This window comes from Bos taurus, chromosome Y (genome assembly GCF_002263795.3).
Source record: "Bos taurus isolate L1 Dominette 01449 registration number 42190680 breed Hereford chromosome Y, ARS-UCD2.0, whole genome shotgun sequence".
NCBI classification, from domain to species: Eukaryota; Metazoa; Chordata; class Mammalia; order Artiodactyla; family Bovidae; genus Bos; species Bos taurus.
The window spans coordinates 13054127-13120902 of record NC_082638.1 but is presented as its reverse complement, the minus strand read 5'-3'; the positions used below and the strand labels follow the sequence as shown (position 1 = coordinate 13120902).

The following is a 66776-nucleotide window of genomic DNA, read 5'->3' as shown; positions in this document are numbered from 1 at the left end:
GACTTTGTGTGTCTACTTCAGGCCTGCATCTGAGGAGGAGCAGCTCTGAGGCCCCTAAGTCAGGAATGACTAGAGACAGTACATCACAGCAGCCTCGGCAGACAGTTATAGTTGTAAATGTGGATGATCCCGAAAATAACTGAGACATGGGAGTCACACACACACACACACACACACACACACACACGTACACATACACAAACATATAGCAACTCCTTTGCTTTTGGACACGATTTGTTACAACGACTACAAGTCTGACCATATAAGCAGTGACATGCCACTACCCAGCATGCACAGGTCTGGAGAAGAGTAGTGATCAGAAACAGTCCCTGCTTATGGAATGCAGACCCCCTCAGATGCAGAACACCACAAGGAACCCAGAGCCATGAGCCTGTATGCAGGGCTTGAGGACATCAGTGGTGGCTGGTCAAGCGGAAGTGCCCAGCATCCTTGACGATGCCTGTTTCAGTGTCCTTCTTCTACCCCAGACTAGGGCTGATGTTCCTGGCTCTTCTTGGCCTACCATGTGGCCTAAATGGCTTGACCTAAAGCAGATTATGACCCACCCTCACGTTTCTGTCATAATCAGCGACCAAGAACAAGACTTTCTCGGCTACATGATCAACTTGAAGGTCAGTGAGGGAGACTGAGGCGGGTGGGTATGGGACTTGGTGGGCAGTGGGAGGATCATGTTATCCATGTTCCTACACTGTAAGAGTTTGGAGAGGCTCCACAGAAGCTGTTAATGGGAGGCAAACTGAGGCCCCTAGAAGCTTGCACTTTTTCCCTTCTCCCTATCCTAGCAGGTACAGGTGCGAGCCATCCCTGGTCCCACAGCAAGCTGATCTTTTCCTTTCAGGACCACCCCTACTTCTTGAACACAGTGATCATTAAGGAGTATTACCTTGACATCACCGGTAAAACGTGGCTCCTTGGGGTGATGACTGTGGGTGTGAAAGGGTGTGGATGATCCACCTGCAGGATTCGCACCTGTCTCCCCTGTCTTTCTGCAAGGTAAAGGGCACATTGTTCCACACCAGTCCATTGGTTCTGGGACTTTGAACAGGGAGGACCAAGCCACAGGCTGGACACCAGGAGCCTTAACTTTCTCAAATGGTTGTCAGACCACAACTGCCCAGAAACAAACAGGATTGCTGAGGTGGAGTTGTTTTGGTCCTGCATACAGTTGATGATTGATGTTGGAGTTCTTGGCTGCTCATGGGAGGGTTCGCATCCTGGTTAGCCCAGGGCTGACATCGCTTGTGTTGCCAGCAGATCATCAGCTAAGATGAGTGGGACGATCCCTTGAAGTACTACCCCAGGAGGGAAGATTCTTCCAAGATACACATTCTTCCATGTGTATACATATATACACATGCTTATATACACACACGAGCTTGGCACGGAGACACAAACACAAACTGGGAACACAGGCTTCTGAAACACCTGTGTTTCCTGTTTGCATTTGTGTCCCCAGGCCGAGCATGTGTGTGTATACATGTGTGTGCTTGTGTCGGCTGTGTTTGTGTGTGTGTGTGTGTGTGTGTGTCTGGCCCAGGGCAGATGCAGAGATGAAGGCGACAGGAGGGAGGTGACAAGCAACCATAAGAGGAGGCATGAGGCGTCCCCAGTCTAAGGGTGGTTGGTCACCGTATCTCGGCAGTGACCGTGTACAGGATGGGAACGATGAAAGGACGGCCAGTGATAACTCTGGATTGTGGCTCCAGAAATCTGCAATTAGACCAAATACAAAAACATGCTCACCATTTCTACCATGTTTTGTGTGTGTTTGGACCGGGAAGAGGGGGAGCATAGTCTGAGGATTCACCCAGGATAAATCAGGTGGGGTAGGGCTTTGAAACCACTGGCTGTGGAGTCCTCAGTTTGCAGGCATGTGGGCCGGCCTGTGGAAATGTTGGATGTGGCTACGGCAGGACTGGGATGGTGAGGAGACTAAGGTCCTGCAGAAAAGGGCAGAGATCTGAAGGAGAAAGAGGCACAGATTTCCTGCTGCACTGGAGACTTGTTCCACACACGTGAGGAGAACCAGGAAGGTCCTGGGCCTGTGCTGCCCAGGATCAGCCCAACAGCCAGCACGCTCTCTCCATGAGGGTGGCACACACTGGCACGATGTGACACAAAATGCAAGATAAGCTAAGGTAGGCTGTTTGTGCAAAACCAGAAGCATTCTAGGAGAGACAGGGTGGCATGCCTCCAGGCACTTCCACCCTCCCTCGCAGTGCAGGTAGGCAAAGAAAGCACAGGGTGGGTGCACGTGTGTGGCCCTCTGCCGGGATGTGCCTGTGAGGGAGGGAACAGGGAGGAAGCAAGGATGGTGGGCTTAATGCATGTCCCAAGGGAACTCGGGAGAGTGGGAAACAGGGAAGCCCCTGGAGACAATCTGAAGCCTACTGGTTTTCAGGGTCCAGGGTCTAGGCGATAGCAGTCCTGCCAAAGGTACCTCAGGGCTCGTGCTGAAAGTCCTGACATGAATTCCTTCTTTCCTCTGGGTTCATGCCCCTGCGTGTGGGGTCTAGAGGGGCAAAGGTGTGTGTCTGAACCTGAAGGAGGATTCTAGCAGTCACTCTGGAGCAGATTCTCTGATTTTGTCATAGGGGATCTGCACCAGGTGACACTCAGAGGGACCCTGCCTTCCAGGTGACAATCTTGGATATCTTTGGGATGGGCTACATTGGCACTTCAGCTGTGTAGGCAAGCAGGTATACGTGATTGTATGAATACCTACCTTGGCCTAATGAGAGCAACTGAAAGGGAGTCTTGGCATTTAGTAAATCAGTGAGGCCTGGGTGGTTCAAGCACTCTTGGGGCTAAGTCACAGAGTTAGAAGTGCAACCTGACATGACCGATGAACAAGTGAAAGGAAATAACCAGGACAAAGAAAGTTGGGTGCTTACCATTATTCATGTTCCTGGAGAAGAAAGTGTGTACTTCTGCATATGTGCAAGTTTCCTCTCAGGGATGTTACCGTGTATACACACACGTGCGTGCAGAACCACCTGCCAGTACGCTTATGAGTATGAGCTGTCGGAACTGACCTAACCAGGTAATGTAAGTTGAATAGCAAAGCATGGAAGTCTTGGAGAAAGGTACATAGACTCCAGCCAGCATAAGCACTGAAGCCAGTGTACCTATCCCTGTTATCTCACTGAGCGAGCAAGTTTTAAGTGGAGTCACAACGGTGCACCAAGGATGCCTGGCAGAAAGGAGAGGCAGGAGGAAAGTGCCTGGGGGCAACCAGTGAGAGTTCAGATGTTCCAAGACAAAGAACAGGCTGCAACCCCAGACACAGAAGCCACAGTGGGTGACCCCACAACGCCTTGACCACCCGGCTACAAGGGCCTTTCCATCCTTCTCAAGTGCCGGACATACTTTCCCTGACCTTGCCATGAGCATGAGCAAGCTTTGCCTTTTTTGTGCGCTTTCAGTGAGGGACCAGAACTGCAGCATAAGCACCTGCTACCTGCAGTGTTCCAGTTTGAAACATCACTATTTTTACTCTTTGTAGAACACATATATTGGGTATCAGGACTATAGGATGGATGACTTAGCTTGATCCTCTTGCTGCTCCCAGCCCCTGGTTGCCTTGGGCGACCAGGCAGGCTGGGATGTGTTCTCACATGAAGAACAGAACCACGTTTGTCAGGAGCCGCCACAGGAGATCCCATGCATGACAAAGGGCATGCAGAGAAGACCTGACAGGCAAAGGTGGATCAGGACTCGAGGGATCCCCTGGACCTGCTGGAGCATCTGCCCCAAAACCAAAATCTGTTTGTCTAATGTTTATTATATTATGCCTTTCACCAATTCTTCTAACATTAACAGGGGGTCTCTCCCTGACCACCATTCTCTGAAGAAAATCAACTTAAGGCTCTAGTTAATAAGTCTCCTGGCCTTGAAAGGAGCATTTCAATTCTAACCCCTCTGTTACTATTTTAGCTTGCTTGGCAGGTTTATCCACACTCTTGCAACTAACACACGTGATTGTTCACAACACCCCATGCGTAACCTTCGAGTGATTAAAAAAAAAAAAAAGCTTTATTAGAATAATACTGCAAAGTTGAGCCAATGTTTGCTACCAAGTTTCCTTGTCCTTTACCCAATGTGCACCTGGGAGTGCATTAGCTAGTATAGTAGGTATGCAAGAAAAACAAGCAGTAGCCTTGTCATTAGCAACATAAGACCCTTGAGTTAATAAGTTCTTTCTTTGTTGTAACCCCTTGCACCTTTGCTCCATAAGAATGTAGCTCTGTTTCCTGAGGGGGACTGCAGACTGGAAAGATAAAGGGAAAGCAGGTTTTCTGGTTGACCAACCTTTATCAAGAAAGAGTTACAAAACGTTAACAGGCCACAGGGCCAGAAGATAATGTACATAACATAAGACCCTTGTTTGTGGAAAGTTATGCAGACAATGTCCTGGTTTCAATAAAGGTAAAACTGATGGAATGTTGAACTGACTCTGCATGGCTTTGTATCTTTCACTCCTGGAAATGTGTAACTCAGGGTATAAAAGCCCCTTTTGAAAATAAAGCTGCAGACCCGTTTCCCCTAAGCTGTGTCTCCCCATGTCATTCTCTCTCTCTTTCTCGCTCTTTTTCTCAGGAAGATTCCGTGGAGCACAGAGGCTCTCTAAGTTCACTTTTTTTGACCGGGCTTCTAAGACCCAATCGAGAAGACACTCTCCATCTTCACTCCATCGAGAGGGCACCTGTGGCCTCCATGAACAGAGCAAGTCCCGTGCCAGGGGCTTTATTGGATTTCTGTGTAAACCAAGGAATATAAGCCTCTTTTTCTCTCCTTTACTTTCTCTCTTGCTGACGCCGTTCATCGTGAGGGTATCCCTGGATCCTGCTGGGGCTGGACCCTGGCAAATGGCACCCGGAATACGAACCCGAAGTTAAGTCTCCCCACTGTCCAGTTTTCTGGATGGCTTGGACCCCACTTAGAGTGCTTCAGACCCCCCTGCATAAGATACGTAGGGTGAGGAAGAGTGGGTAGTGTTGAATCTTCCCTTGAAGACAGAAAACACTGACACGGGTAACAATGAATCAAAAGAATGACAACTCTATATAGGAGTAATCTTGCAATTGTTAAATAAAAGAGGAATTAAAGTTAAGAAGGCTAGTATTCAATCCTTTTGTACATTTGTACAAGAGCAATGTCCTTGGTTTCCAGAAGAGGACACTGGTAACCTAGATACCTGGGAAAAGATAGGGAAACAGGTAAAAACTTATTACACTTTGCATGGCCCAGAAAAAGTCCCCACAGACACCTTTTATCTATGGAACATGATTAGGGACGCTTTAGATCCTGCTCATAAATCTGAAGGGTAAATAATTTGAGACAGTAATGCTGGGCGGTTAGGATTGTACCTGCCTAACTGCCGGCAGGGTGAAGAGGGTGCAGAATGAATAAGAATATTCTCTAGAAAAATGGGTTTCTCTGTATCTAAGAATAGACAAATGTTTATTGAAATGTTATTTCACATGTTAGCCCACAGAGACAATAAAAAAAGCAGAGGAAGACTGTCTAAATTTCTATCCTTGTTTTATACTTTGCATGGGCCAGAAAATGTTCCTGTAGATGCGTCTGCTCTTTGAAATATGACTAGAAATGTCCTGGACCCTTCTTATGAGGCTGTTAGACAGCTTATGGGGGAGGCTATAGTGGTGGGTGGTGGGTCTCCACTTTCTGCACAGATCATATTTCCTGCCATTGATGAAAAAAAAAAAAAAAAAGGAGGGAGCATGTTCTCTACCTCCAGAGGAAAGAGGGGGCTTACAGGACGCTGCAGCTGGGTGCCCTGGCGAGCCCCCTCCCCCTCTGCACAAATCTTTAAAAACTTATCCACCACTTTCTGATTTAAGGCGATCGCCACCACCTCCGTTTGTGCCTCCCAGGGCCCAGGAGTTCCCCACTTTGCCCCGAAAGCCTCCCAAAGTGTTGCCTAAGGCTGAAGAAGATAAAGTTTTTTGCACAAAAGAGCTTTTAAAGCAGACACATACACAATATGCAGAGCGTGCTCCTTGGAGAAAACCCCCTCAGGGGGGCCTCACCCTGGCTAGGAGAGAAGCAGAATGGTAAGAGGGTTTAACAACAATGTCAACTGCTGACATGCAGCTTACTCCAATTTAAAAGGGATGGCTGGCCCCCTACCTGAGGGCATTGTAGGATTTGTGCTGGGGTGTAGCTCGGTTTCTTTCCAAGGAATTTCGGTGGTGCCTGGTGTAGTAGATTCTGATTATATTGGGGAAATTAAAGTTTTGATCTTGCTGCCTACCAAAACTGTACAAATTAACATAGATCAAAGAGTAACACAGCTTTTGCTTTTACCTAATTATCAGCCAGGAAAAAAAAAAAACAAAAAAACTTGACTTCTCAAGCTATGGGCCACAGAGCATTTGGATCTAGTGATCTACATTTTGGGGTGCAGGTAATTACAGCTTCTAGGCCTTTAAAAGATCTTTTAATTCAAGGAAATGAAATGTCAGGGCTGTTAGATACTGGAGCAGATGTCACTTGCATTGCTGGACTTCAATCTTTAGAAGGGACAATTTTAGTTTTCACAGATGATTCCTCTAATGATAAAGCAGTTACAATTATTGATAAAATATCCCATGTTCAGGTAACTGAAGAGACATCTGCCCAGAGGGCTGAGTTACAGTTATTTGGGCTCTTCAACATTTAAAAGACCACACCTTCAATCTTTTGACTGACTCCTGATATATTATATGGTTGTTTCCTTATATAGAGACTGCTAATATTCCAAAAAAAATAAAACTACTATCTTCTCCTTGTTATCTGATTTACAGAAAGGGATTAAACAGAGACAAGAAATATTTTGTGGGACATATTAGAGCCCATTCTGGCTTGTCTGGCCCTTTACACAAAGGAAATGCTTCGGCAGATGAATTGACTAAAGTAATTGCTTTAAACTTACATTAAAAGATTGACAAAGCCAAAAATTCTCACAAAATTCACCATCAAAATGCAGCTGGTTTAAGGTATGAATTTCATATCCCTAAAAGAAACAGCTAGACAAATAGTTATGTCCAAATTGCCCAATATTTAATCCATCTCCACCATTAGGTGTAAATCCTGGAGGCCTTAGGCCTAATGCTCTCTGGCAAATGGACGTAACCCTACCCCGACCAAAACATGAGTCTACTTATTCTATTTTAGCTTGTCTACCCTCTCCCTATGTTTTTCTCTGCACTAATGACTCCAAAAGACTTAATATACAAATAAATTATTCTGGTGGACCTAACATAGTATCTTGTGAACAATGTATGCTCTCATCTTGTTTGAACCCTCAATATAACGTTTGTTCCTTTGCAGTGTTGCAATGTCCACCCTATCTTATGGTGCCTGTGACTGTAACCACTTATTGGTATGATAACTATGGTCTTGCTGTGTTGCAACAAGTACAAGATTTGATGCGGTCGCGACGGTTTGTGGGCTTTCTTTTCTTGAGAATATCAGCTTTAATAATTGGAATTACCTCTGTCATTGTGGCAGCAATATCATTGACTCAACAAGTGTATACTGCTCAATATGTTAATACTATGTCTAAAAATGCCTCTTTAGCTATGGCAGGAAGTTATAGGTAGGAAACTAGAAATGGAGGTAGATGCCCTGGAGGAAGCAACAATGCATATTGGGACTGAATTACAGGCATTAAAAGTAAAATTGGTACTGTCCTGTCATGCTGACTACCAGTGGACTTGTGTAACACTGCTGAAACTAAACGAGACAGATTATAACTGGGAGAAAATTAGAAACCATATTTCCGTGGTATGGAATAGCTCCAGCATTCGTGTAATTTAGGAAAACTTCACAATCAGATAAAGACCATGGAACATTCCTTATTGGATTTTACTGCTGCAGGAGCAGCAAATGACTTTTTTCATACATTTTCAAACTTTATTTCAGGAAAAAACATTCTGTCTACTATTTTTAGCTATGTTGCTATGGCTGCTCTAATTCTGCTTCTCATAATTATCCTTCCTTGTATTGTCAGAACTTTTCGACAGAGCACTCAGAAGCTCACGACTGAATTACATCTGGGGTCTTAAAAAAAAAAAAATGGTGAGATGCCAGGAGCCACCACGGGAGATCCCACCCATGACAAAGGTCATGCGGAGAAGACCTGACAGGCAAAGCCAGATCAAGACTCGAGGGATTCCCTGGACCTGCTCAAGCATCTGCCCCAAAACCAAAATCTGTTTGTCTAATGTTTATTATATTATGCCTTTCACCAATTCTTCTGACATTAACAAGGGGCTCTCCCCGATTACTTTTCTCTGAAGAAAATCAACTCAAGGCTCTAGTTAATAAGTCTCCTGGCCTTGAAAGGAGCATTTCAATTCTAAGCCCTCTGTTGCTATTTTAGCTTGCTTGGCAGGTTTATCCACACTCTTGCAACTAACACACTTGATTGTTTACAACACACCAAGCATAACCTTCAAGTGATTTAAAAAAGCTTTATTAGAATAATACTGCATTGTTGAGCCAATGTTTGCTACCAAGTTTCCTTGTCCTTTACCCAATGTGCACCTGGGAGTGCATTAGCTAGTATAGTTGGTATGCAAGAAAAACAAGCAGTAGCCTTGAGCAACATAAGACCCTTGAGTTAATAAGTTCTTTCTTTGTTGTAACCCACTACACCTTTGCTCCATAAGAATGTAGCTCTGTTTCCTGAGGGGGACTGCAGACTGGAAAGATAAAGGGAAAGCAGGTTTTCTGGCTGACCAACCTTTATCAAGAAAGAGTTACAAAATGTTAACAGGCCACAGGGCCAGAAGATAATGTACATAACATAAGACCCTTGTTTGTGGAAAGTTACGCAGACAATGTCCTGGGTGTGATGGTAAAACGTCTGTCTATAATGTGGGAGACCCGGTTTCAAGCCCTGGGTTGGGAAGACTCTGCTGGAGAAGGAAATGGCAATCCACTCCAGTACTATTGCCTGGAAAATCCCATGGAGACAGGAGCCTGCCAGGCTACAGTCTATGGGGTTGCAAAGATTCGGACATGACTGAGCGATATCACTTTCACTTTCATGAAGAAAATGTCTTGGTTTTGATAAAGATAAAATTGATGGAATGTTGAGCTGACACTGTATGACTTTGTATCTTTCACTTCTGGAAATGTGTAACTCAGGGTTTAAGAGCACCTTTTGAAAATAAAGCTATAGACCCATTTCACCTAAGCTGGCTTTCCCCGTGTCATTCTCTCTCTCTCTCTCTCCCGCTCTCGCTCTCTCTCTCTCTCTCTCTCTCTCTCGCTCTCTTGCTCTTTCTCTCTCCCTCCCTCCCTCCCTCTCTCTCGCAGATTCCCTGGAGCACAGAGGCTCTCTGAGTTCACTTTTTTCCCTGGGCTTCTAAGACCCAATCAAGAAAGTGCTCTGCATCTTCACTCCATCGAGAGGGCACTTGTGGCCTCCATGAAAAGAGCAAGTCTGGTGTCAGGGGCTTTACTGGCTTTCTAAACCAAGGAATATCAGCCTTTTTTTCTCTCCTTTACTTTCTCTCTCGCCAACGCCATTCATCTTGAGGGTATCCCTGAATCTTGCTGGGGCTGGACCCTGGCACATGTTGAAAGGGTCTTGATAGGGTAAATGGGCAGACGTGCATGTCCCTGGCACTGGTGGGTCATGGAACTTAATGGGGAGCTGTCCTTACCGTCTCCCTGTCAGGTATTTGAGTAATGTTCAGGGAGTCCCCTCATGCCAACAGAGCATGCCCCATTTCTCCATCTGTGCAAAGTGTGGCCAAGCCACCTCAGGCCTGTGCGGTGTTCACATCTGACCAGAGAGGGAGGGAGGGTCGCCCAGCCCCTTCTGCAGTTCATCAGTGACTGCCCACTGTTGGCTTTCAAGTTTGAAAAAGCACTATCCGAACGTGTGGACTAACAAAGTCTGATCTCCCATTGGTGCAACTCACTAAGGAGAAGAAGGGCTTGCCTTCATGCCATGGATAAGCTTCTCATATGAGCACTGGTGTGCAGAGAGTGCCAGACAGCAACAGCACCACTTAGAGAGATGGAGACACTCAGACACCAGCCCTTGGTACACACATAGAAGGATTGCCCAAAACAGTGCTCTGCCAGAAGCAGAGATAAAAAGACACAGAGTGAGCTCTGTACCCTAAGGCTCTGGTGTCTCTGAACAGTGGAGATCAAGTGGAGCAAACAGTGGGGTTTTTCCCTATTTCCATAGCATCCGGACAGGAACAGGTTCTCTATCCCATGGAGAAAAGTATCCAGCCATGCGGTGCCCTGCTTATCCTTTGGATACTCAGGGAGAGTTCCTAGTTATTGATGGGCCCAAGGGACACAGGAGTGTGCTTTTTGGACTGTGGAGCAGAAACCTGTGGTTGGAATTTCCAGAGATCAGTCAATGACTGCACCTGGGCTAGCGGCAGATGCAAAAACCACTACCTCGCTGGAGCAGAATATACCACATGGGTTCGCTGGAGCCCAGGAATCGTCGAAGATGCCATCCGGCCTAGGGACGTGTCCATAAGGGTGCCGCCCACCACGCTCTCAGCCTTTGGACTAGATTTGATCAGCAGCCCGAGCGTGGCTCACAGCCTAGGGCCCTGCCTATTCAGCTGATCTCCCCAGGGCCCATTTACCATGTCTTGCGCTGTCCTCCACCCCTTTCTTCAGCCTCAGGCCACCCCACACACACCAGCCCCCACCTCCCTACCATCTACCTCACTACCTGCCCCCAAAGAGCTAGTGGGTCCCACAGGATTACTGCAGCCTGAGCCACATTTGCACACCACTTGTTGTACTATTATGTCCCATCCTTTCATATCTGCCCCAGCCTGGGGTCACGACCACAGCCAAGAGGAGCATGAGAGGCAGTCAGAGGAACGTGGGAACATCCTGGGACCCAGGACTTTCTTAGTTGTAAGCCCCGGTGCTCAGGGCACTGGGGCCTGCGGCCTGCCATCCTGATGCTTTTCGTGGCTGGGACCTTGGAGACACCAGTTGTCATGCCAGGCAAAGAGGCCACCCTCTTCAGGTTGGAGGCAGTGGACAACAGTGAGCCCCTGGTGGACGGAGATGTGGTGGGATTGGGCGGAGTTCCAGCTGCTTGCAGAATACATCATGGAGGAGGTGAAGGTTGTGGCAGATGAGGAGCAGCAATAGGGGTCCTCCCAGGAGCTGAGGAGAAGACAGTGGAGGAGCAGGGCCAGGAAGGGCCCAGGAGCACGACTGAGCTTCTGGGGCAAGATGTGCTGCAGGCACTGGCTGCCCTGCAGGTGGAACTGAGGTCTGAGCATGAGAAAAACTGCAGGGGCTACTTTCGAGTCATGCACAGAACCTTCAGAGGAGGAAGCCTGACTTGGCTCAGAGAAACGCCATCATCCAGGGCATCCCTTGCTTCTGGGCAACAGCTATATCCTTTCTGCTGCTCCTTGGAGTCTGCTGCTCAGGAGGAGGAGGAGGTGCAGGAATCTTTTCCCTCCTCCCTTTCCTGGCAAATGCATTTGCAGAGCCATCCATGGTCCCACTGCAAGGAGAAGAGTCTTGAGAGTCCCTTGGACTGCAAGGAGATCCAAACAGTCCATTCTGAAGGAGATCAGCCCTGGGATTTCTTTGGAAGGAATGATGCTAAAGCTGAACTCCAGTACTTTGGCCACCTCATGCGAAGAGTTGACTCATTGGAAAAGACTCTGATGCTGGGAGGGATTGGGTCCAGGAGGAAGAAGGGACGACAGAGGATAAGATGGCTGGATGGCATCACTGACTGGATGGACATGAGTCTGGGTGAACTCCGGGAGTTGGTGATGGACAGGGGGCCTGGCATGCTGCGATTCATGGGGTTTCAAAGAGTCAGACACGACTGAGCAACTGAACTGAACTGAATGGGTGTGAAGTAGTATCTCACTGAGACTGATTTCCATTTTGCTAGGGACTTCCCTGGTGACTCAGAAGGTAAAGTGTCTGCCTACAATGCAGGAGACCTGGGTTCGATTCCTGGGTTGGGAAGATCCTCTGGAGAAGGAAATGACAATCCACTCTAGCACTCTTGCCTGGAAAATCCCATGGATGGAGGCGCCTGATAGGCTACAGTCCCTGGGGTCCCAAAGAGTCAGACACGACTGAGCGACTTCACTTTCTTTCACTTTCAATCATGTTAAGCAGTATTTTTTGTCATTTTTGGCCATTTGTATATCATCTTTGGTGAAATGTCTATTCAAATTCTTTTCCTGGTTGTTAAATTTTTTTTTAATTGTAAAAAAAAAAATCTAACTTAAATTTTTACCATTTTAACCATTTTTACATGCTAAGTATTTCACAAACTTTCATTAGCCTTTTTGGAGAAAGAAATGGAAACCCACTCCAGTATTTTTGCCTGGAGAATCCCATGGACAAAGGAGCCTGGTGGGCTACACTTCATGGGGATGCCAAGAGTTGTACACGACTGAGCAACTCTCTCACACACACACGCACACACACACTCACACAGTCACAGTGTTGTTTTGTTGTTGTTGTCATTGTTGTAGCTGTGCTTGAGGCTTGAATGACAGTTTCCTGGTTGAGAATCATACCCAGGCCCCTGATAGAAAAGTTTATTGTCCTAACCCATGAACTACCATAAAATTCCTTATCACATTGCTATGAAACACATCTCTACACCTTTTTATCTTGCAAAATTGAAACTCTGTACCCATCACCTGTCCCATTAAACAACAACTCCTCTTTTCTTCCCTGTTTCCCTAGACCCTGGACTCCATCATTCTTCTTTGTTTTCTTTCTGTTGCTTGACTATATTAGATATTTCATATAAGTGAAAACATACAGTATTTGTCTCTTTTATGACTGGCTTCTTTCCTTTGGCTTAATGTCTTAAGGAATCATGTGTGTTGTAGCATGTGGCAGAATTTCCTTTATATGGCTAAATAATATTCTATTGTATGTATATATCACATTTGATGGACGTTTAGATGCTTCCACCTCTTAGTTGCTGTGATTAGTGCTGCTTTCAGCATGGCTGTGCAAATATCTCAAGACACCTGTTAACTTCTTTTGAATTTATATCCATAAGTGCAATTGCTGAATCATGTGGTAGTTCTATTTATAATTTTTTGAGGAGCCTTTATACTGTTTTCTGTAGCAGTCTGCACCATTTTAAAATCTATCCATAACACACAAGGATCCAGTTTTTGTACATCCAGTTTTTGCCAAGAGTTGTCCTTTCCTTTCCTTCCTTTTACATTTCCTTTCCTTCATATGTAAACACACACACACACATGCATGCACAATTTTTTTCATATCCTTTTCCATTATTGTTTATCATAAATTATGAATATAGTTCCTTGTGCTTTACAGTAGGGTCTTTTTTATCTGTTCTATATATTGACATTATAGTTTGCATCTGCTAATCACCAGCTCCCAATCTATGCCTTCCCCACCCTTCCCCTCTTGGTAATCACATAGTCTGCTCTCTATGTCTGTGAGTCTGTTTCTGTTTCATAGATAAGTTCATTTGTGTCATATTTTAGAGTCCACATGTACATGATACCATATGATATTTGTCTTTCTCTTTCTGACATCCTAATTATTATTTTTAATGCTAGTGTAGAGTCAAGGGTTTACTTAACTTCATTTTCAGAACATTTGTTGCTACTGTATAGAAATGTGATTGATTTTTAAAATATTTATCTTGTATTCTGAAAGCTTTTTATTAATTCTAATACTTGTGGTTTCTTCAGGTTTTTCAATATATAAAAGTATGTTATCGCCAATATACTTTGACTTTTTCCTTTCCATTCTGAAAGCTGCTTTTTTAAACAACAACAACAACAACAATTCCTTTTTCTTGCCTGATTGCTCTGCTTATAGAACTGCCAGTATAATATTGAACCAAAGTGTGGAATAGACTTCCTTGTGTTGTTCCCAATCTTTTGGGAAAGTTTTCAGTGTTTCATTATTAAGTATGATGTTAGCTGTGGGTCTTTTACAGGTACGCTTTGTCTGAGAAAGTTCTCTTCTGTTCTTAGTTATTAAGTGTTTTATTCTAACCCCTATTATGGTGAGGTGCTAGATTCAGGGAAATGCTTTTTCTGCAGGGAAGTGTGTTTTTTTGTCCTTTACTGTATTAAAATGGCATAATGTTGATTGACTTTCATATAATGAACCAACTTTGCATACCTCCATAAATCCCACATGATCATGGTATATAAGCTTTTTTATATGTTGTTAGGTTTTGTTTGCCAGTATTTTGTTGAGGACTCTTGCATCTGTATTCATAAGGGATATCGGTTGTGTGTGTGTGTGATGTCTCTGTCTGATATTGGTATTAGAGAAATATTGGCATCACTTTGCCTGCTATATGGGGAAGAGACATGTGGAGTGAAAAATGAAGCATTGTTGGATTTAAGTTTAGTCAGGATAAGAGGCAGAAATTTAGGATATAATCAGTGCAGAATTGGGGTGAGAATGTCAAGAGAGTTCATTCTCAATTTTCTAGGCCTGTGTTAAGTGCTTGACATTGAATTATGCCGTTTGTTAACTATGTATAGATACTTTATATTTGAATTTGCTGCCTATTTTCTCTATTAACATTTATGAAATTAGTATGTGTGAATCAGTTGTAATGTGCATTTAAGATAAGTGTTTTTTTTTTCCAATTTTACAACAAAACAAGATGCCATTGAATAGCTGATGCTTTTTTAAAACAGCTGTTAACCTTAAGGCTAAGAAATCAGCATGTTTGTCTTTAAGATACGGAAACACATTTAAAAGTTTTAAATTTGCCCAAAAAGATGCAGCTGGTGTGCGGTTAACTTAGAATTCCGGCTTAATCTTCTTTGACTCTGAACTCCATGTTTCTAAACACTGTACAATAGTGCTTTTGTAAAAATTCTCGTCCTTTACATGTGATTTCACCTAATGATCAGTGGTGTTTATTTTTCTTTTTCTTTCTTTTTTTAAATAGAAGAAATTAAAATCAACATGGGACAAAGCTATGATTCTCGAGTCATGTAGACTTGTAGTCATAGGTTTTTCAGCTGTCATTTAGTCCCTTTGATGCTCAGTGTCTTTATCTGTAAGATAAGGGTGTTTATAACTACCTTAGAGTTTTGGAGTTAACCAATAGCACATTTTTCTGTACTTAACTAATATGTAGTATATTTATACTTAGGTGGCAGTTTATTTAAAGGAAGCACTGGGACTTGTGGCCACTCCCACCAAGAACAAAAAAAAAAAAAATTAAAACATGGAACTACCATGCATGTTATGTGAAGAAGAACAAGAGCCAGAACCACAGAAAAGCCAAGGGGAAAACAAACAAGTAGAAGATAAAGATGCTGAACTGATCTTGGTTGGAATGGAACATGTAAATGAAGATGCTGATGTGATCTTTGTTGGGATGACCTCAAATTCAAAGCCAGTTGTTTCAAATATACTGAACAGAGTTACCCCAGGTTCTTGTTCAAGGAGGAAAAAGACATGGTCACTTCAGGAAAGATAATGCTCAGAAATTACAGCCTGTTAGTCATGTGACTCCTACATCAGAAGCAAAGACTGTCTTGCCAGTTTCTGTCTCTGAATCAAAATCAACAGACAGTCCCATTATTATTGAACCTTTGTCCAAAGCAGATTATAAAAATATTTCACCACAAATAGCGCCTAATAGCTTTTCGGAGTTATGTTCTCCTTTGATTACCTTCACAAGTTTATTGCAGCATCCGAGAAACAGCAGTTTCTGCAGGAGATATGGATAAAAGTCCTCATGTATCAAAGTGACTTCCCACTTCTGAAACAAATAGCACAAATCCCAAAGGCCTAAACTCAGTGATGGAATTATAGGAGAACATTCTTCTGCTTTGTTCCCTTCAGGTATTTTTCATACCTACTCAGCAAAGCACACCAGACAGTAATCATACCTCATTAAGCCATGTTCAGAATGGAGAATTTTGCCCAACAGCTTTTCCAAAGGACAATGTTCATTGCAACCTGTAAGTCCTTTAGAGGAAAATGGACTGACAAAAACTGACTTTCCAAGCGTAGCAAGTCAAAATAAGATTGCTGATCCCACAGAAGGCAATCTGATTGTGTTACTTTGTGACTTCTACTACGGACAGCATATAGGAGATGGGCAGCCAGAACCTAAAACTCACACAGCCTTTAAATGCCTCAGCTGCTTGAAAGTTCTAAAAAATGTCAAGTTTATGAATCACATTAAGCACCATTTGGAACTTGAGAGGCAGACAGGTGACAGCTGGAAATTCCACACCACCTGCCAGCACTGCCACCGCCTGTTTCCTACTCCCTTCCAGCTGCAGTGTCACATTGAAAGTGTCCACACTTCCAAGCAGCCCTCTACAGTCTGTAAAATCTGTGGTTTGTTCTTTGAGACAGATCAGGTTCTCTTACAGCACATGAAAGACAATCATAAGCCTGGTGAAATGCCCTATGTATGCCAGGTTTGCAGTTACAGATCATCATTCTTTGCAGATGTGGATGCACATTTCAGAGCATACCATGGTAACACTAAGAATTTTCTTTGCCTGTTTTGTCTCAAAATTTGTAAAACTGCAACACCATACATATGTCATTATAGACGGCACTGGGAAAAGAGTTTTCACCAGTGTTCCAAATGTGGGCTACAGTTCTTAACTTTTAAAGAGAAAAGGGAGCACAAGGCCCAGTGTCATCAAATGTTTAAGAAGCTTAAGCAGCTAGAAGGATTACCTCATGAAACAAAAGCTGTTATTCAGGAATCGCTGGAATGCCTTCAACCAGAATTGGTGAAAGTAGCATCCATTACTGTGAACACATCTGATTCTGAATCATCACCCCTCAAATCTAAAAGTAGGAGGTCAAAAAAATCCCATTAATTCTACTTTCAGTAAATCTGAAGCAAGTATTTCAAAGTTAAAAACCCCATTAAAAACAAAAAATTGAAATTATAGCATTATTCAATAATATCAAATATAGGGAAACCAATGCACAATTTGTGTTTTTGTTTTAAATACATGAAGTACAGTTTTGTTTGAATAGAGATGTTATTTTAAAATACATTACCTGTTTTTCATACAGTTGTCTTAACACGTAAAAAGTATGTATGCCTGTGTGTGTGTGAGAGAGAGAGAGAGAACGAGAGAAGTGTAGAAAGGAAAAGTAACAACATATTTTGGTATTTTATGTTATTTGTAAGTTCAAAAGCTCTACTATACATATAATCTGTAGAGTGTTTTAGCAATGTGATTTTCAACTGTTTTCATGCCTTGAAGATCTCAGTATTAACTACATAGCCAGATTGAAATGGCTTTGTTATGGTATGGTCCTGTGTGCTGCTGAACTCTCCGAAGTGTCTCTGTTGTGCTGATCTAAGATAACCTGGCTCCGAAAGCCTGGTGTGGAGAAGTTGATGGAGAAGCTATGATGTGAGTTTGGACCAGACATGGAATTTAGTCAGTGGAGAACTGTGGCTTCTTGTCCCTGTTGAGGAAGAGGCATGAATTCACTCTAGGCATGGAGCCAAGACAGAAGGAACACTGTCTCAGAGTGTCTTTACCTAGCCCAGGGACATCTCAAGGAAGCCAACCGTTAAAATGCCTGTGTTTGGTGAGAGGCCCCTGCAAGCATCAAGCAGGCCCTGTGTATCATTGACTGCAGTTGGAGAAGCAGAGATAGTTAATAGAAAGAGGCCTGGTGCCTGCGGACCTCCTGTTGAGTGATCAAAAGGGGAATTTGATTCATTCCATCCCCTTTCCCATTTGGCTAGCCTTCAGTCACAGTGAAGTAGCCATATCTGTCTCAGTCATAGTAGTAGAGCAAGTTAAGATTCCCAAGGAAAAAAGCCTTGACATCCAGTTTTATTTGTACTGGACCCATAGTTTTAACTGAAAAAGATCAAACTCAAGGAATCTGTTCAGTTTATGAATTGGGCTAAATTTAGTTTTCTTACCCTTAAGCTACAATGGAGTTGTCCAAGAATAGTAAATGTATTGGATACAAAGGGTCCAGGGTGATTAAACCCTCTATAGAACTTTTCCTTACCTTCTCCAGTTACATGTATCTTACACTAGTTGAACATGTGAAGATTTCAGTTTTGTATCTTATATTGCCTTGGACACGAATATATTACAGTTAACAGTTAATTCTTTGTGTGTGTAATTTCCCATTTTGTCAAACTGAGTTTAGGTCTTACTTGACACAGTCTGATGTGCAGGAATTGTCTCGTTTATTTTAGTAATATCAGGTCATAGAGTTATTATCCTTACTCTACTCTATCCAACTATCTAGTCTGTGATTATACTTGGGGAAACCTTTTTCTTGAGGTCTCCAAGGTCTCTTTCACAGACCTGCAGGGTACCCTCTAAGTATTAGTTCCTGAACATCAGCACACTTGGCTTCCTCTGTGGGTTCCTGGAGTTGAGTCTCCTCCTGGAGTTGAATGCCATACCTTCTCCACTTCTGGCACAGATACCTAGCAAACTCTGTGCACCATTCAAGGAACCTGGGATCCTGGCTGTAGACCTATGCCAGGAGAAATCTTTCTGTTTCCTCTTCCTTTCTCCACCTCTTTGTCTCTCCCCACTATTTTTCCACCTCCTCCACTATTTATTTAAATCCTCTAAGCTTTCACAAAATGCTGGAAAGTGATAATCACCAAGGGGTTAGCATCCGTGTCAGAATTGGAGAGGAAGGACTACAGATGACTAAGCTGTAGTCAGTCTATTATCTCCATTTTAGGTAATTTCCTGACTGTAAATTCAAATACAAGTAAATTGTATTTATTTAATCAATGCTTGATTGATTGATTTACAGTTTGAATATTTTGCTAGGCCTTTCCAGTTAGTTTGCTTGGGCCAAAGCACTTTGCTAAGTGTCAGCTTAAACCACTTTTAGGTGTATAAAGTCTGTGTGTGTGTTCTGGTCTCAGGTGAAAACTATGTATAAATATATGTGCAGACTATTGCATTCTTATCTCCTTTATTCTATTTCTATAGTAAATATATGAAATGTTTTATTTATATGTTTTTATTGTTGCTTAGTATTATCAACACTGTTACTGCTGTTTGCTCTGAAGAATTGTCCTAAGGAGTACAAGTTGTATTTATTGCCCAATAAAAAGGTTCAAGAGATATGGTCCCTGACTCCTTCTCTTTTCCATTCTCTGTCATTCTACTCTACTATTTTCCCCACTGGTGCCCTGTTTTTGACAATACTGGCCTTGGTTTTCCTAAAGCAAATTCCATTTCTTCCCAATCCAAAGACTTTGCAACTGTCGTTCCTCTGGAAATGCTCTTCCCCTAGGCCTGCATGGCTTGCTATCTCCCTTGTTTGAGCTTCACCAATGCTCTTCAAATCACACAATGAAATCCTCAACCCCCTGCCTTTCCTCCTCCTCCTTAAAGGCACTTTAGGTCTCTACCCTTTTCTTCCCTCTCCAGCCTAAAGTTCATAGATTTTTACATACACACACAGACAAAAAACAAAACAAAACAAAACAAAACAAAACAAAAAACAACAACCCTGAGAAGAGATAATAACCTCAGGACTTTGCTTCTTAGAATTAACTTGAGTCAGTTTCTGTGCCTGAAAATAAAAGATAGTTACTAGTGAGTTGAGTTCTTTCAGGAGCTTCCTCTGTTTTTCTATTGATACCTCTATATTTTTTTCAATGACACTGTTTTGTTTACAAATGTATTAAATATCTGTCAAGATTACTATTTGTTATTGCCCTTTGTGAATTTCCTTGTTTACTTTGCTTGTTCTTGCAGGTAAAATTTATTGTTTCATTAATGTTTCCAAAACATTGTAAGTAAAATTACTACTTATAGAAATAAAATATTTTAAAATAATTATTTCTGCTGTCCATCTTTTTACAAATAATATGGCATATTTTTGTTTCTTTCCTTTTTTTTTTAAATAATCTTATTGTGTTGGCCAGAAATTCTAAACAGTGATGTGTAAATGGGTTTTCTTGTTCTTAGTACCATCAAAGGCAATGAGGATATGGCTTAATGAATTTCTATTTCTGTTTTTAGATTTTAAAGAGAATTGTTTTATTGGATAGTTTACAACATCTGTTGAGACATTTACTTTTCTTTCCTTCTCCCTTCCTTTCCTTTTCTTCCTTTCTTCCCCTGACTGTCTTCCTCTTTCTTTCTTTCCCTTTCTTTCCCCAGGTTTTGGCTGGACTGGACCTTTCCTGAAACAAAAGTAATTCCACTCAGGGTTGAATATTATCCTCTCAGAATCCCATTCCATTTCTCATTTCTAGTATTGGAATTAACCTCCTCTTCCCCTTATTATATTTGCCACAGTTGTGTCAATGACTAGCTGGACCTTTGTTGGCAAAGTAATGTCTCTGCATTTGAATATGCTATCTAGGTTGGTCATAACTGTCCTTCCAAGGAGTAAGCTTCTTTTAATTTCATGGCTGCAGTCACCATCTGTAGTAATTTTGGAGTCCAAAAAAATAAAGTCTGACACTGTTTCCACTGTTTCTCCATCTATTTCCCATGAAGTGATGGGACTGGATGCCATGATCTTCATTTTCTGAATGTTGAGCTTGAAGCCAACTTTTTCACTCTCCACTTTCACTTTCATCAAGAGGCTTTTTAGTTCCTCTTCACTTTCTGCCGTAAGGCTGGTGTCATCTGCATATCTGAGGTTATTGATACTTCTCCCAGCAATCTTGATTCCAGCTTGTGCTTCTTCCAGCCCAGCGTTGCTCATGATGTACTCTGCATAGAAGTTAAATGAGCAGGGGGACAATATACAGCCTTGATGTACTCCTTTTCATATTTGGAACCAGTCTGTTGTTCCATGTCCAGTTCTAACTGTTTCTTCCTGTCCTGCATACAGATTTCTCAAGAGGCAGGTCAGGTGGTCTGGTATTCCCATCTCTTTCCGAATTTTCCACAGTTTATTGTGATCCTCACAGTCAAAGGCTTTGCCATAGTCAATAAAGCAGAAATAGATGTTTTTCTGGAACTCTCTTGCTTTTTCTATGATCCAGCAGATATTGGCAATTTGATCTCTGGTTCCTCTGCCTTTTCTAAAACCAGATACCTATAGACTAACAATTCGAAAAGAGAAAAACAATAAGGAAACATTTCCATTCACCATTGTAACAAAAAGAAGAAAATACTTAGGAATAAATCTACCTAAGGAAACAAAATACCTATATACAGAAAATTATAAAACACTGATGAAAGAAATCAAAGAGGACATAAATAGATGGAGAAATATAACATGTTCATGTACTGGAAGTATCAATATAGTGAAAATGAGTATACTGCCTATAGCAATCGATAGATTCAAAGCAATCCCCATTAAGCTACCAATGGTATTTTTCACAGAACTATAACAAATAATTTCACAATTTGTATGGAAATAGCACAAGCCTCAAATAACCAAAGCAATCTTGAGAAATAAGAATGGACCTGAAGAAATCAACCTGGTTGACTTCAAGCTATACTACAAAGCTCTAATCATCAAGACAGTATGGTACTGGCACAAAGACAGAAATAGATCAATGGAACATAATAGAATGCCCATGGATTAGGCCACACACCTATGGTCAACCTCTCTTTGACAAGGAAACAATTATATACAGTAGAAAAAAAGACAATCTCTTTAACAAGTGGTGCTCGGAAAACTGGTCAACCATGTATAAAGGAATGAAACTGGCAATGAAATACCATGTCATACTGGTCAGAATGGATATTATCCAAAAGTATACAATCAATACATTCTGGAGAGGGTGTGGAGGAATGGAACCCTTTTACAGTGTTGGTGGGACTGCAAACTAGGACAGGAACTATGGAGAAGAGTGTGGATATTAGTTTAAAAAACTGGAAACAGAAACTCCATCTGACCTAGCAATCTCACTGGTGGTCATATACACCAAGGAAACCAGAGTTGAAAGAAACACATGTACCCCAATGTTTGTCAAAGCACTGTTTATAATAGCCTGGACATGGGTGCAACTTAGATGTCCATTGGCCAAAGAATGGATAAGAAATCTTTGGTACATATGCATAATGGAATATTACTCAGCCATTAAAAATAATTCATTTGAATCTGTTCTAATGAGGTGGATTAAACTGGAGCCTATTATACCTACTGAAGTAAGTCAGAATGAAAAACACCAATAGAGTATACTAACACATGTATATGGATTTTAGAAAGATAGGAATGATGACCCTTTATGTGAGACTGCAATACAGACACAAATGTACAGAACAGTATTTTGGACTCTGCAAAAGAAGGCTAGGGTGGGATGATTTGAGAGGTTAGCATTGAAACATGTATATTATCATAAGAGAAACAGATCTCCAGTTTGGATTTGATACATGAGAGAAGGTCCTCAGGGCTGGTGCACTGGGATGATCCTGAGGGATGGGATGGGGAGGGAGGTGGAAGGAATGTTCAGCACCAGGAACACATGTAAACCCATGGCTGACTCATGTCAATGTATGGAAAACCCACTACAATATTTTAAAGTAATTAGCCCCCAATTAAAATAAATAAAATTTTAAAAAATGAACTAAAAAAAAAAGCCTGCTGGGCTTCTCCAGTGATCCAGTGGCTTTAGAATTTCCCTGCCAATGCAGGGGACATGTGTTTGATCCTTGGTCTGAAGAGATGGCACATGCTACCAATGTAGATAACCCTTTTTGTCCCAACTACTTAATCTGGGTGCCCTAGGGCTTCTGCTTTGCAATAGAAGGGAGCAGCATGAGATGCTAGCTCACTGCAATGAAGAGTAGTCCCCACTTATGCAACTTGAGAAACTTTGTGCACAGCAATGAAGAAAGTGCAGCCATAAATAAATAAATAAATTCCAAAAATTATAAATAAATGACTTCTAGATTTTTAAATTTCTTCCATGTAATATGAATTTCCTGTATTTCATTGAATATCCAGATGTTGAATTGATTGCTTGAGTATGGAAATCCTATCTTTCAAATATAAAAATCAAGGGCACTATTCCCAAATGAAATATAAATTCTCTACATTTCACATATAAGTATTTTGGTGTAGATTTTCCTATTAAATTCAGCTCAGTTCAGTCGCTCAGTGGTGTCCAACTCTTTGTGACCCCATGAATTGCAGCACGCCAGGCCTCCCTGTCCATCACCAACTCCCGGAGTTCACTCAGACTCACATCCTTCGAGTCAGTGATGCCATCCAGCCATCTCATCCTCTGTCGTCCCCTTCTCTTCCTGCCCCCAATCACTTCCAGCATCAGAGTCTTTTCCAATGAGTCAACTCTTCGCATGAGGTGGCCAAAGTACTGGAATTTCAGCTTTAGCATCATTCCTTCCAAAGAAATCCCAGGGCTGCTCTCCTTCAGGATGGACTGGTTGGATCTCCTTGCAGTCCAAGGGACTCTCAAGAGTCTTCTCCAACACCACAGTTCAAAAGCATCAATTCTTTGGCGCTCAGCCTTCTTCACAGTCCAACTCTCACATCCATGCATGACCACAGGAAAAGCCATAGCCTTGAATAGCCGGACATTTGTTGGCAAAGTAATGTCTCTGCTTTTGAATATGCTATCTAGGTTGGGTGTAACTTTCCTTCCAAGGAGTAAGCTTCTTTTAATTTCATGGCTGCAGTCACCATCTGCAGTGATTTTGGAGTCCAAAAAAATAAAGTCTGACACTGTTTCCACTGTTTCTCCATCTATTTCCCATGAAGTGATGGGACTGGATGCCATGATCTTCATTTTCTGAATGTTGAGCTTGAAGCCAACTTTTTCACTCTCCCCTTTCACTATCATCAAGAGACTTTTTAGTTCCTCTTCACTTTCTGCCATAAGGGTGGTATCATCTGCTATCTGAGGTTATTGATACTTCTCCCGGCAGTCTTGATTCCAGCTTGTGCTTCTTTCAGTCCAGCACTTCTCATGATATATTCTGCATAGAGGTTAAATAAGCATCGTGACAATACACAGCCTTGACTTTCTCCTTTTCCTATTTGGAACCAATCTGTTGTTCCATGTCTAACTGTTGCTTCCTGTCCTGCATACAGATTTCTCAAGAGGCAGGTCAGGTGGCCTGGTAGTCCCATCTCTTTCAGAATTGTTCACCGTCATTTTCCTATATGAGTCTCTAAATTTCACATAGGAAAATATAGGTGTCAATTGTATTTGAAAGTTGGAATTCTCTTTGATTCACATTTGAAATTCAGGATGATCATGCTTCCTATTGCAAACGTGGAATTCCTTAATTTTGTATGAAAATTTGAATGTAGATTTTCATAGATTAACAATGCAAATTTCTGCATTTCAAATCCTTACCATTGAAGCTACCAGGGAACTTCAATAGTTTTAGGAAAACATCCAAGATTTTCTAAAATTAACACCCAGAAGAGGTGCCCTTTTCATGATAGCTGCCTGTGATGTAAAACAGGAAGTCAGGAGATACGTGGGTAACAGGCAAGTTTGGACTTGGGTACAAAATGTTGCAGAACGAAGGCTAAATTCAGAGTTTTCCAAATACAAATGTTAAACATGGAAACACAACAGTGTTCTTGGGCTCCAAAATCATTGGGGACAGTGATTACAGCCATGAAAATAGACCACTCTTGCTCCAAGAAAGAAAACCTATGACAAACCTAGACACAATATGCTGAGAAGCAGAGACATCACTTTGTGGACAAAGGTCCATTTAGGCTAAGCTAGTTTTTCCTCCCCCCACCCCCCAGGGGATATGTATGGATGTCCATCTTGCGTGACCCTACAAAACATGGCTTAGTTCCACTGATTTAGACAAGTGGGGGTTCATGTGATGGATTGGTTAAGTTTCTGTGATGGTGGTTTCAATGTTTCTGCCCTCTAATGTCCTCTCTTAGCACCTAGCATCTTACTGGGATTTCTCTTACCTTGGATGTGGAGTATCTCTTCACTGCTGCTACTGCAAAGCACAGCTGCTGCTCCTTACCTTGGACGTGGGATATCTCCTCTTGACTGCTGGCTGCTCCAGTGCTACAGAGCCACAGCTTGCTGCTCTAGCAAATTAGGGAAACTCAGTAATGGCCACAGGAATGGAATGTCAGTATTCATTCCAATCCCAAAAAGAGGTAATGCCAAAGAATACTCAAAATGCTACACAACTGCCTTCATCTCATGCACTAGTAAAGTAATACTCAAAATTCTCCAAGGCAGGCTTCAACAATATGTGAACTGTGAACTTCCAGATGTTCAAGCTGATTTTGAAAAAGGCAGAGGAACCAGAAATCAAATTGCAAACATCTGCTGGATCTCTTAAAAAGCAAGAGAGTTCCAGAAAAACATCTGTTTCTGCTTTATTGACTATGCCAAAGACTTTAACTCTATGGATCACAATAAACTGTGAAAAATTCTACAAGGAATGGGAATATCAGACCACCTGGCCTGTCTCTTGATAAATCTGGATGCAGGTCAATAATCAACAGTTAGAACAAGGCATGGAAGAACAGGCTGGTTCAAATAGGAAATGGAGTAGGTCAAGGCTGTATTGTCACCCTGTTTATTTAACTTATATGCATAAGACATCATGAGAAACACTGGGTTGTGTGAAGTATGAGCTGGAATTAAGATTGCACAGAGAAATATCAATAAATGCAAATATGCAGATGACATCACCCTTATGGCAGAAAAAGCAGAAGATCTAAAAGCCTCTTGATGAAAGTGAAAGAGAGAGTGAAAAAATGACTTAAAATTCAACATTCAGAAAACTAAGATCATGGTATCTGGTCCCATCACTTCATGGCAAATAGATAGGGAAACAATGTTAGACTTTATTTATTTTGTTGGTGGATGGTGGGTCCAAATCACTGTAGATGGTGACTGTAGCCATGAAATTAAAAGATGCTTCCTCTTTGAAAGAAAATTTATGAGCAATCTACACTGTCTATTAAAAAGCAGAGACATTACTTTGGCAACAAAGGTCTGTCTAGTCAAGGCTATTGATTCTCCAGTAGTCAATAGGGATGTGAGAGTTGGACTATATAGAAAGCCGAGAGAAGAATAAATGATGCTTTTGAACTGTGATTTTGGAGAAGACTCTTGAGAAACCCTTGGACTGCAGGAGATCCAATCATTCCATCTTAAGGAGATCATTCCTGGGTGTTCATTTGAAAAACTGCTGCTGAAGCTGAAACTCCAATACTTTACCCAACTGATGAGAAGGGCTGACTCATGGGAAAATACCCTGATGCTGGGGAAGATTGAGGGCAGGAGAACAAGGGGATGACAGAGGATGAACTGGTTGGATGGCATAGCAAACTCAATGGGCATGAGTTTCGGTAGGCTCCGGGAGTTGGTGATGGTCATGGAGACCTGGACTCCTGTGGTCCAGAGAGTCGTATATGACTACAAGAATGAACTGAACTGATCTGAGCCGATGTATGGATGTGAGAGTTCAACTACGAAGAAGGCTGAGTGCCAAAGACTGGGGTTTTGAACCTGTCTTGAAGGTGACTACTGAGAGTCCCTTGGACAGCAGGAGTTCAACCCAGTCAACCCTAAAAGAAACTAACTGTAAATGTTCATTGGAAGGTCTGATGCTGAAGCTCAAGCTCCAATATTTTGGCTAAAGGACTCATGAGAAGAGACTGTCAGTCTACCTTGTCATGAAACATTATTGGCTCTAATGTGGGAAAGACTGAATGCAAGAGAAGAAGAGGGCAACAGAAGTTGAGTTGCTTTGACATGCTGGAATCTTTTGACTCAACAAAGATGAGTCTGAGCAAAGTGTTGGAGACACTTTGGTTGGTAAGGCTGCAGTGCTTCTGTCCACTGTGTTACAGAGTTGGAACTGGTCAGTCAACTGAAAATCAGCAAAAACTCTGTCTCATACATGTCGGAGAAGGCAATGGCACCCCACTCCAGTACTCCTGCCTGGAATATCCCATGGAAGGAGGAGCCTGGTAGGCTGCAGTCCATGGGGTCGCTAAGAGTCAGACACGACTGAGCAACTTCACTTTCACTTTTCACTTTCATGCATTGGAGAAGGAAATGGCACCCCACTCCAGTACTCTTGCCTGGAGAATCCCAGGGATGGTGGAGCCGTCTATAGGGTCACACAAAGTCGGACCCTACTGAAGTGACATAGCATAGCATATATGTCAATCAGGAGGAGGATTTTGAACCTGAAATACGGAATTTTCTATATCTCCTTAGGAAAATTAGATGCTTCTTTATGAATTATGGACATCTCTCCATTTCATTTATGAAAGTCTGGGTGGATACTTCACTTCTTAATCCATGAGAGATTCAATTATTCAGGAACCAAATTTTAATACAACTATGTTTACATGTAATATGGTGTATTGTACACTTCAAATGTGAAAATCAGGGTATACATGTCCTTATGGGACATGCCATTAGAAAATCTGGGTGTCCATTTTCCTATATTAAAGATGAAATTCTCTGTATTTCCGAGACCAAAAACTGAGCACAGTTTTTGTTACATGAAATATGTAATTGTTTTTATTTCCCTTTTGAAAATACAGGTTTAAACTTTCCAGTATGATAGATGGAATCTGTGGAATTCATGCATTAAAAGGTGGGTCCTTGACAATCTAACATGAATTATGGAATGCACGTTATTTCATGTATAAAAATCAAGGCACATATTTTCTTGCATGAAATGTGGTATTCTCAAATGAATGTTAAAGTTTAATGCCAAACAAATTTCTGTAAAATAATTATCCATCAGTTAAATATGTACACTAACAAAGTTGCTCAAAACATAGTATTCCTTATATTTTATATTTCATCATCTAGATGTAGATGTTTCTAACTGAAATAGGAAATTCTCTATATCTCACGTATGTAAATCCGCAAGCAGAGTCTCCAATACACAGTAGTGAATTCTCTATATTTGATGTAAGAAAAACTGCTGAGGAATCTTGGACATGGCAAAGTGGGATTTTTATTCTTTTCACATGTGAAAACCAGGCTACAATTTGTCTTATAAGATATGAACTGTACATATTTCAGATATGAAAACTTGAATGAAGCAATTTTACATGAAATATACATTTAGTCAAAGCCTTTGTTTATCCAGAAGTCATGTATGGATGTGAGAGATTGACTATAAAGTAAGGTGAGCAGGAAAATTAATGCTTTTGAACTGTGGTGTTGGAGAAGGCTCTTGAGAATCTCTTGGATGGCTAGGAGAAGTCCAATCAGTCCATCCTAAAGGACATCAATCCTGAATATTCTTTGCAAGGACTGGGGCTAAAAGTGAAACTCCAATAACTTTGGCCACCTGATGTGAAGAACTGACACATTGGAAAGGATCCTGATGCTGGGAAAGGTTCAAGGCCAGAGGAGGAGGGACAAATGAGGATGAGAAGATTGGATGGCATCACTAAATCAATGGACATGAGTTTGAGTAAACTCAGTGAGTTGGTGATGGACAGGGAGGCCTGGCATGCTGCAGTTTATGTGGACACAAAGATTTGAACATGACTGAGCCACAAAACTGAACTGAACTGAACATGGCCCTGTCCATCAGAACAAGAACCAGCTTCCCCCTCAGTTAGTCTCTCCCATTAGGAAGCTTCCACAAGCCTCTTATTCTCACCATCAGAGGGAAGACAGAATGAAAATCATAATCACCAAAAACTAACCAAATTGATCACATGGCCCATAGCCTTGTCTAACTCAATGAAACTATGAGTAATGGGTGTAGGGCCACCCAAGATGGACAGGTCATGGTGAAGCGTTCTGACAAAACTTGGTCCTTGGAGAAGGAAATGGAAAACCTCTTCAGTATTCTTGCTTTGAGAAACCCATTAGCAGCATGTTATGGCAAGATATAGCGTACAGAAAGAGGAACTCCCAAGGGTGGCAGGTGCCTGATATGCTACGGGAGATCAGTTGAGAAGAAATTACAGCAAGAATGAAGGCATGGAACCAGAGCAAAAACAGCACCCAGGTGCAGATATGACTGTTGATGGAATGAGGTCTGATGCTTTAAAGGATAATGCTGCCATACAACCCAGCAATCCCACTGCTGGGCATACACACCAAAGAAACCAGAATTGAAAGAGACACGTGTACCCCAATGTTCGTTGCAGCACTGTTTATAATAGCCAGGACATTGAAGCAACTTAGATGCCCATCAGCAGATGAATGGATAAGAAAGCTGTGGTACAAATACACAATGGAGTATTACTCAGCCACTAAAAAGAATACATTTGAATTAGTTCTAATGAGGTGGATGGAACTGGAGCCTATTATACAGAGTGAAGTAAGCCAGAAAGAAAAACACCAATACAGTATACTAACACATATATATGGAATTTATAAAGATGGTAACAATAAACCTGTATGCGAGACAGCACAAGAGATATAGATTTATAGAACAGTCTTTTGGACTCTGTGGGAGAGGGAGGGGGGATGATTTGAGAGAGTGGCATTGAAACATATATAATATCATATAAGAGAAGAATTGCCAGTCCAGGTTCGATGCAGGATACAGGAAGCTTGGGCCTGGTGCACTGGGATGACCCAGAGAGATGGTATGGGGAGGGAGGTGAGAGGAGCATTCAGGATGGGGAACACGTATACACCCGTGGAAGATTCATGTTGATGTATGCCAAAACCAATACAATATTGTAAAGTAATTAGCCTCTAATTACTTTAATTACTCTAATTATGGCAGCCCACCAAGCTCCCCCATCCTTGGGATTCTCCAGGCAAGAACACTGGAGTTGGTTGCCATTTCTTTCTCCAATACATGAAATTGAAAAGTGAAAGTGAAGTCGCTCAGTTATGTCTGACCCTCAGCAACCCCATGGACTCCAGCCTTCCCGGCTCCTCCATCCATGGGATTTTCCAGGCAAGAGTACTGGAGCGGGGTGCCATTGCCTTCTCCGATGACCAACCTAGACAACATATTAAAAAGCAGAGACATTACTTTGCCAACAAAGCTTCATCTAGTCAAGGCTATGTTTTTTCCACTAGTACTGTATGGATGTGAGAGTTGGACTGTAAAGAAAACTGAGCACTGAAGAAGTAATGATTTTGAACTGTGGTGTTGGAGAAGACTCTTGAGAGTCCCTTGGGCTACAAGGAGATCCAATCAGTCCATCGTAAAGGAGATCAGTCCTGGTGTTCATTGGAAGGACTGATGTTTGAGCTGAAATTCCAATATTTTGGCCACCTGATGTGAAGAGCTGACCCATTTGAAAAGACCCTGATGCTGGGAAACATTGAGGGCAGACAGAGAAAGGGATGACAGTGGATGAGGTGGTTGGATGGCATCACTGACTCAATGGACATAAGTTTGGGTGGACTCCGGGAGTTGAACAGAGAGGCCTGGCATGCTGCAGTCCATGGGGTCACAAAGAGTCGAACACGACTGAGTGACTAACTTGAACTTAGCCTCTTTTCAAGTGTTTTTTCATCATCTGTATGACTTCTTTGGGGAAATGTCTATTTGGATCTGCCTGTTTTTTTACTGAGTTTTTTCTTTTCTTTTTTTTTTTTCTTTTTTGATACTGGGCTACATAGCTGTTTGTATATTTTGGAAAATAATTCCTTGATAATTAATGGAAAGTATATGTGAAGAACAGGGAACTGTCCTCCATGCTCTGTGATGACCTAAATTTAGAAGGAAATTAAATGAAAGAGGTTATGTTTATACACTTGCACACCTAATGTGATTTGCTGTACAGCAGAAAGAAACACAACATTGTTAAGCAACTACATATGTACATAATCTAGACTCCATTTAAAGAAAGTTCTAAATGAAGCAGAAATAATCTACACTAATAGAACTGAGAACAGGGCTGGCATGGGGAAGGACAGTGTGGGGAAGGGTACCAAAGAAATTCTCTAGTATGATGGGGAAAAAAAATTTTTTTCAGTGAGCATTAGATAGATAATCTAGGTGAAGTTTCAGAAATATTTATGAAATATAAATTTCAAACAGGGTCTTGCTAAGTGGCTCTATGTATTTATAAATTTACTAGATAATGTCATATTGTCCTTCAGAAAGTTGCATCACACTATGCTTTCACAACCCTGCTGAAACACTCCTTTTCCAATTCATCATCCTCCATTTGGAGGAAAAACTTGGTATATTTCAACTTTGTCATTGAACTTTGGCAATTTGCATGGTGAGAAATCATATTCCATTATTGTTTTTGTTTCCCTTTCTTTTATTACCAAGTAGGTCTGACATTTATTCCTGATTTTTGGTAATTTTCTTCTTTTTTTCTGGGTAATTTGTATTTCTTGGTATTCTTGTTTACTTCACAATTCTCTTCTATTGGGTTGTTAATCTTAACTTTGGACTCTGCATAAATGAGGTAAATGAGTCATTTGTCAGCTATCTTCCAAATATTTCTCAATTGTCATTTTATAATTCCTTGTTTATTATCTATTCAGCCATGTAGGAGTTTTTCTACAAAGAAAGTTATGTAAATTTTCCCTTTTAAGCTTCTGGACAAAGAGCATGTAAAATAAGAAATTTTAAAAGTGGCCCAAAATTCTAGAAAGCTAGAGGGTGTGGTTAAAAGAATCGGGAGGGTTCAACTCTCTCTGAGTTGCTCCCCATCCTCCCCTAGAGGTGTCAGGATGAGGCTTGTGATGTCAAGGCTCACCCAGGGCCACCGTTGGCTGTGGAAGTTACTCGCTGACCTCATAAAGTGTAAGGGTGTGGCCACCTGGGGAAGGGTATATATAGGGGTGCTCAGGGACTCTGGAGTAGACCACTGCAAGTCTTCAAAATGACTAAGATGACTGGGAAGCCACAAGGCTTTAGAGCTGTTATGGAACAGCGGACTCTAGATACCCAGAAGGAAAAGATGAAGACCTCCCATCAACTGAGGTCCAAAGGATGTGTCAAGGTGAGCTGAACCCACCTAAGCTCCTCATGTCTTTCTCTGATTTAATTAGTATGATCATATCTAGGTTCATCCATGTTGAAAAAAAATAGCATTATTTCATTCTTTCTTATGGCTAATATTCCATTGTATGCATAATATATCTGTCTTTATCCATTCACCTATCTATGGGCATTTAAGGTTGTTTCCATGTCTTTGCTACTGTACATTGTGCTACTATAAACACTGTTGTGCATATCATTTTTTGATGGGAGTTTTCATCTTATTGGATATATGCCCAGTAGTGTTATTGTTGGATCATATAGTAACTGTATTTTTAGAGTTTTATAAAACTCTATACCAGGAAGGAGATGATGGGCAGGAGGTTCAAAAGGAGGGGATATATGTATACATATGGCTGATTCATGCTGAGGTTTGAAAGAAAACAACAAAATTCTGTAAATAAATTACCCTTTTGTAAAAAAAAATAATAATTATAAAAGAACTGCTTACTGTTTTCAATAGTGGCTGCATCAGTTTCTTGATTTTCATGTATAGTAGTGGTAGTGAAAGTCACTCAGTCATGTCCGACTCCTTGCGACCCCATGGATTATACAGCCCATGGAATTCTCCAGGCCAGAATACTGGAGTGGGTAGCCTTTTCCTTCTCCAGGGGATCTTCCCCACACAGGGATCGAAACCAGGTCTTCTGCATTGCAGGCAGATTCTTTCTTTGCCAGATGAGCCACAAAGGAAGCCTGATTTTTCATGTATGGTGCTGCTGCTGCTAAGCCACTTCAGTAGTGTCCGACTCTGTGAGACTCCATAGATGGCAGCCCACCAGGATCACCCATCCCTGGGATTCTCCAGGCAAGAACACCGGAGTGGGTTTCCATTTCCTTCTCCAATGCATGAAAGTAAAAAGTGAAAAGGAAGTCATTCAGTCCTGTTCGACTCTTCGCGACCCCATGGACTGCAGCCTACCAGGCTCCTCTGTCCATGGGATTTTCCAGGCAAGAGTACCAGAGTGCGGTGCCATTTTAGGATGTTGTTAATCTTCCTGCAGTACATGGTTGACTTACATGTTTTTTTTTCAAAATATTCTTTTTAAGTATATATTCATAGGAGTAGAGATGTCAGGTCATATGGTCAGTCTCTTGTATTCTTTAAAAGGCACTTTGTAGTAACATTTATAATGGCTCCTACCAAATATATCTCACTGGTGCCATAAAGATTCCCCTTTAAAAATGTTTCTCTACCATGTCTTCTCTGTATAATATCTGATACTTTTTCACTACTCAGAGGTGATACCTCATTAGTATAGTTTGTGTATCTATAATAATACACTGGGCTTCTCAGGTGGTACTGTCGTTAAGAATCTGCCTGCAAAGGCAGGAGTCAAAGGAGATGTGATTTGGGAAGATCCCCTGGAGGAGGAAATGGCAACTCACTCCAGAATTCTTGCCTGGAAAATTGCAAGGACAGAGGAACTTGATGGGCTATGGTCTCTGGGATCACAAAGAAATGAACCAAAAAAATTCTCAATAACTCACTATAATGAGTGTATTTCATGTGCTTTTAAAGAAATACTGATAATTGTATTTACCTGTTGGTATTTTCTTCCAGATACGGTGCGCTATTTGACATTTTTCATTCACACGAAAGAGTTAGCAATTTTTTGTTTTTTGTTTTTTTAATTAATTTATTTTATTATTATTATCATTTACTTCATAATATTGTAGCGGTTTTGCCATACATCAACATTCATCCACTACGGGTGTACACGTGTTCCCCACCCTGATCCCCCCTCCCACCTCCCTCCCCATACCATCCCTCTGGGTCATCCCAGTGCACCAGCCCCAAGCTTCCCGTATCCTGCATCGAACCTGGACTGGAGATTCGTTTCTTATATGATATTATACATGTTTTAATGCCATTCTCCCAAATCATCCCTCCCTCCCTCTCCCACAGGGTCCAAAAGACTGTTCTATACATCTGTGTCTCTTTTACTGTCTCGCATACAGGGTTACCATCTTTCTAAATTCCCTATATATGTGTTAGTATAGTGTATTGGTGTTTTTTTCTTTCTGGCTTACTTCACTCTGTATAATAGGCTCCAGTTCCATCCACCTCATTAGAACTGATTCAAATGCATTCTTTTTAATGGCTGAGTAATACTCCATTGTGTATATGTACCACAGCTTTCTTATCCACTCATCTGCTGATGGACATCTAGGTTGCTTCCATGTCCTGGCTATTAGAAACAGTGCTGTGAAGAACATTGGGGTACACGTGTCTCTTTCAGTTCTGGTTTCCTGGGTGTGTATGCCAGCAGTGAGATTGCTGGGTCGTATGGCAGTTCTCTTTCCAGTTTTTAAAGGAATCTCCACACTGTTCTCCATAGTGGCTGTACTAGTTTGCATTCCCACCAACAGCGTAAAAGGGTTCCCTTTTCTCCACACCCTCTCCAGCATTTATTGCTTGTAGACTTCTGGATCACAGCCATTCTGACTGGCGTGAAATGGTACCTCATTATGGTTTTGACTTGCATTTCTCTAATAATGAGTGATGTTGAGCATCTTTTCATGTGTTTGTTAGCCATCTGTATGTCTTCCTTGGAGAAATGTCTATTTAGTTTTTTGGCCCATTTTTTGATTGGGTCGTTTTATTTTTCTGGAATTGAGCTGCAGGAGTTGCTTGTATACTTTTGAGATTAGTTGTTTGTCAGTTGTTTCATTTGCTATTATTTTCTCCCATTCTGAAGGCTGTCCTTTCACCTTGCTTATAGTTTCTTTTGTTTTGCAGAAGCTTTTAAGTTTAATTAAGTCCCATTTGTTTATTTTTGGTTTTATTTCCAATATTCTGGAAGGTGGGTCATAGAGGATCCTGCTGTGATGTATATCGGAGAGTGTTTTTCCTATGTTCTCCTCTAAAGACAGATATCATTTTAAAGTCCAGAAGCCTTGGAAATATTAAGTGATTCTGTTGGGTTTTTTTTTTTGTTTGTTTGTTTGTTTGTTTTAAGCAGTTTGAGCTGTTTTTAACTGTTGATGTTTTCTTCCTGAGAGTGTCCTGGATTTCATTTTCACTTTTTTTTTTTTTCTGGATGAGTGACTCCTGTCATGTTCAAGGGTAGGTGTCATGTCAAGTCCAGCAATAGGACCTTGTGTATATCAGATGTCCATCAGTGATAGTTTTAAGTCTGCTGTTACAGAGAAAACCCCCCATGCTGCAAGGCTTTATTATTTGCTCCTCTTTTAGGATGGCCTGTGATGTCTGAGAGTTTTTGTCAGGCCTGGAAGTACATTAGAGTAGAATGAGCTAGAAGATGCCACCAAACCTGATGTTTCCTCACTCTTGGATCTTTGATTTAAGTGTTCATATTCTCTTTAAGTTGAAGACAAGGATGAGTTGGTTTTACGTGTACAGATTCTTGTTCTGAGACACTGAGACTACTTTATGTATTCAGCTGTGCTTGCTTTTCCCTACATATTATTAAAAATTGTTTTGTCTACCACTCTTGCTGCAATAGGTTTATATGGATTATGTATTTAACATGTATCTGTGGGAAGAAATTAATACCAAGTTCCAGATGTATGCCTTTCATCCACCAAGGTCCTCAGCTGCCCATAAGTTTCTTGCCAGATTGGATGTCCACGTCACATTTGTGTGGGTGCTCACTGCAGTGGATTTCTGTATCCCACCACTCCATTGTATCCCATGATGTTTCTTGAAATGTTCCTTCATTCAGTGTGATGATCTCTGGATTTATCCCTAACGGTGAAGAGGGCCTACTTTCAAATTTCAATCCTTGATTCAAACTTCATTCCAGACCTATATCGTACTTGTTTATCCATTCCTCTATCCACGTGTACTATCTTAACTTTCATTTCTTTGATGTTCTGAATTTTGTGGCAGGACCTAGTTTGGGGTGGGTGGTGTTGGAAATCTGTTCATGTCTGAAATACTCCAGGAGAGGATCTGATTTATCATACTGTCTCTGCCTCTTTATTTATTTTTCTCTCATGGGAGTGCACTTTTCTAGTCATGCTCATACAGCAGCCTCTGTGTTATTCCCAAGTCTGGTTGTAAATGAGAGTAAAATGAGATACAGGTAGTCACCAAAAGTTTTGGTTGTTTACTCTATGATCTTTTTTTTTTTAGGTGAAACTTTATTGTTTTAAGACTATCAACACCATTGTAGTTATTGCATGGAAACAGTTCCAACTTCATTTTCACAAATACGTGGAGGAATTCAGCTGTAGTTATTGTCAGAGATATCTTTTGGAATCTGTTGAGTACATGTCTCTTGATACAGGAGGTCCATGTGGATTATGAATTGCATAGGTATTTGTGGTTATAGCTTTATTCCAGTCTTCACCTTTTGGCCTCTCACCCACCAATACCCTTTGCTAACTGTAATTTTCTTACCAAGAGTGTTAAGTCCATTTCACTTTTCTTTGGGTACTCATTCCATCAATATGTTTTTTTAATCCCCTCTGGAAGGCATATTTTGTAATATCTCTTTAATCCTCCCTTCTTTACTTACTGTGATTCGCTCTAGATTTCTGAATATGCCCGCAAATGGCTTTTTTTTTTTTGCATTATCATAATGTCAGAGTCATATTTATTGTGTCTCTATGTCCCGTATGTTTCTCTTTTCGTTTGTAGCCAGCGATTCTCTTTCCTTTCATCGCTTGGGCACTGTGAATGCTGTTGCAGGGCATGTTTGTAGAGGTGGGAGTGTTGTCGTGTGTTTTCCAAGATCTGTTGATTGCTCAAATCCTCTGGGAGTGGAACTGCCATATGACATCATCTGTCTCATTTTGTGGTTCCAAGGCACTTTGACAGTCATGCTTATAAAGTCGCTAACCACTTACCTCCCACCAGTGGCATACAGGGGTCCCCTTTACTAACATTGCTCTACTCTTTCTTGTCTGTAGAGTTTTGGATAATGGCCTTTTTGGTTGCTCATTAGTGATATTGCCTTGCAGTTTAACTTTTCAATTCACTGATAATAGAGCAAATGAAGCACATTTCCAGAGGCTTCTTTCTAAGCATTGATTAAGTATTTACCTGTTGATGTTTCCTTCCTGATCATTCGGTTTGTGCCCGTTGTTTTTTTGTTTTTGTTTTTGTTTTTGGTGTGCCACCCCTGGCCATTTTCTAAGGGTAGTTGTCATTAAAGCCTGGACACCTTGTTTATAGTCAGTGTCCATCAGCCCAAGGTTTAAGGTTGCTTTTCCTGAGCGTGGCAACAAGGCATCAGCATTTCTTCGGGTTCTCCTCTTGTTACCATGGTAACTGCATCTTTAGAAGTATGTGGCATTTCCACTTGTAAATGACAGTAGTATGAGATAGAGGAAGCCCCTGAATGCTGTGTCTCCTTCCTACTCGGTTTTATTGTAGTTCATATTTCTTTTTTGAGGAAGGTGATGAACATTGTTGCCTTTGTTGTGGCTGTACAGATTATTCAGATTCCTGCTCCCTTACACCAATACACAGACATTCAGCAATGGTTATTTCCTCCGACCTGCTCTCAGAAAGTGTGTAGTATATCACTCTTGCTAAATCAGCCCCTGTGGATTATATATTTGACAGGTATTTTTGGGAATCCATGAATTTCAGCCTACCAATGTAAGTCTTCCTCTCACATACCCGCTTTGCTAAGCATCAGGGAGTTCCCATCACTGGGTGTCCATTTTACCTTGGTCGGAGTACTCACTCTCAGCAATCTTGTCTGTCCCATTTAAAAGGTAAATCCTATAACACATCTCTCATCTTCCCTTCTTCACTGATTCTGGTTATCACTTATCTGTACCTCTGAGGACATTATTTCCTTGTTTCAATGTGTGAATCATATTTCTTCATGAACCCGAATCCCATTCCTTGATCCATTCATCTCTTCCTCATTGTGTACTTTGTTTACTTTCATCTCTGGACATTGGGAATGCTGCTGCAGTGCATGCTCTCTTGAATGTGGTTTTCAAAACCTGTGTCTTTCTGAAGTATCCTAGGAGTGGAATACCAGACCACCTGACCTGCCTCTTGAGAAATCTGTATACAGGTCAGAAAGCAACAGTTAGAACTGGACATGAAACAACAGACTGGTTCCAAATAGGAAAAGGAATACATTAAGGCTGTATATTGTTACCCTGCTTACTTAACTTATATGCAAAGTACATCATGAGAAACGCAAGGAAGGAGGAAGCACAAGCCGGAATCAAGATTGCCAGGAGAAATATCAATAACTTCAGATATGCAAATGACACCACCCTTATGGCAGAAAGTGAAGAGAAATTAAAAAGCCTCTTGATGAAAGTGAAAGAAGAGAGTGAAAAAAAGTTGGCTTAAAGCTCAACATTCAGAAAACGAAGCTCATGGCATCTGGTCCCATCACTTCGTGGCAAATAGATGGGGAAACATTGGAAACAGTACCTGACTATTTTTCTGGGCTCCAAAATCACCACAGATGGTGATTGCAGCCATGAAATTAAAAGACACTTGTTCCTTGGAAGGAAAGTTATGACCCACATAGACAGCATATTAAGCAGAGACATTACTTTGCCAACAAAGGGCCATCTAGTCAAGGCTATAGTTTTTCCAGTAGTCATGTATGGATGTAAGAGTTGGACTGTAAAGAAAGCTGAGCCAGGAAGAATTGATGCCTTTGAACTGTGGTGTCGGAGAAGACTCTTGAGAGTCCCTTGGACTGCCAAGAGATCCAACCAGTCCATCCTAAAGGTGATTAGTCCTGGGTATTCACTGGAGGGACTGATGTTGAAGCTGAAACTCCAATATTTTGGCCACCTGATGCGAAGAGCTGACTCATTTGAAAAGACCCTGATGCTGGGAAAGACTGAGGGCAGGAGGAGAAGGGGATGTCAGAGGATGAGATTTTTGGATGGCATCACTGACTCGATGGACATGGGTTTGGGTGAACTCCGGGAGATGGTGATGGACAGGGAGGCCTGGCGTGCTATGGTTCATGGGGTCACAAAGAGTTGGACACAACTGAGCGACTGAACTGAACTGAACTAGGAGTGGAGAGGCCATGTCATACTTTCTAAGTTTTTTCTATAAAGACAAGTGGACAGTGATTCTTATACTGGTTCCTCTCATTGATATTCCTGATAGCCATAAAAGGAACCCCTGACTATTGTTAATCTACTATGTCTGGTCTGGTCCGTTTTCCATGGTGGCCTTTTCCAGTACTCAGAGTTGATGTCTCGTGGCAATTTGGATTTTGTATCTCTGGTAATAAATCCTAAGGAGTACTGTTCATGGGCTTTTTGCTATTTGAAAGCACTTGAGTTGTGTTTACCTGTTTATGTTTTCTTCCTGGGAGTGTCTCATTTGTGTGTGTGTGTTTATTTATTTACTTAATTTTGGGTGTGTGACTCCTGATGTGTTCAAGGGTAGGTATCATGTTGAGTCCAGAGGCCTTGTGAATATCAGATGTTCATCAGTGATAGTTTTCAGGCTGTGGTTACAGAGAACAGCCTCCACGCTGCAAAGCTTCTTTATTCTGTCCTCTATAAGGATGGCCTCTGTTGCCTGAGAGTTTTAGTCAGGCTTGACTATACATTCGAGTAGAATGAGCCAGAGGATGCCACCAAACCTGATGTCTCCTCACTCTTGGATTTTAAGTAAAATTTGTATTCTATTTAAGTTGATTGACAAGGATGCATTTGTTTTATGTGAACAGATTATTGTTCCACGACACTGAGAATACTAGATGTTCAGCTGTGCTTGTTTTCACCTACATGTTATTAGAATGTGTTTTGTCTTGCTGACAAACTTGCTGAAGTAGATTTATGTGGATTCTGTATTTTATATGTATCTGTGCAAGAAATTAATACCAAGTGCCAGATGTATCTCTTCCATCAAGCAGGGTCCTCCACTGACCATAAGCTTCTTTCCAGGTTGGATGCCCATGTCACCTTTGTGTGGGTGCTCACTGTTCTGAATTTTTGTATCACACCTCTCCATTTCGTCTCATGATGATTCTTGCATTGACCTTCCTTCACTCAGTGTGATGATCTCTGGATTTGTCTCTATTTGTTAAGATGGCCTATGTTCATATTTCAATCCTTGATTCAAAATTAATTCTATATCTGTATCATGCTTCTTTATCCATTGCTCTATCCAGGTATGCTATCTTTAATCTCTTCGATGTTTTGAATGGTGCACCAGGACCCTGTTTGGGGAGTGTGGTGCCCAAACCTATTCATTTCTGAAATAGTGCAGGAGAGGATCTAATTAATCACACTGTCTCTACCTCTTTATTTATTTATTTATTTTTCTCTCATGGGCGTGTACTCTTCTAGTCATGCTCATAGTGGCTCTTACCAGATCCATTCCACCAGTACCCTAAAGCATCCACTGTACTAATGTTACTCTACCATTGATGCCATATCCAGCATTTGACAGTTGCCTTTTTCCATGCTCAGGCAGAGGTTATAATGTCCTCACATCTTAGATGTCTGTATCTCTTAGACTTCACCCTATGTGCAAATTGTCATGAGCTTTTTTAAAGAAACACGGAATTGTGTTTACCTGTTCATATCCTCTTCCTGTTAACTTCTCCTGTGTTTACTTTATTAATTTTCCCCTCTGTGACCCCTGGAAATTTGTTAAGGGTGGGTATCTTTTGGAGCTCAGCACTCTTGTGAATAGTGCAGTCATTAGCAAGCAGTTTAAGGTTGCTGTTAGAGAAAATGTCCACAAGGTGGTAGCATTTTTTCATTCCCTCCTCTTGTTACTATGGTAACAGCAGCCTGGGAGGTTATCCCAGTTCAGTTCAGTTCTGTCGCTCAGTCGTGTTCGACTCTTTGGGACCCCTGAATCTCAGCAAGCCAGGCCTCCCTCTCCATCACCAACTCCCAGGCCTGGTTGTAAATGAGAGTAGAATGAGGCACAGGATGACATCAAAAGTTTTTGTCTCTTTAGCCTTTGAGGTTTATCTTTAAGTCTAACTTTATTTCTTATTTAAGACCCTTTACATCAGTGTAGTTGTTGCAGGGAAACAGTATCTCCTTCCTTTCAACAGATAACTGGAGGTATTCACTGTCGTTATTGTCAGAGCTATCTTTTAGAATCTGCTGAGTACATGTCTCTTGATACAGAAGGTCTATGTGGATTATGAATTACATAGGTATTTGTGGGTATAACTTTATTCCAGCCTTCACCTTTTGGCCTCTCACCCTTTGCTAACTGTAATATTCTTACCAGGAATGTAAGTCCATTTCACTTTTGTTTGGGTACTCATCGCTATCAGTATGTTTTTTTAATCCCTTCTGGAAGGCATATGTTGTGATTTGTCTTTAATCTGCCCTTATTTACTTACTGTGATTCACTCTAGATTTCCACATATCCCTGAAAATGGCATTTTTTGCAGTTTCATAATGTCAGAGTCATATTTTGTTGTGTTCCTATGTCCAATATATTTCTCTTTTCGTTTGCAGCCAATGATTCTCTTTCCTTTCATCTCTTGGGCATTGTGAATGCTGCTGCAGTGCATGTTTGTGGGGTGGGGGTGTGGGCATGTGTTTTCCATGGTCTGTTGGTTTCTCAAATTTTCTAGGATTGGAACTGCCAGATGACATCATCTGTCCCATTTTTTGAGTCCAAGGCACTTTGACAGTCTTGCCCATGAATGTTCTGATTGCTTATCTACCACCAGAGGCATATAAAGGACCCCTTTACTAATACTGCTCTACTCTTTCTTGTCTATAGAGTTTTGGATAATGGCCTGTTTCATTTCTCACTAGTGATGCTTCATTGCAGTTTAATTTTTCATATCACTGATAATAAAGCAAGTGAGGTCCATTTCCAGAGGCTTCTTTCTAAGCATTGACTGTTATTTACCTGTTTAAGTTTCCTTTCTGATCATATGGTTTGTTCTTGTTTTTATTTCAGCATGCTACCCCTGGCCATTTTGTAAGGGCAGGTGTCATTTAGAGCCTTGTCGCCTTGTGAATAACCAGTGTCTATCAGCTTAAGGTTTATGGTTGCTGCTCCTGAAACGGGCCACCAGACGGCAGCATTTCTGCGGCTCTCTTCTTGTTAGTATGGTAACTGCGTCTTTAGAGGTATGAGCAATTTCTGCTTGTAAATGAGAGTAGAATGAGCTACAGGAAGCGCGGCCCCCCACTCCTAAAGCTTGTGTCTACTTCATTCTTAGTTTTATTGTAGTTCATATTTCTAGTTTGAGTTTGTTGTTTCTTGAACAACAAATTTATTGTTCATATTTCTTGTTTGATTTGCCTTTGTTGTGGCTGTTCCAAGGCTTGCTCCCTTACACCAGTACACAGAGGCATTCAGCAGTGGTTATTTCCTCTGACCTGCTCTCAGAAATTGTATAGTACATCACTCTTGCCAAGTTGGTCCCTGAAGATTATGTATGTGACAGGTATTTTTTGGAATCCATGAATTTCAGCCTACCAGTGTAAGCCTTCCTCTCACCCATCCCCTTTGCTAAGCATCAGGGTGTTCCCAGCACTAATGGGAACCCATTTTACCTCAGTGTGTGTACTCACTGGCAGCAATATTGTCTGTCCTGTTTGAAAGGTAAATGCTGTGACACAGCTCTCATCTGCCCTTCTTCACTGACTCTGATTATCACCACAATTTTCTGTACCTCTGACAATGACATTATTTCTTTGTTTCAATGCCTGAGTCATATTCCATCATGAACCCGAATTCCATTCCTTGATCCATTCATCTCTGCATCCTGTGTACTTTCTTTACGTTAATCTCTGGGCATTGTGAATGCTGCTGCAGTGCATGCTCTCTTGCATGTGGCTTTCAAAATCTGTGTATTACTGAAGTATCCTAGGAGTGGAGAGGCCTGGTCACACTGTCTCTTTTGTTTCTGTAAAGTCATATGGACGGTGATTTTCATACTGGCTCTTCCCTGCCGGGGACCAGCCCCGGCTGATCCAGGGTATTCAAAGGAGAGACAGTGTAGGCGACCTATTTATTTAAGTATTTATCAAAGATATAAAGAGTAATAGAATGAGGATAGCTCAGTGAGGAAATTCAGTGGAGAAAAGCGGCTGAAATAAGGATAGCTCAATGAGGAAATTCAGTGGAGACAAGCGGCTGAAATAAGGATAGCTCAGTAGGAAAATTCAGTGAAGAAAAGAGGCTGAATGAAATTCCAAAGCAGGGAATTAACATCACCTACAAAGGCCGCAGGCATCCTCCTGTTCTCCCGAAGGAGAGGAGACACTAAGGCCTCCCTGGTCAGATTTTAGAAGCACAGGCAAAATTAGTACGCTTGACGAGCTTCCCCGCCTCAGAGGAAAAATTCAGCCAGAAGGTGAAAGAAAGAATGACACTGGGAGACCAAATTTCGGTGAACAAAAAGGGGCGTACTTTATTTTCCAAAGTAGTTTTATACCTTAAGTTGTGCATAGAGGATAATGGGGGAAGGGGTGGAGTCATGCAAGGACAGCAGTTCCTGGTCCTAATTGAAGCCAGGCTTTCAAACTTATCATATGCAAAAGTTCAGGTGATTTACATCATCTTCTGGCCAGGAGACCTGTTAACATCTTAAAAAACTTATTTTTCTCTAAAGGTGATTATTCTAAAGTCAGGCGCCAGCCTCCAAAAAAGCATTGGACAAAGCTGCATTCCTATAGGGCAAAGGTGAGGTGGGCTCAATCAAGAAAAGAATTAACTCAAGGGTCCAAGGTTACAAACATTGAGGCTACTACTTACATTTCTATACACCCATTATATCAATCAATACACTGCCAAGGACACAGTAGGTAAGGAGTATGGAGACTTAGCAGCAAACATTGGCCCAACAAGTGAAAAACCCTTCACCAATACAATTTCTAATCAATCTTTTAACTACTCAAAGGAATCTGTGTTTAGACAGTTTAGAACATCTCATGCCTCTCACAGTTGGGAAGCTCTGAGCAATCACATGTGGCCAGAAATACCTATTCAGAGGCAGGCTAGAGGACTTCCAAAGGAGTTTGTAGGTTGAAACACCATCACACCCAGGAACTTTATTAACTGGAGCTATAAGTTAACTCTTTTTTCAGAGAGAGATAGTGGGGGACAGCCTGCCATAAAGTCAGAGGTATAGGTGAAAGCACAAAGCAGAAAGTAGGCAGACTCTGGTTTTGGGGGTAGATGCTCGAGAATTTCCAGGGGGACTCCTGAGGCTTGATCCCGGCTTTGCGTATGCCAAGCCTCCTTCCTCATGACCTTTGCCACGGGCGGAGTTCCTCAGGCTGGCTCCCGGCAGTGATAGAATTCCAGTTGAGCTATTCCAGATCCTGAAAGATGATGCTGTGGAAAGTGCTGCACTCAATATGCAATATGCACTCAATATGCAATATGCCGGCTCCTGGCACTTCACATTGATATGCCCTCACTAGTATAAAAGGATGCCCCTCACTAATGTTAATCTACCATTTCTGGTCTGGACCATTTTCCATGGAGGCCTTTTCCAGTGCTCAGATTTGACATCTTGTGGCAGTTTAGATTTTGTATCTCTGATAAGAATCCCTGTTGAGTACTATTCATGGGATTTTTACACAAGTCATAGGGTTTTTGGTTTTTGAAAGCACTTGGAGTTGTATTTACCTGGTGACGTTTACTTCCTGAGTGTGTCCCCATTTTGTTTTCGTCTTTGTTTGTTTTTAATATTATTATTATTATTTCTGATGTGTGACTCCTGACATGTTGAAGGGTAGATATCATGTTGAGTCCAGTGGCCTTGTGAATATCAGGTGAACATCAGCAATAGTTTGAAGGCTGTAGTTACAGAGAAAAGCCTCCATGCTGCAAGGTATATGCCCTCTTTTAGGATGGCTACTGTTGTCTTAGTGTTTTTGTCATGCTTGGTTGTACATTAGAGTAGAATGAGCCAGAGAAGCTACCAAACCTGGTGTCTTCTCACTCTCCTTAGCTCAGCCTTCCTTAGCTTAACTCCCTTTAGCTTAGCTGTCCTTAGCTCAGCTGTCCGCAGGTCTGCTTAGCTTAGCTCTCCTTAGTTTAGCTCTCCTAAGCTCAGCCCTCCAAGCTGTCCTTAGCAGAGCCCTCCTTAGGATAGCTCTCATTAGCTCAGCTCTCCTTAGCTTAGATTTTCTTAACACAGCTCTCCTTTCATTAGCTTAGCTCTCCTTATCTTAGTTCTCCATAGTTCAACTCTCCTCCTTAGGATAGCTATCCTTAGGATAGGATAGGATAGCTATCTCCTCCTTAGGATAGCTATCATTAGCTCAGTTCTCCTCAGTCAGCTAGTTCAGTCATTCAGTCTTGTCCAACTCTTTGCGACCCCATGGACTGCAGCGCATTTGGCCTCCCTGTCCATCACCAACTCCCAGAGTCTACTCAAACTCATGTTAATTGTGGGTCTATTGAATAGCATCAGGGTCTATTGAAATGAATCAGTTCTTCACACCAGGTGGCTAAAGTATTGGAGTTTCAGCTTCAGAATCAGTTCTTCCAAAGAATATTCAGAATTGATTTCCTTTAGAATGGAGTGGTTGGATCTCCATGCAGTCCAAGACTCTCAAAAGTCTTCTCCAACACCACAGTTCAAAAGCATCAATTCTTCAGCACTCAGCTTTCTTTGTAATCCAACTATCACATCCATACATGACTACTAGAAAAACCATAGCTTTGACTACATGGATCTTTGTTGACAAAGTAATGTCTCTTCTTTTTAATGTGCTGTCTAGAATTTTAATATATGTTGGTCATACCTTTTCTGCAAACAGTAAGCATTTTTTTCATTTCATGGCTTCGCTCACCATCTGCAGTGATTTTGGAGCCTAAAAAATAAAATCTGTCACTGTTTCCACCATTTCCCCATCTATTTGCCACTAAATGATGGCACCAGATGCCATAATCTTGGTTTTCTGAATGTAGAGCCTTAAGCTAACTGTTTTACTCTCCTCTTGCACTTTCTTTTTTTTTTCCTTTTTCTTTTTTTTTTAATTTTTATTTTATTTTTAAACTTTACATAATTGTATTCGTTTTGCCAAATATCAAAATGAATCTGCCACAGGTATACATGTGTTCCCCATCCTGAACCCTCCTCCCTCCTCCGTCCCCATACCATCCCTCTGGGTCGTCCCAGTGAAGAGGCTCTTTTGTTCTTCTTTGCCTTCTGCCATAAGGGTGGTGTCATCTGCATGTCTGAAGTTATTGTTATTTCTCCCAGCAATCGTGATTCCAGCTTGTGCTTCCTCCAGCCCTGCGTTTCTCATGATGTACCCTGCATATATATTAAATAACAGGGTGACAATATACAGCCTTGATGTAGTCCTTTCCCTCTTTGGAATCAGTGTATTCCATGTCTAGTTCTACCTGTTGATTGCTGACCTGCATGTAGATTTCTCAAGAGGCAGGTCAGTCAGCCTGGTATTCCCATCTCAAAGAATTTTCCACAGTTAGTTGTGATCCACACAAAGTCTTTGGCACAGTCAATAAAGCAGAATTAGATGTTTTTCTGGAATTCTCTTGCTTTTTGGTGATCAAACAGATGTTGACATTTTGATCTCTGGTTCTTCTGCCTTTTCTAAATCCAGCCTGAACATCTGGAAGTTCATGGTTCACGTACTCTTGAAGCCTGGCTTGGAAAATTTTGAGCACTATTTTACTTACGTGTGAGATAAGTGCAATATGTGTGTCTCTCGGTGTGTGTGTCTCTCTCACAGTGTGTGTTGGAATATATCACTGTGTGTGTGTCTCTAAGTGTGTGTTGTGTCTCTCTCTGTATGTGTGTGTCTCTCTCTCAATGTATGTTTCTCTCTCTTCATGTGTGGGTGTCTTTCTCTCGGTGTGTGTGTTTCTTTGTGCGTCTGTCTATGTGTCTCACATGTGGCTCTATGTGTCTCATTCTCAGGGTTTGTGTCTGCTTGTATCTCAGAGTGTGTGTCTGTGTGTGTGTGTGACTTTCTGAATATGTCTTTCTCTGTGTGTTTCTGTGTGTTCATTGGTATCTCTCAGTCTGTGTGTGTCTTTCATTGTGTGTGTGCCTCTCATTGTCTGTGTGTGTATCTCATTGTATGTTTTTCTTTCAGCATGTATGTTTATCTCTCAGCGTGCGTGTGTGTATCTCTCAGTGTTTGTGGGTATCTCCGTGTATGTGTATCTCTCAGTGTGTGTGTCTCTCTCACACTGTGTGTGTCTCAGTGTGTGTATGTGTTTCTCTGTGTGTGTTTGTGTGTGTGTCTCAGTCTGGGTGTGTTTCAGTGTGTATGTTTATCTCTCAGTCTATGAATGTCTGTCTCTCAATGTGTGTGTCTGTGTGTCTCTCTGTGTGTGGGATGTCTCTCAGTGTGTGTGTGTCTGTCTCACTGTGTGTGTGACTCAGAATGTGTGTGTCTCTGTTACAGTATGTGTGTCACTGTCACAGTGTTGGTGTCTCTCTCAGTGTGTGAATATTTCTCAGTGTGTATTTCTCTCTCTGAGTTTGTATGTGTCTTTCTCAGTGTGTGTGTCTCTTTCTCAGTGTGTGTTTGTCTCACTTTCAGTTTGTGTGTGTCTGTCAGTATGTGTGTCACTGTCATTGTGTGAATTTCTCTCACTGTGTGTCTTGCTCAGTGTGTTTCTCTCGTGTGTGTGTCTCTCTCACAGTGTGTGTGTGTTCTCAGTGTGTGTGTGTATCTCCCTATATATGTGTGTGTCTCTCAGAGTGTGTGTGTGTCTCTCTCTCGGTGTGTATGTTTCTCTCTCAGTGTGTCTGTATGTTTCTCTCTCAGTGTTTCTCAATGTGTGTCTCTGTGTGTGGGTGTGTGTGTCTCTCAGTGTGTGTGTGTCTCTCTCCGTGTGTGTTTCTCTCTCTCAGTATGTTTGTTTGCATTTCTCAGTATGTCTGTGTGTGTCTCTCTCAATGCTTTTAGTGTCTCTCTCATTGTGTGTGTGTTGTCTCTCTTAGTGTGTGTGTCTCTCATTGTGTGTGTGTCTCTCAGTGTGTGTCTTTATCTCTCAGTGTGTGTTCCTCTCTCTCAGTGTGTGTCTCTCAGTGTGAGTGTCTCTGTCACATTGTATGTCTCTCAGTGTGGGTGTCTCTCTCACATTATGTGTTTGTGTATCTCAGTGTGTGTGTGTGCCTCTCAGTGTGTGTGTCTCTGTTATGGTGTGTGCATCACTGTCAGAGTGCTGGTGTCTCTCAGAGTGTGAATTTCTCTCAGTGTGTGTGTTTCTCTCTCTGAGTTTGTACGTGTCTTTCTCAGTTGTGTGTCTCTTTCTCAGTGTGTGTTTGTCTCTTTCTCAGTGTGTGTTTGTCTCACTTCCAGTGTGTGTGTCTCTCTATCAGTGTGTGTTTCTCATGTGTGTGCCTCTCTCTCAATGTGTGTTTCTCTCTCTTCATGTGTGTGTGTCTTTCTCTCAGTGTGTGTGTCTCTATGTATCTCTTTCTCAGTGTGTGTGTCTGTATCTCAGAATGTGTGTCTCTCTCTGTGTGTGTGTCTCAGTGTTTGTGTCTCACTCTCAGTGTGTGTGTGCCTCTCTCTCAGTCTGTGTGTGTTTTCTCTCTGTGTGTTTTTCTCAATGTGTGTGTGTGTCTCATTGTGTATGTTTCCCTCAGTGGGTATGTTTATCTCTCAGTGTGGGTGCTTGTTTCTTTCAGTGTGTGTCTCTCTCTCCCTGTGTGGGTCTCTCTCTCAGGGTATGTGTCACTCTCTCAGTGTTTCCATCCCATTTAGTGTGTGTTTATGTCTCTCAGTGTGTCTGTTTCACTCTCTGTATGTGTATTTTTCATTGTTTCTGTAACTCTGTGTGTGTGTGACTCTCTCAGTGTGTGTGTCTCACTCTCAGTGTGTGAATCTCTCTCAGTTTGTGTCATTGTGTATCTCTCACTGTGTGTTCCTCTCTCTCAGTGTGTTTCTCTCAGTGTGCATGTCTCTCTCACATTGTGTGTTTGTGTATATCAGTGTGTGTGTGTGTCTCTCAGTGTGTGTTGTGTTTCTCTCTGTATGTGTGTATCTGTGTGTCTTTCTCAGTGTGTGGGTCTCTCTCTCAGACTGTGTCACTATCTGTGTTTCCATCCAATTCAGTGTGTGTGTGTCTCAGTGTGCGTGGGTCTCTCAGGCTGCTAGCCTGGCTGTCTCATTGTGTGTTCCTCTCTCTCATTGTGTGTGTCTGTGTGTGTGTGTCTCTCATGGTATGTGTGTGTCTCTCTCCCACTGTTTGTGCGACTGTGTGTGTGTATGGTCTCTCTCAGTATGTCTGTCTGTCTCAGTGTGTGTGTGTGTTTCTCTCAGTGTGTGTCTGTGTGTGTCTGAGTATGTGTGTGTGTCTATCAGAGTGTAAGGGTCCCTCTCTCCTTGTGTGCATCTCTCTCAGTGCGCGTGTGTGTGTATCTCTCTCACAGTTTGTGTGTCTATCAGTGTGTGTCTCTCTCTATGTGTGTGTGTGTGTCTCACTCTGTCTGTTTGTGTTGCTGTGTGTGTGTTTCTCTCTTTCAGTGTGTGTGTGTGACTCTTTCAGTGCTGCACTAGACGGCCTGGATGTCCTGCTTGCTCAGGAGGTCCACCCCAGGTGAGGTCGACCTGGCAGACTGGTGGGGCCTGGGGGTGTGAGCAAGATGCAGCCAGGGCAGGAGGATGAGGGGTCACCTGGGAACAGGCGTTCGGGTATACAGGACTGGTGGAGGGGCAGAGGGGACAAAAGGCATGTGCCCCCTCCAGTGTCCCTTAAAGTGGGGAATAAGGGGGCTCCTGAAGCCGGAGGAGCTGTGGTGTGTGGAGTGCAGAGCCCTCGCGGGGTCCTGGTGCCCGTAGGCCTCTGCACAGCTCAGCATGTCCCCCGCAGCCCTGCGGGCGGTGGAAGCTTCAGGTGCTGGACTTGCACCGGAACTCCCACCACGACTTCTGGACCATGTGGTCTGGCATCACGGCCGGTGTTTGCTCGCTGCTGGAGCCCAAGCCAGCCCAGCCCATGCAGAACAGGTGCAGGGCAGAGGCGCAGGCGGGGCTGAAGCTTGCGCGGGCCCCTGTGTAGGTGCTGGTTGACCTGTGCCTCAAGGAGGATACCCTGGACCAGACCCTCTGCTACCTGCTTAAGAAGGCCAAACAGAGGAGGAGCCTCTGCACCTGTGCTGCCAGAAGCTGAGGATCTTCGCCAGGCCCATGCAGAGCATCAGGGGGATCCTGAAGTTGGTGCAGCTGGACTCCGTCCAGGACCTAGAGGTGAACTGCACCTGGAAACTGGCCACGCTGGGCAGATTTATGCTGCACCTGGGCCGGATGGGCAACCTGTGCTGGCTACTGCTCTGGTGCATCCATCAGTTGTATGTAGTGAGAAAGTAAAAAAAACCCACTCAGCTTCAGATGGATGGAGATCTAGTAATAAGATAGCACTTTAGCCAGAAATGGAAATTTCAGCCAGGATCTGAAAAGTGTGTCCTGGAAGGAGAAGAGGGACTCAGGCCTGAGCACACTGCTCCATGCTGGAGCCTCGGGCTCTGACAGCTGTACCTGCTGGGGTCTTCATGGCACAGGCCACACAGGCCACGATCCTGTCGAGAAGTTTCTTGCCTTTCCATCAAGTTGGCAATTGCATGCTTTGCTTCTACATGAAGTTTTACCTTTATCCCAGACAGTTTGGTTTCTTCTCTGATTTTCACCACTTGTACAGACTGCTACAATATTTCTTAATCAAATAGAATTTGTCAGGGGTGGGGGGCACAGAGTGGGGATGGGTAGGGTGGGGTGAGAGTGAGGGGATGGGGTCACACTGAACAGCATCTGGGATCATAGTTCCCTGATGGGGATATACCTCGTGCCCCTGCAGTGAATGCACAGAGTCCTCCTCACTGAACTGCCAGGAAAGTTCCTGGAATTGATTTAATGAAAGGCATCTAATTAAGAGGAATTTTTGGGTGACATTTTACATTTTAGTTTGTTACCAGTGATTATAGTTCATATCATTTTATAGTTTTGTGATTTTACTAGCTTAAAGGGTTTTGGGGGTTTCTTTTTGTTTTAAAAGCTAAAAATTGTTTTTTAATTCCATGGAATACAAAAAGAAATCTGTAGAATAGTTTATTTTTTTTAATTTTATTTTATTTTTAAACTTTACATAATTGTATTAGTTTTGCCAAAATAGTGGTGGATTTGCTCTGAATGTGAGCTCTTTGCTCCATTGAACCAAATGGTAAGAACATTTGTAGAAGAGACACACAGTGAGAGGTACATCTTTTTATTAAGTGACATAACAGCACCCATTACATGAGTTATTGGTTGGAGTTTAGAGACAGGTTATGTTGGGCTAAATTCCTTATTCCGGTTTGCAGCCCTTGAGTAACAATCAGAAGCTTTCTCTGAAGAGAGTGGGGTCAGCTGTCAGACTCCTAGATATCTACCGGCCAGCAGGGCTGGGATTAAACGCAGCAGCCAGTAGATATGGGATGGGGCAAGATGTCACCTTGTCACTTTGTTGCTTCCTGGAGAGATGCTTGTCCTTGTACCAGTGGGGCCAAAGCTGTGACTTTGTGGCCAGAGGATATCTCTGACCCTGCCTTGGGTTCCCCTAGGGTGGAGGGACAGCAGGGTCTCCCAGGATTCTTGGCCAGAGAAGAACCACCCCCTTCCCTTGCTCTCTGACATCCCCCCAGGACTCATTCCAGAGTAGGTTCTTCAGGATGGGCATCCAGGCCCCAACCGAACTGCTAGAGCTGGTGGACCAGAGCCTGCTGCAGAAGGAGGCCTTGGCCATCGTGGCCCTGGAGGAGCTGCCCATAGAGCTCTTCCTGCTGCTGTTTATGGTGGCCTTTGCCAGGAGGCATACCCAGGCCCTGAATTCGATGGCATGGGTCTGGCCCTTCCCCTGCCTCCCACTGGAGACCTTGATGAAGGACCATCAGCCTCATCTGGAGACCTTCCAGGCTGCACTCGACAGCCTGGATGTCCTGCTTGCTCAGGAGGTCTGCCCCAGGTGAGGTCGACCTGGCAGACTGGTGGGGCCTGGGGGTGTGAGCAAGATGCAGCCAGGGCAGGAGGATGAGGGGTCACCTGGGAACAGGCGTTCGGGTGTATAGGACTAGTTGAGGGGCAGAGGGGACAAAAGGCATGTGCCCCCTCCAGTGTCCCTTAAAGTGGGAAACAAAGGGGCTCCTGAAGCCGGAAGAGCTGTGGTGTGTGGAATGCAGAGCCCTCTCAGGGTCCTGGTGCCCATTGGCCTCTGCACAACTCAGCATGTCCCCTGTGGCCCTGCAGGTGGTGGAAGCTTCAGGCGCTGGACTTGCACCGGAACTCCCACTAGGACTTCTGGACCATGTGGTCCAGCATCATGGCCAGCGTTTGCTCACTGCTGGAGCCCGAGCCAGCCCAGCCCATGCAGAACAGGTGCAGGGCAGAAGTGCAGGCGGGGCTGAAGCTTGCGCGGGCCCCTGTGTAGGTGCTGGTCGACCTGTGCCTCAAGGAGGATACCCTGGACCAGACCCTCTGCCATCTGCTGAAGAAGGCCAAACAGAGGAGGAGCCTGCTGCACCTGGGCTACCAGAAGCTGAGGATCTTCACCAGGCCCATGCAGAGCATCAGGGGGATCCTGAAGTTGGTGCAGCTGGACTCCATCCAGGACCTAGAGGTGAACTGCACCTGGAAGCTGGCCATGCTGGGCAGGTTCGTGCCTCACCTGGGCCGGATGGGCAACCTGTGCTGGCTGCTGCTCTGGCACATCCATGTGTTGCCGCACACTGCTCCCAACCAGGGGGAGCACTGTGTTGGCCAGCTCATGGCCAGTTCCTGAACTTGTCCCACTTGCAGGAGCTCTACCTGGACTCCATCTCCTTCCTCAATGGCCGCCTGCACCAGGTGCTCAGGTAAGGCGTGGTGCCAGCCCTGCAGACCAGAATGGGCCTCTCTCATTTTGTTACCATCGGGGCTTCTACTCTGTGCCCCCTGGGGACATTGCCAGGGGGGCCCGGCCACTCGGAAGTCCTCACGATGCTGCCGCTCTGTCCCTGGGCATCTTGTCAGGTCACCTCCCTAGTTAGGGTCAGAGGCGTGGCCTAGGTTAGATGCTGTGAAAGGGGACTTCCTGCTGGGAGTCCCCATAGTGGGGGTCAGGTGTGATGCCTTTGGGAATTCTTTCTGGGAGAGTGATGTCTTAGCTGAGGTGATGACAGATAACTAAGCGAGGAGGACATTGGTCCATCAGGTGTGAGTTTTGCAGTCTGAAGCTCTGTCTCTCCCTCCCACCTGCCGCTTCTGTCCTGAGCTGTTTTAGGCTCCAGGTGAGCTGTGGGAAGTGGGTGATTCTGGAGATGACAAGGAGGGATCAGGAGGGGAAACTTCAGCTCCTAAGCAGTCCAGAGAAGAGAAAAAGTCAAATGAGCATCATTGTTGAAGTGGCTCCAATCTCTCTAAGTCCAAATTACAATTATTATTTTCCTCTAAGACTTCTGAATACATAGGAAATCCTCAGTAACAGGTTATCGCTCTGCCTTGAACACAGTGACAAAAGCTGAGATGATGCAGCCTAGTCTGTCTGTATGAATGAGTTGCATTGATTCCCTTTTTGGCAGCTGCAAACTCCAAACATTATGAATAAATATGTTCACTGAGAAAACAGAAGAAAGAAAGAAAGAAAAAGAAGAAGAAAGAAAGAATTGTAGGTGGTGATGGACGGTTTGTGGCCCCTGAATATCTGGGGAATATTCACCCAAGGATCGTCTGTAACTGCTGGGACCCACCAGCCGTGTCCACTGCATCCATCCTACCATTGAATTCAACTAGCCGTGTCCTGTAAAAACATCTTAATTCCTGCTAACCAAATACTAGTAAGCTGATATAGGCAAATAACATTTGTTTACTGTTTGTTTCCTACATTGAAGATAGTTTATCATTTTGTGCAGGGGGAGGTCATACCCATATAAGCATAACCTTGTGGCCGGAAGACCCCCTACCTTCCTGTCAAGAAGGTGAGAGGCCAGCGATACCCTGTTTTCTAGTAAAACAGACCTCTCCTCACCACCTCCCGCCACCTGCCACCTCTGCCCCTGGGACTGACTGCCCTGTTTCTCCCCAGGTTCCTGAAGATCCCTCTGGAGACCCTGTCGATAATCACCAACTGCCTGATATCAGAGTGAGACCTGACATACCTGTCATAGTGCCCAAGTGTCAGCCTGCTGAAGGACCTGGGCTTTGGAGGGGTCAATCTGACCAGCCTCAGCTTGGAGCCCCTGCAGGTCCTGATCGAGAGGACCTCAGCCACCCTTCAGGACCTGGACCTGGACGAGTGCAGCATCATGGACACCCAGTTCAGTGCCCTCCTGCCCTCCCTGAGCCGCTGCTCCTAGTTCACCACCTTCAGCTTCTGCGGCAACCCCATCTCCATGGCCGTGCTGGAGAGCCTACTGCACCACACCATGGGGCTGAGCAAGCTGAGCCACGTGCTGTACCCTGCAGCCCTGGAGAGCTATGAGGATGTGTGCAGCACCCTGCACCTTGGCCTCCTGGCTCAGCTGCACACCTGGCTCAAGCAGCTGCTGTGTGAGTCTGGGCAGCCTAGCATGGTCTGGTTCAGCACCAACCCCTGTCCACACTGCGGTGACCAGATCTTCTAAGACACTGAGCCTATCCTGTTGCCCCTACTACATGCCTGCCTAGCCCAGCTCACGAGTTGCAGGCTCTGTCCCCGGCACTGGGACACTGCCACCCAGGCCTCAGTGCATCTAGAAGGAACACAAATGACAGTTTCAGACAATTGTTCAGTGCATGCGGGAAAAGGAAAGGTGATTTACAGTAGGCTGGGGCAGGGGTTGGTGGGATTTTTGGAGAGATGTGTTCCTACAAAGTTAGAAATGTGAATCTGAATTTTGGAGGGGGAGTTTTGGGCTTGGGAGGTTGATGATGTCATTACCCCTGTATTGGATTGTTCCAAAGAAACAAAGGGAACTTCAGTGTCAATCATTTGGTGTCCTCTGTGATCTGTGACAATGATTCTCCCCTTTAAAAAAAATGACTCTCCTGTTAGTGGTTAAATAAAAGGGCCTGAGTGTGAGTGGGGCCTATAGATGCTCTCTGATAGGCAAGGATTGGCTACAGGAGTTCAGGGCACCATTTACCCACTCCCTGTGATTCTCATTTCCAGGGCATCCACCTCCTCACTTAGTTCTGAGGCCATTCCATCTGTCATCATATACAAGGGGCATCCTTTGTATATGATGAACTAGGTGTCCAGGAGTGAGCACCGCTGGAGGGAACCTTCGTCCAAGGGACCCTCGCTGCTAACCCCACCCAGACCATGGAATGGAGCATTTTCCCCAGTGGATTCAGCAGATGCAAAGCCTCCATCTTGGACCCTGGGCAGTGCCAAGATGGATTCACTGTGAAAAATCAGGCCTGGAGTCCTGGGGAATATTCGCCCGCAGACCATCTGGATCCTCTGGGACCCTCCAGCCCATGCCTACTTTCCCACTGCTCAGCTGTATCTGACTCTTTGGGACCCCGTGGACTGTAGCCTGCCAGGCTTCTGTGCCCATGGAATCCTACAGGTGAGAATACTGCAGTGAGTAGTCGTTCTCTTTTCCAGGAGATCTTCAACCCAAGGACTGAACTTAGGTCTCCTGCATTGCAGGCAGATTCTTTACCATCTGAGTAGCCAGGGAAGCCTCCAGTTTCTAAGAGACAACCCAACATCCCTGAATCCATAGTTTAAGTGTGCTTTTATGCCACTAATATCCCCACAAGTTTTATTTTGTTTTTACATTAATAAAAACTTTCACACACAATTATTTATTCAAAGGCTGATGGAAATCCATTCCCAATCATCAAAAAATGTCACTTCTGAGTTCAGTATTTCAGTGTTGAGGGTAACTTGGCATTTTTCTCCTTGGGTGATTCATCTGTAACTTTTTTTTTTTTTTTATAAAACCTTAATCCTTAAGTTTTACCTTAAGCCGCATGGTAAAGATCAAATTTCCTCCAAATCCTGGTTCTCTGCCAACCTGGCTGCCCTATGGCTTTTAACTAATTCTCTTTGCCCATCAAAGCCCTTTGCTGAGACCAAGTCCTCTAAGAGTCAGAGAAGATTTAGCAACTAAACAAAATCATAGCACCCCTTCAGAGTGGAGGACTCCAACTATACCACTTTTTGTGACCAAAGGAGCTGGGACCGGCATGGACCACCAAAATTTTGATCTAGGAATGTCCTGGAAATTAGCATCATCTTGATTTGAGCTTTCCTGGTGGCTCAGATGGTAAGGAATCCACCTGCAATGCAGGAGACTCAAGCTTAGTCCCTGAATGGGGAAGATCCCCTGGAGAAGTTATTGGCTACCCACTCCAGTATTCTTTCCTGGAGAATTCCATAGAGGAGACTGTCAGGTTACAGTACATGGAGTCACAAAGAATCAGACAGGACTAACACTTTCACTTCACCTTTAATCCTGTGAGTAAGCAGGTGGTGCAAGTCGTCCTTGATTGAGTTTTTCAATGTGTCATGGTTCCTTATGTTTTGGCCCCTCTCTGTCCCACCCTTGATTTAAGCTGCAAAACCATCCTTTTATGATTTCTTACTCAGGGAATTAGAACTGAGAGCAGAAGCAGCAAGAAGCCAGAAGCTCTGCACTGATTAGGTGAGAATGAAGGAGGAGAGTGAAAGAGCCAGCTTAAAACTAAGTATTAAAAACATTAAGATTGTGGCATCTGGCCCCATTACTCCATGGCAAATAGAAGGGGAAAGGGTGGAAGTCCTGACAGATTTCCTCTTCTTGGGATGTGCAATCACTGCAATGGTGATTGCAACCATGAAATCAAAAGACGGTTGCTTCTTGGCAGGAATGCTATGACAAACCTAGACAGTGTGTTGAAAAGCAGAGACATTACTCTGCTGACAAAGGTCTATATAGTCAAGGCTATGGTCTTCCAAGTGGTCATGTACAGTTGTGAGAGCTGGACCACAAAGAAGGCAGAGCACCAAAGAATAGTTGCCTTCAAGTTGTGGTGCTGGTGAAGACTCCTGAAAGTCCATTGGACAGCAAGGAGATCAAACCAGTCAATCTTAAGGGAGATCAACCCTGAATACTTGTTAGAAGGATTGATGCTGAAGCTGTAGGTCCACTCTATTGGTCATGTGATGTGAGCAGCTGACTCACTGGAAAAGTCCCTGATGCTGGGCAAGATTGAGAGCAGAAGGAGAAGAGGGCAAAGAGAATGAGATGGCTGGATGGCATCACCAATGCAATGGACACAAACTTGGGCAAACTTCAGGAAATGGTGAGGGACAGGGAGATCTGGCATGCTGCGGTCCATGGGGTTGCAGATACAACTGGGCAAATGAACAACAACAATCTTGAGATAAAGCTGTTCCAGGGAGAGTTGCTGCTGCTACTGCTGCTAAGTCGCTTCAGTCGTGTCCGACTCTGTGCGACCCCATAGATGGCAGCCCACCAGGCTCCCCGGTCCCTGGGATTCAAGAACACTGGAGTGGGTTGCCATTTCCTTCTCCAATGCATGAAAGTGAAAAGTGAAAGTGCAGTCGCTCAGTTGTGTCCGACTCTTAGCGACCCCCATGGACTGCAGCCTACAAGGCTCCACCGTCTGTGGGATTTTCCAGGCAAGAGTACTGGAGTGGGGTGCCATTGCCTTCTCCTCCAAGGATAGTAGAAGAGGAAAATGTTTGTGAGAACGATGGAAGCGCCAAGTTCTCCCCTAGAGACGGAGGAAGTGGGTAGAGGCTGGCCACCTGGATTAGTGCTCTCTTGAAAGATGTGCTTTCTGGCCACCTTGTAGAGTCCACTTCACACAGTCCTGATCTGTAGGTCAGCAGGCACCAGCCTGTGTCCCAAGGGCCTGACCTCCTCCTGAGTACCAGGTTCTCAGTTGGTGTGAGGTGCCCACCCCTGTTGGTGGACACTCAGGCTGACCGCATGTCACTCCATGGCCACAAGCCCAAGGGTGCTTCCTCCTTGACCACAGCAATGGACCTGGACTGGACTCGGTCTTTGGGGTGTCCATGGAAGGAAAGGTGGGAAAGGTCATATCTGTCTTTCTTTTTTTTGTTTGTTTCTTTTGTTGGCCAGCCAATGCAGCTTGCAGAATCTTAGTTCCCCAACTATGGATAGAATCCATGCCCTCAGCAGAGAAAGTGCTGAGTCCTAACCACTCCAGGACTACCAGAGAGTTCCCAGTAGGTCATTTCTTGAGCCTGGCAGATGGCCCAGAAGTCTGACATTGGCTGCTGAGAGGCAGCCTTCTGTGGGTCAGGTTTGGATGAAGTCACCAAACATCTCTCCCTCCCTGAACTCTGGGAGCCCTGTGACCATGGCCTATATCATAGAAACTTCTGGAGGTAGAGAGAACTGAAGGATGACATACTCCCTCCCCACTGATATTCCTTTCCTGGCTACAGACCCAAAGGCCTTCCAATAAATTCAACTGTTCTCAACCCATCTACAGAAAGCATGTTATCCTCTTTCCTGGAAACCTTCCCTGAAGAAGAGGTTGAAATCATGTCCTCTGCTTCTTCCTAACCTAACATGTGAAGGCTTAACTGTATATCCAGTGATAAGCTTCTGCTAGACAGCTATGGGCTTTCTTCCTTTTTTTTTTTTTCATTAAAACACATACTCCCCTTCACATCCAGGATGGTTTGAGCACAGGCCTCACTCTGTTCTCAAGGTTCTGTCCCTCACAATCTAGGAGAGAAATAAAGAAAGTTGGGGCCAGAATGAGAGTTGGGTGGGGACTTTTAGCAGCAGTGGTCTGCAAGAAGGGGTCCACAGGAACAGACTGAGTCCTGGAAAATCTGGGTGGGTGGGCATTTGTTGATGTTTAGGAGTTACCTGGGAGCTGAGTCATCACCTCATATCCCCTACCTGTCCTTGAGGTGAGCCCTCTCTAGGGACTCCTGATCTAAAGAATGCATTAATGTACTAAGGTGCCCACAGAAATATAAGAAACCTAAACAATAGGAAATTGTTTTCTCCCAGTTCTGGAGGCTAGAAATCCAGGTTCAAGGTGTTGACAGTGAGGTGTCTCCAGAGATCTCTTTCCTTGATGCACGGACAGCTCCATTCTTGTGTCCTCCTGTCCCTTTTTGTCCAGGCATCCTTGATGTCGTGTGTGTCCTAATTTCCTTTTTTTTTTTTTTTTTCCTGGCTGTGCTGCTTCACTTCTGGGTCTTACTTTCCAGATCATGGATTGAACTTAGGCCCTTGGCAGTGAAAGTTCTGAGCCCTAACCGCTGGCCTTGCAGGGAATTCCCTTCTCTCTTTTTATATAGAGAACCATCAGATTGGACTAGGGCCTACCCTAGTGACTTCATTTTAACTTAATCACCTTGTTAAAGATATAATCTACAAATATGGTTACATTCCAAAGTATTGGGGGTTAGGACTTCTACAGATAATTTTTTAAATTAATTATTTGATGGCACCAGATGTTAGTTGCTGCCTGTGGGGTCTTTGGACCTCCTGGCAGCATGTGGGTTGGGTTCCCTGATCAGGGACCGAAGCCCAGCCCCCTGCACTGGGAGTGGAGAGTTTTAGCCATTGGATCATTGGGAAAGTCCCCTCAACATATGGATTTTGTAGGACACAATGAAGCCCAAAATAGGGTTGATGGTAGGGTGATTTGCCTGGCTACACATTGCGGTGTAGCTACACATTGCACCCTAGCTGCTCCTTAGAAATATCTGAGACCTTTAATAACGTTGACTCCCTGGTCCCATTCCTGGAGATACTGATTCTGTGGGTATGGAGTAAGATCGGCAGAGTCAACCAGAACATCAGTACTTTTCAAAAGCTCTCTAGTACTCACTGTTTAATATGAACACCTTAAGCAGCCTGGGGAACACCTGGAGCTTGTGAGAAACTCAGACTCTCAGGCCCCACCCACAACTGTTGGACGAGAATGTGTTTTTGCACAAGACACGTAGGCAATTCCCTAGATTCACTGAGGGTTAAGAAGCACAGCCCAGGAGATTTGCAAGTGTGGCCCAAACTGAGAAGTTTGGATCCAGATCTCTGAGTTTTGCTTATACCCTAACTTCCTTCAATAGGAAGGACATCCAGAAGCCCCAAGAGAGGGTGTGGAGGTCCTAGAATCCCTGAAGGGTGGTGGGGAAGATGAAGCTCCCAGCTCAAGCTACAACATCTGATTGGTTTATTGAATTACTAATAACTCACTCCTCCCAAGGCAGGTGCTCGGTGTGTCACATGAAGAAAAAAATGAATTCCTGACCCTCAACCCTCAGGGTCTCCTGAAGGAGTAGATTCTTGGATATTTTAAGCATGTTTTTATTGTTGTTTGGGCTCCCCTTGTGCCTCAGCTGGTAAAGAATCTGCCTGCAATGTGGGAGACCTGGGTTTGAGCCCTGGGTTGGGAAGATCCCCTGGAGATGGGAAAGGCTACCCACTCCAGTATTCTAGCCTGAAGGATTCCATGGACTGTATATAGTCCGTGGGGTCACGAAGGGTTGGACACGACTGAGGGACTTTCACTTTCACTGTTGTGGTTTAGTTGCTAAGTTGTGTCTGAGTCTTTTGTGACCCCATAGACTGTAGCCTGCCAGGCTCCTCTGTCCATGGTATTTCCCAGGCAAGAATACTGGAGTGGGTTGCCATTTCTTCCTCCAGGAGATCTTTCTGACCCATTGATTGAACCCAGGTCTCCTGCATTTACAGGTGGATTCTTAACTGCTGAACCACCAGAGATCAATCTTTCCCAAAGTATTGGGTAATTTTACAACCTGGGACTCACTTCACTTCAGAATCAAGTGAGGCAAACATTGAACTTTCAGAATCCCAGGCCCTCTCCTCGGGCAATTTTAGTTTCTTAGGTGCAATATGTAGCCCTGGAATCTCTGTGTTTAATAATGTCCCAGGTGATTCTGAGATTTGAGCAATTTTTAGAAGCATATAAAAGTGAAAATGTTAGTCATCCAGTTGTGTTTGACTCTTTGCAAACCCATGGATAGTAGGTTCCCAGGCTTCTCTGTCCATGGAATTCTTGAGGCAAGCATACTGAAGTGGATGGCCATTCCCTTCTCCAGGAGATCTTCCTGAACCAGGGATCAAACCCAGGTCTCCTCTACTGCAGGCAGACTTTTTACTGTCTTAGCCATCAGGGAAGCCTAGAAGCATAAATACATAGTCAACATTTTCCTTCCTTTCCCCTAAGTTTTTGCAAACATTTTAAAATTGACATCCAAAATGTTTTTATTGTAAGTGTAAACACAGCAAAGGATGTACCTTTTGGCATACAGTAATAATAAACCCTTTAAGTAAATTGAACTAGGAATTCCCTGGCAAACCAGCGTTTAGTGCTCAATGTTTTCACTCTGGTGACCTGGGTTCAGTCCCCGGTCAGGAAACTAAGATCCTGCAGGAAGTCTCAAGGTGTGTTCATAAATGAATAAAACTGTTAATATCATGCTTTCAAATATATCCAGAAGAATGTAAAGAGCATAGAATTTTAAAAATATACATTTTTATTCATTTATTTGGCTGTCTCGAGTGTTAGTCATGGCCTGCAGGATCCTTCGTCCTTTCTACTGCCCTCTGGCACGTGGGATCTTAACCACCACGTATTAAACCCACATTCCCTGCATTGGAAGGCAGATTCTCAACCACTGGACCACAAGGGGAGTCCCTAGCTTTGGGTTTTGATACTCACCAACATTGCAGAAGGACGTGGCAACCCACTCCAGCATTTTTGCCTGGAGAAGTCCATGGATAGAGGAGCCTGGCTGGCTACAGTCTATGGGGTTGCCAGACACAACTGAGCAACTAGGCACAGCACTCACCATCAACCGTCTTAAAATAGTATAAAACGAGCTCTTTCTAATGGTCAGTTTTGTTTTTTACCCTGCTTCATTGATATGTAATGGACATATATTGCATACATTTAAGGTGAACACATGTTGATTTGATAAGAATGGTATTTTTGATAACGTATATATCTGGTTACAACACTTGAGATCACGTTCATCAGTGAACTTCATTTTTGTTCTAATTCAGTGACTCTGTACCATATAAGGAATGGAAATACACATATTTCTTCTCTGAAACCCTCCTTCCCCCTAAGAATCTGTGTGCACAGGGCTGTAAAGGCAGTGGGAGGGAAAGCTTCAGATATAATCTAGGTGGTGCAAAGGGGAAGGAGAGAGAACAGGAGGAGTGAGGGAGGAAGGCAGAAGGATGGGGGACCAGGGTGTGACCTGACACCCCTGACATGGTTTAAGAAAGCATGAGCCCCTGCCTAGAAAAAGCTCCTGGGGTTCAGCATGAAGGTCCACAGTGAGGACCCCTGAAATCCAGCGGGTGCTGAGTCTTCAAGTGCAGATCATTTGGGAGTAAGCTTGCTTCCTGCCCTCCTCACCCTGCCCACCTCCCCTCCCCAACCCACTACTCTTGCTCCCAGAAGAGGACAGGGGTTTGCTGTTTGCAGCTGGAGAATCTTCTGGTATTGGAAGAGAACCCCTGCCTTTTTACGTTCCTGACATCAGCCCGAGCTCTGTTGGAATAGCTTTGTGGACCATCTTCCCCTGCCCTTAAGCTATTGAACCCCAAATAACTGAAGATGCAGATAAACTGGAGATAAGGTGGTGGGCCTCTGGATGCCAGAGAGGGAAGTGGGGACTCTCACCACACTGAGACCTGGAAAACAGCCCCTGGGCGGGGCCCTGAAGCCCCACCCACATTCTTTCCTCTCTCTAACAATTTGGTAGAAAGGTTTCTAGTTGAAAGATCCCATGGGGAAAAACTGGTTCAGAAACCTGATTGGAGCCCGGTTTGGATGCCATGGATTGGATTAGAATGGGCTTTAAAAGGCTTGGAATCTCCTGATCCAGCCTCACTGAGAAAAGGCTTTTGGAGAGCCAGGCAGGAGTTTCACAGACACTGAACACAGGAAGCGGTGCTGGTATTTCCAGGGAAATCTTTCTGGTTCGTGGAGACAAAGACACTCCAGCTTCACCCTCCACTGGGGCTCAGAGTAGGAAGTGTTTAGCTGCACTGAGTCAACTGGACTTCAGGAGCTGGTGAACCATGGGGTTTGGAATGCTTCATTTTGTTCTCTACAGCCATGAGTTTGCAAAATTTCTCTGTAAAGGGCTAGAGAGTAACCGGGTTTTAAGGGCCATTAGCAGTGTGAAATAGCCTCTGGCAGCGGCAAGTGATCACAGCTGTGTTCCAATAAAATTTTATTTGTGACACTGAAATTTAGATATCATATAATTTTCACATGTCACAAAATATTACTTTGTTTCCCCCCCAAATTTAAAAAAAATGTAAAAATATTAAACATATTTTTAAAAGTTAAAAAAAAAAAACTAGAACAAACAAAAAAATCATTCTTAGCTTGCTGGTTGGGAGAAAAAGCAAACAGGAAGGAAGACAATTTGTAAATTCCTGTCTAAACCATTTGCCTATATAATGCAGCTAGCATCCCATTAGTGACTTGTGATATGAACTTAGTAGGCTGGATTTTGCTTATGAAAAACATAAATTTCCATTAAATCTAAGATGACATCAGCTGTAAGATACAGCATTATTCCTTTTTTTTTTTTTTGCCACACCCAGTGGCATGTGGGATCATAGGTCTCTGACAGAGATTGAAGCCATGTCCCTGGCCTGGAAGTGAGGAGTCTTAAATACTGGATCACCAGGGAAGTCCCACAGCATTATTTTTCATACCACTATAAAATATATATTTATATACATATGTATATGTGTGTGTTCCATTACTTCAGTCATGTTTGACTCCTTGTAACCCTATGGACTCTAGCCCACCAGGCTCCTCTGTCCATAGGATTCTTCAGGCAGGAATACTGCAGTGGGTTGCCATGCCCTCCTCCAGGGGATCTTCCTGACCCAGGGATGGAACCCTCATCTCTTACTTCTCCTGCACTGGCAGGAGGGAACTTTGCCGCTAGGGTTATCATTTACGAACAACCAAACAAACTATGATATGCTACTGATGAAATGCGATCTGTTCAGAAATGATCAGAAATGGTCAAATGTAAATTTTAGAATGTCCCTTAATGTCAATGAAATGTGTTAATGGCATGGAAGCTATCAACAAATGTATTATATGGAGAGAAATTGTGCTACAAACCTTTTATTTCAATGACCACTACTGCCCCTGTCAGCATCCAACTATATACTGGCTGACTTTCTCCCTTGCATGATACTGTTAATTCATTAAGATTTGGAATTCATTAAATGCTTGGAGAAATTTCTTCTCTGCTTTTTTGCTAAGATCAAGTGTAAGAACCTGGGGAGCCAGGAATTAGTGGGTTGAGCCTGTGGTACAGATAAATGATTGTATTAATAACAGTTACTGTTTATTTATGCAGCAGACACGTAACACTGACAGACACCACATGTTGTTCTAGAAACAAAAATACAGCAACCCAATAGCTCTGGAGGTGAATATGGCATGTGAGTTGGGGGAGGCTGTGATTTCTAACATCATGGTCAGGGAAGCCTGGCAGAGAAACTGTGGAGTGAGGCAGGTCAGGAGTTGGGTGATGGTACTTGAGACAGTGTCCAAGGCAGGGGGAGCAGCAGAAGTCCTGAGAAGACCCTGTCCTCTCTCCTCGGTACCCTTGGGAGATTGGGTCTGGGAACCCTGCACCCGCAGATACCAAAATCTATGGATGCTCAAGTTCCTTATATAAAATGGTGTAGTCTTTGCATGTAACTTAAGGGGATGCTCCCACGTGCTTTAAATCATCTCCACATTCCTTGTAATACCTAATACAATGTCAATGCTGTGTAAATAGTTTCAAGTACAATGTAAATGCTATATATATATACACATATATGTATATATATGTATAGGTATATATATACATGTATATATGTATATGTATAGGTATATATATACATGTATGTATATATACATACATATATATGTATATGTAGTTTCAAGTACAATGTAAATGCTATATATATACACACATATATGTATATATATGTATAGGTATATATATACATGTATGTATATATACATATATGGGTGTATACATATATACACATATACATATATGTACACACATATGTATATGCATATACATGTGTGTATATATGTGCATATATGTATGTATATGTATGTATATATAGTTGCCAGCATGAGGCAGGTTCAAGTTTTGCTATTAGAACTTTCTAGAATTTTTTTTTTAATATTTTTGATCCATGTATAGAGTCTGGTGCCTTCTGGACTCAGAGAGTGGAGGGAGTGAGGGGCATCCCCAAGGGACACTGGGGGCTCTTTTGGACATTTTATGTTGGTCAGCATTTCTGAGTGAGATTGGACATCTATAAGCAAAACAGTGCCTACCAGCTCTCCTGTAGAGTTTAACAGGAGCACTGGGGCCACCATGGGGAGACAAGGCAAAAGTGGGGGCTGGAGAAGGAAGTTTAAAATGGTCATGTCACTAAAATGAGTTTGAGATGTTTCCTCATGTCTAAGGGTGTTAATAGTTATCTCAATGTTTCAGCCAATGATTAAATCAGGTACTAATTTGGTCTTTTGAAAGAAATAAAATCATCACCACTTATCTGCAGAGAATAAGTTCCAAGACCCCCAGTGGATATCTGTAGCCTCATATAGTATCAAACCCTATATACAAAATGATTTTTCTGTACAAACATACCTGTGATGCAGTTTATTTTATAAAAGCACAGTAAGAGATTGGCAACTGCCTAATAATAACAGGAAAGTGAAAGTGAAGTCCCTCAGTCATGTCCAGCTCTTTGCGACCCCATGGACCGCAGCTTACTACACTCCTCTGTCGATGGGATTTCCCAGGCAAAAATTCTGGAGTGGGTTACTATTTCCTTCTCTAGAGGATCTTCCTGACCCAGGGATCGAACCCAGGTCTCCCAAATTGTAGGCAAACACTTTACCAACTGAGCCACCAGGGAAGGTGTAATAATAACATAGAACAATTATAGCAATATATTTTTATAAGAATTTTGTAATGTAGTCTCTGTGTAAAACATATTACTGTACTGATTTAGTGATTTTTTTTTCACCCTAACTAAGCACTATGCTCTGTGGCCATACCTTTTGCAGTTTGAGGTTTGACAGCAAAACTAACCCAGATTTATTTTCTCTGCTTCACATTCACCACAGATATTAGCAACCTCAGCATACAATTTTTTTTCTTTTTATATCAAATTGAGAACTTTGATCTTTTCACTTAAAGGTAGCACTTAATGGATTCTCTATGGCATATCTAAATGGCAAGCATCACTCCACTTATGGTTTGGGGCCATTATTGAGTAAAATAAGGGTGACTTGGTCACAAGCCCTGTGACATCTCAACAGTCATTGCGGTAACCGAGTGACAAACGGGTGAGATGTGCTGGACTACGGATGATTCACATTCTGGGCAGGAGGAAGCAGGATGGTGTGAGATTCCAATCACACTCCTCAGAATGACATGCAATTTAAAACTTATGAGCTATATACTTCTGGAGTTTTCCATTTAATATTTTCGTTGAACAACTGAGGGTTAACTGAAACCACAGAGAGTGACACCTGAGATCAGAGGGGATGACCTTGTCCTGTGGTTGCCTGTAGGTGGAAAAAACACTAGAAGGGGCCACTTGAAGCCAAAAGTGATTGTAAAATGGCCCATCTCTTCCTGTGTGAGGAAGCACAAGCACCACCACAACCCAAGAAAAAGACCACAGGGTCCAAATCCAGAGATGAGGACAATGATGATGCTGAAGTCATCTTTGTTGGAGTGCAGCATGTCAATAAGGATGCTGAAACCCTCTTTGTCAGAGTGATTTCAGGTTCAAAGCCAGTCATTTCTAACATTTTGAACAGAGTGACCAAGGACTCATCTTCAAGAAGAAAGAAGGGCCATGTGAGTCCAGATCCCTCCTACACGTTGCAACCTGCAAATCTCAGGACCTCAGTATCAGAGCCAGTGGCCGTATCACCAGCTTCTCAGTCTGAATGGGGAGGAAGAGACAGTCCTATTATTTTCGAGCCTTCATCTAAACC

At 43.1% G+C, this 66776-nt stretch overlaps 2 pseudogenes; both read left to right on the top strand.

Annotated features, from left to right (window-relative positions):
* Positions 1–15256: 15256 nt before the first annotated feature.
* LOC132344427 (zinc finger protein 280B-like) lies at positions 15257–54373 on the top strand (annotated as a pseudogene).
* A 12020-nt stretch (positions 54374–66393) lies between these two features.
* LOC132344618 (zinc finger protein 280A-like) overlaps positions 66394–66776 on the top strand; it is a 1594-nt pseudogene continuing 1211 nt past the window's right edge.